The 60948-nt window shown below is 36.8% G+C and overlaps 4 protein-coding genes across 7 annotated transcripts; all 4 read right to left on the bottom strand.

The window, feature by feature from the left end:
* Positions 1–3580: 3580 nt before the first annotated feature.
* On the bottom strand, positions 3581–17145 carry LOC142530107 (uncharacterized). Of its 4 annotated transcripts, XM_075635902.1 has the most exons (6): positions 14966–17145; positions 14338–14822; positions 14145–14235; positions 11534–11572; positions 10566–10604; positions 3581–4040 (listed from the first exon to the last, which is right to left on the bottom strand). In XM_075635902.1, exons 1-6 carry the CDS (start codon positions 16508–16510, stop codon positions 3840–3842), a joined length of 2400 nt encoding a protein of 799 aa, XP_075492017.1. In that variant the 5' UTR covers positions 16511–17145; the 3' UTR covers positions 3581–3839. The 4 variants fall into 4 exon arrangements, with proteins under 4 accessions (XP_075492017.1, XP_075492026.1, XP_075492004.1 ...); XM_075635889.1 differs by having other exon boundaries at positions 3583–4040; positions 14145–14822; positions 14966–17144; XM_075635911.1 differs by lacking the exons at positions 10566–10604; positions 11534–11572 and having other exon boundaries at positions 3582–4040.
* Positions 16609–18855, bottom strand: LOC142537484 (putative disease resistance protein At4g27220). Its single transcript, XM_075642995.1, has 2 exons — positions 18743–18855; positions 16609–16990 (listed from the first exon to the last, which is right to left on the bottom strand). The coding sequence occupies exons 1-2, from the start codon at positions 18853–18855 to the stop codon at positions 16609–16611; spliced, it is 495 nt and encodes a 164-aa protein (XP_075499110.1).
* A 5373-nt stretch (positions 18856–24228) lies between these two features.
* On the bottom strand, positions 24229–25323 carry LOC142537483 (uncharacterized). The gene has a single exon (XM_075642994.1). The coding sequence runs from the start codon at positions 25321–25323 to the stop codon at positions 24229–24231; it is 1095 nt and encodes a 364-aa protein (XP_075499109.1).
* Positions 25324–44319: 18996 nt separating this feature from the next.
* LOC142537482 (uncharacterized) lies at positions 44320–45863 on the bottom strand. Its single transcript, XM_075642993.1, has 2 exons — positions 44946–45863; positions 44320–44895 (listed from the first exon to the last, which is right to left on the bottom strand). The coding sequence occupies exons 1-2, from the start codon at positions 45861–45863 to the stop codon at positions 44320–44322; spliced, it is 1494 nt and encodes a 497-aa protein (XP_075499108.1).
* Positions 45864–60948: the final 15085 nt, after the last annotated feature.

The following is a 60948-nucleotide window of genomic DNA, read 5'->3' as shown; positions in this document are numbered from 1 at the left end:
AAGACTCGTCTTGGTACAGTGAGGATAGACGTCGAATCAGGGGCGTTACAGTTGGTATCAGAGCGATGTTCTTGTAAAGGGTTACGCCTACTGCAAGTTGCGAGAAGCTCACGAAGTCACACCTCAAGTCTGTAAGTTTTAAGGTTTTAAATTATTTTACGTAGTAAGCATCAAGTCACGATTTCAACATGTGCATGTTTGAGTTCAAGTTACGTGCATCTTATGATATTAGTAATATGTTCATGCATGTTGGATTTACGTGTTGGGTAAATTGTTGGATCAGTATGCCTCCTAGACGCATGATTAATCGGAGAAGCAAGAGATGAGGACAGAGAGGCTCGAGAGGAGGGGAGAGACGCTCCTCCTCCTCCACCGCCATATATGCAGGCACAGATGCTTGTAGGAATGACTTAGTTCTTCGCACAATATGCGGGGAATCAGGCTGCAGTGGATACAGGGGCGAGGCCCAGACCAGAGGCTGTATACGAAAGATTTAGGAGGATGGATCCTAAGGATTTCTCGGGGACTACTGACCTGATGATAGCTGAAGGATGGATTAAGTCCATCGAGGTGATTTTCACTTTCATGAAGCTGCAGGATGCAGACAGAGTTTGGTGTGCCACCTTTTTGTTGACAGGAGACACCATGCTATGGTGGGAAAGTGCATCTGTGTCGGTTAATTTGCAGACTTTTACTTGGAACGGTTTCAAGGAGGTCTTTTACTCCAAGTACTTCACTGAGGAAGTACGCTCCAGATTGACTAGGGAGTTCATGACGCTGCGACAGGGAGACAGCAGCGTGGCAGACTTCATCAGGAATTTCGAAAAGGGGGTGTCACTTTGTGCCCCTGATAGCTAATGATGCCCAGGGAAAGCTGAGGCATTTCATGGATGGTTTGCGGCCGATCTTGCGCCGTGATGTCATGGTTGCTGGTCCTACTATCTATGCCGTTGCCGTATCTAGAGCCTTGGCGGCAGAGCAGGACCAAAGGGATATCGAGAGTGATAGGCAGCGCAAGAGGCCCTATCAGGCACCTCAGCAGCAGCAGCAGCAGAGAACCCAGTTTAAGAGACCTTTCAAGGGACAGCAGGGGAAGAGGCCATTTCAAGGACCGCTGAAAGACAAGGGTCCTATTCCTCAACAGAAGGCTCCTCAGAGGCCCGTTGAGTACCCAGTGTGCCCGAAGTGCAACCTCCAGCATCCGGGACAGTGTTTATATGGATCGAGCAAGTGCTTCAAGTGCGGAGTCAGCGATCATATGTTGAAGGACTGCCCACAGTGGAGGCAGCCTAGAGTGTTCGCCTTGCAGGCAGAAGAGGCGAACCCAGACACGACCCTGCTGACTGGTAACCAATTTAGTTCAGCACCGCATTATTCTTGCTATGCATGTTTTGAATTTGATTTTGGGATTATTAGTGTGCTAGTTAGTAATTCTGGTGACTGGGTGTGAAGATTTCTACTGTGCTTGAGGTTAAGATTAGAATTTTGGGAATATAAATTTTGGGAGTATAAGTTTTGAGAAATAGTCCTGTTAAGATAAAAGTTAATGGGCTGGGCTAATTTGAGTAGTGGGCCGGGTATTAGATTTAACTTCTTTTATATAAACGGCCTAAGAAATCAGTTAGCGGGTGATCATCTTCTTCCTTGCTTCATCTCTGTAATTCTGGATATTATCTTTCGATGTTCATCAATAAACTTTGCTCCGAGTTCAAAGTGGATATAGGCGGTTTAAGCCGAACCACTATAAATTCTTGTGTTTTCTTACTTTACGTTTATATATCTTCTCTATTGCATTCTTGCTGATTCAAGGTTGATCATTCTTGGGAGTCTTCGGGAATTCATGTGGTTGTGAAAAGATTCATATACATAACAATATGATCAAAATTTGGATTTTGGATATCCTCACTCAAACTTGTGTCATATAGAAATGAATTCATGAAAGGATGATTATCATATGCTTGACAATCTCCTGATGACTCTCTTTTATTGGTTTTTTGCTTGTGGGCACTATTCTCGCCTTTTTCCCCTTCGTCAAAATTATGCTGATATTATACAGCTTCTTCCAATCGCCTCACATTGATCGACATGATCTTACTTACATTTTCTGTCAACAACTAATGGCTTCTTCTAAACGACTTATGACACTTGACATCATAAAATTCAAATTTTCTTCCTCATAATTCAGGTCTGAAGTTACATGAGGAACACCCCAAAGAAATTTATGAAGAACGATTATTTGGGATGCTCTTTTTGATATTCTACCTTGTTATGAAAGAATCCTTCACCGATCCTTCTTGTTTTTCAAATCTTTGCTCTAGCTCTTCACATGAAACCAATGTTACATCTTTTGAAACACAATCGTATGAATATAAAAAATCAGAAATCATGTATTCTCCAGTATCAAACAATGAATTCCATTCACGTGACTGCATCCTTATGTTGTATCTTACATTTAAATTTTACCTCATTTACTCCGTAAAAGAGACTCGATGAATCCGCATTTCATTTTTAGAAGCACAACCATATAAACATGAAAAATTATGATTAACATATTCTCCATGTTCTCAAGAATTTATTCGTGCATTCAGTCGATGAACTGAACTCGTTTGGTAGTATTCATCGTCTAATTCCTTCAATATTTTCTTGGCCGAAGTTGTCTAAGAAATTCATATCTTATTTTGTGAAGATCATTATGTGAATCTGAAAAATCATAAATCATTTGTCCTTTTCCAAGTATCCACTGAGTGCATTCCCTTCCAATGATTCATAAACCTATTGGTCTTTGCAGCATCTTTTCGTTATTATCAGTGTTTCCTCCCTTCCTTGACGGCGTGGTCCTTCCCTTGGATTGATGAATTCTTTTATGCTTCTCAATAAGCTTGGTAGGCATCTTCGTGTCCAACTGGGCGTGCCAAAATCTGTTTGCACAGAAAAATCGCGGGTGTGCTGGGGCATGGAATCGTGCCAAAGTTGTGAAATAACTTGACTTCTACGATCAAACGACGTGGATCTCGATTCGGTTGTTAGTTTTTTCTCTTTCGATAAGCCACAAAGCGAAGAATTTTTTAAAAAAATATGATGAAATTTTTAGAAGAAATCCATAAACATCTAATTTAATTATGTTATTATGAATAAAAATAAATTTTTTATAACTAGAATTGAAAAAGCTGAAAGAATATGCTAAAACTTGAAGGAAACAAATGAAAATCTACTCAGAACATGCGACATAATTAAGCTAATATTCATGAAATTTGCGGAGAGCTTTTTTGCTGTAATTTTGAGTTGATTGTTGATGAAAATTGTCGAGAACTTTTTATGATTATTCTTTCGGCTTTTGTCTGTATTCCTCCAACTTCTTAGCTCATCTTCCACGATTACTGGTCATGGATCATGGGTCAACTTCCTCAATGTGCACAATCAATGTTCGCAAACGTAAAATTCATTTTCTCAAACCGATTGAATATGTCAAAAAATGATCATCAATAAAAAAATACAAGTTTAAAGACTAAAATACAAAAAATGAAATACATATAAGTTACTCAACTGAAAATGTAAATACACCGTTAACATGATCAAAATTAAAAAAAAAAAACATAAAAGTTATGAAATTAAAAATACAAATTCATTTTAACACGATCAAAACTAGAAAAAATTATAAATTACAAGATGTAAATTATAGTATCCCACTCTTAAACTATGATGATTCATCGTTTTGAGATACAGAAAGATACACTTTTATGTAGGTATTTATTGTGAAATGATTCTGTCATCTAAGATGCTACCGCTTGTTTCTCTTCTCCTCTGCAGATTTGCATGTTTCATACTCTTTCTGCAGCTTCTTATTCTTCTTCTTCTTCAAATATTTCGTCTCCCTTTATTCCAATTTCAAAATCACTGTCATCACTTTCTGCAGCTTCTTCTTCTTCTTCAAATATTTCGTCTCTCTCTATTCCAATTTCAAAATCACCGTCATCACTGTCATCACTGACAAAATAAATTTCACCATCTCTTTGTTTTTCTTCGTGATTGCAAATATGAGACTGCCATCAGATACACAAGTGTTAGCCAAAAAATGTGAAATGATTCTACTTCCCACCATCATGAAAACAACCTTTTTATCCTTAAAAAAAAAAAAAAAAAAAAACTTTTGCCGCCTCCACTTATACACGCCACCGCCACCGCCACCGCCATGGGAATTTCTATAATTTAATAAATCCAGAATTAAAAAAAAAAATTACGTACAGAGTAATCATGCATTGTCCGTCATATGTTAACCAGCACAAAATAGTTATTACCTGAACAAAATGGCATCTTTTAAGGACAAGAATTTTGTGGAAAATGTCATTTATTTAGGTTGTGTTTCAATTCAATCCAATTAAATGTTTGGTTACAATCTTTTGTATTGATTATTTATCCCACACGAGTTAAAATTACAATATTAGCATATATATTTTTTTATTTATATTCATTAATTATTGAAAAATGACAAATTTGTAATTTAACATCTTATTCCAAATTTAATAAATCAAATCTTACATATTATTTCTTTTATTTTAATATTATTTCACATAGGAGTGTCACTAAACGGTTAAAACCGAAAAAACCTGACATCACCATAAATTTCAGTTTATTTGGTTTGGTTTAGACGGGTTTTCGGTCGGTTTCATTTTAGATTTTGGAAAATTCGATTTTTGGGTTCGTTTTTGGGTTTTAAATGGAACAATCGAACCAATCATTTTACATGTATTAAAATAGTTAAAAGTTTTATATATATTATTTTAAATTAGATAAAGGGTAACATATCTCCATTCAAAAGGCCATAGACTTTAATACAAAATTTTACATTGGGTTTTTCTAATCATTTTATTATATTAAATTATGTTAGTTTTATTTAATTATCAAATATTTGATATTGTTAGATATTTTAAAAGAAGGGCAAATTTCAAAAAAATACCTCTGTACATCTTTTGTTTAAGATTCAGTACCTATATGATTTTTTTTACAAATCAATACCTGACAACTCTACAAACTTAGTTTTAGCTCCCTACAAAGATAAATTTACATTTTTGCCCTTTTATTATTTAAATAAATATATAATTTTCTCCACCAAATTAATTGTGTGTTTTCCATCTACCAAAATATTAGTACCTATTATGGGGTTTCAGATACTTGATTTTGTTATTTGAATACTCCAAATGTGTAAAAAAATATTATATTTTCGAAAAATAACAAGAATTTCAGTCATTGTTGGTTTTTCATTAAAAATGCATTATGATGACTTATTCATGTCATTTTATTTTTAAAAAAATATAGTTGTTCACTCATCATGAAATAAGATTAAGTACTTATTTTGACATATAAAGTATATATTTTGAAGTTCCAGATACTTGATTTGACTCTTTAAATATTCCGAATGTGTAAGAAAATACGAAGATCACCATAAATTTAGTTATTGTTTGTCTTTTCATGAAAGCTGTATTTGGATGATATATTCATCTAATTTAATATTTTTTTGTAAAAAAAATTAAATTCCAAACTAAGCATGTAAATTTTAAAATATTTAGTTTTACTTGAGAAATACCTATTTGTAAATTTTAAAATATTTAGTTTTACTTGAGAAATACCTATTTTGAGTTTGCAAATACTTGATTTCGTAAATAAGATACTCACAATATGTATTAAAATACTGGATATTCGAATAGACAACGTAAATTCACCAAGTATTGGTATTTCAATAGAAAATGCATTTGGATGACATATTCATCTCATTTAATATATTTTTTTGTTAAAAAAACAAATTTTCAAATAAGCATGAAAATTTTAAAGTACTTAGTTTTACTTGAGAAGTACCTAATTTGAGTTGGCAATTACTTGATTTCGTAAATGAGATACTCACAATATGTATTAAAATATTATATATTTGAATAGACAACGTAAGTTCTCCAAGTGTTGGTATTTCCATGGAATACGCATTTGGATGAGAAGTATCTAATTTGAGTTTGTAAATACTTGATTTGATATAGTAGATACTCATAATATGTCATAGAATACTGGATATTCAAATATGCAATGTAAGTTCACCAAGTGTTGACTTTTCATGGAAAATGCATTTGGATGACATATTCATCTCATTTAATATATTTTTTGTAAAAAAACAAAAAACAAATTCTAAAATAAGCATGAATATTTTAAAGTACTTAGTTTTACATGCGAAGTACCTAATTTGAGTTGCAAATACTTGATTTCGTAAATGAGATACTCACAATATGTAACAAAATGCTGGATATTTGAATAGGCAATGTAAATTCTCCAAGTTTTGGTATTTTCATGGAATATGCATTTGGATGAAAAGTACCTAATTTGAGTTTGCAAATACTCGATTTGGTACAGGAGATACTAATAATATGTAATAGAATATTGGATATTCGAATATCCAATGTAAGTTCACCCAGTGTTTGCTTTCCACGGAAGATTCGTTTGGATGACATATTTATCTCATTTAATATATTTTTTGTAAAAAAAAAATCAAATTCCCAAATAAGAATGAAAATTTTAAAGTACTTAATTTTACTTGAGAAGTACATAATTTCATATTGCAAATACTTGATTTGGTACATGAGATACTCATAATATGTAATAGAATACTGGATATTCGAATATGAAACTTAAGTTCACAAAGTGTTGGTCTTTCTATGGAATATGCATTTGGATGACATATTCATCTCATTTAATATTTTTTTGTAAAAAAAAAAAACAAATTCTCAAATAAGCATGGATGTTTAAAAGTACTTAATTTTACTTGAGAAGTTTTTAGTTTCATAATGCAAATACTTGATTTGGTACACGAGATACACATAATATATAAATAGACTACTTGATATTCGAATATGCAAACGTAAGTTCATCAAGTATTGGTTTTTCTATTAAAATATGTATTTTGATTACATATTCATCTTATTTAATATTTTTTTGGTAAAAAAAAATCTCAAATAATCTCAAATAAGCATGAAAATTTTAAAGTACTTAGTTTTACTTGAGAAGTATCTAATTTGAGTTTGCAAATACTTGATTTCGTAAATGAGATACTCACAATATGCATTAAAATACTGGATATTCGAATATGCAATCTTTCCTTGGAAAATTCATTATGATACTTATTCATTTCATTTAAATAAATAAACATAGTTCATTATTCATCATGGACTAATTGGAAGATGCATTATGAACATAGTTCGTAAATGAGCTTGAAGTTTGCATTTTAAGTATATCTATCGATTTTTGAATTAATGATTTATAAAATACTCATCAATATTAATTGACAATACTTTTGATATTCATTGAATGACTTATTTGACAATTATTCTTATTTGACATAATACTTATTGGTAATTATTCATTATACTTATTAGTATTATTTTCTTTATACTTATGAGTATTAATTTATAATATCATTAATATTCATTCACAATACTTGTTGGTATTCATTAAATGACAAGGCAATACTTCATTTGATATCATCCACATTAGTATTCATTCATAATATTTATTGGTAATCATTCATTATATGTATCAATATTCTTTCATTATACTTATTATCAAATTTGAGTTTTTAAATGATAAAATCAATTATCAGTTGAATCTAATTATGTAATACTTTTAACAATTTAGGTATCACATTTTTATTTCACGGATCTCATCATCAAATGTCACTTAATATTGACTTCAAATTATATATTTTGACATCATCAAATAATCGAATTTGAGTATCTAATGGTAAAATCAAGTATTTGTGGACTCGTATTAGGTATTATTTGTATTAATTTAGGTATCTCATTTTTACTTAACGAATGTCATCATCAAAGACCACACAATATTAACTTCAAATTATATATTTTGACATCCAAAAATAGTTGGATATAAGTATTTAGAGAGTAAAATCAAGTATTTGCGAACTCGCATTAGATACTCTTTGTACCAATTTAGCTATCATATTTTTAACTTCACCAATTTAGATACTCTTCGTATCAATATATCTTCCATGAAAAGAACAACACTTGGTTAATTTACGTTGCCTATTCGAATATCCAGTATTTTAATACATATTGTGAGTATCTCATTCAAGATATCAATTATTTACAAACTCAAATTAAATACTTCTCAAGTAAAACTAAATATTTCAAAATTTAAATACTTAGCTTGGAATTTTTTTTGTTTTTTTACAAAAAAATACTAAATGAGATGAATATGTCATCTAAATGCATCTTCCAAGGAAAAATAAACATTTGGTGAGCTTACGTTGTATATTCGAATATCCAATATTCTATTACATATTATGAGTATCTCATATACAAAATCAAATATTTGCAATCTCAAATTAGGTACTTCTCAAATAAAATAAGTACTTTAAAATTTACATGCTTAGTTGGGAATTTGTTTTTTTTTTTTACAAAAAAATATTAATGAAATGAATATGTCATCCAAATGCTTATTCCATAGAAATATCAATACTTGGTGAGCTTACGTTGTCTATTCAAATATCCAGTATTTTAATATATATTGAGAGTATCTCATTTACGAAATCAAGTATTTGCAAACTCAAATTAGGTACATCTCAAGTAAAAATAAGTACTTTAAAATTTTCATGTTTAGTTGAGAATTTGTTTTTTTTTTTTAAATATTAAATTAGATGAATATGTCATCCAAATGTATATTCTATAAAAATACCAACACTTGGTGAACTTACTTTCTTATTCGAATATCCAGTATTTTAATACATATTGTGAGTATCTCATTTACGAAATCAAGTATTTGCAAACTCAAATTAAGTACTTCTCATTTGGATAGTAAAATTAAGTATTGATATATACTCGAATTAGATACTTTTTGTGCTAATTTGAGTATCATATTTTAACTTCACAAATGACACATCAAAAGTAACTCAATATTACTTGAAACTATATTTTTTTATATCCAAAAATAATCAAAATTGAGTCTTAAAAGAGTAAATCAAGTATATGTGAAATCAAATTAGGTACTGTTTGTATCAATTTAGGTAGCACGTTTTTTATTCACAAATCTCATCATCAAATAACATTCAATATTATCTTCGAACTATGTATTTTGACATACTCAATCGAATTTGAGTATTTAGAAGGTAAAATCAAGTATTTGTGGACTCGAATTATGTATTATTTGTATTAATTTAAGAATCACATTTTTACTTCACGAATTTCATCATCGATGTCACTTAATATTAACTTCAAATTATATTTTGGCATTCTCAAATAATTGGATATGAGTATTTACGGGGTAAAATCATTTATTTATAGACTCTAATTAGATACTATTTTTACCAATTTAAGTATCACATTTTAACTTCACAAATGACACCATCAAACGTCACTTAATATTACTTGAAACTTAAGTATTTTTTTACACATTTGAAGTATTCAAATAGCCAAATCAAATATTTGGAACCCCAAAATAGGTATTTTATCGATCAAAATAAGTACTTTTTTCTAATTCAACAATGAGTGAGAAACTGTGTTTTTTCAAAAATTAGATGACATGAATAAGTCATCTTAATGCATTTCCAATTAAAAGACCAACAATTATTGAATTTATTGTGATAGCTCGAAGATCCAGTATTTTCTTAAATATTTGAAGTATTTATAGAGTCAAATCAAACATTTGGAACTCCAAAATAGGTATTTTGTAGGTCAAAATAAATATTTAATCTTATTTCATGATGAGTGATGAACTATGTTTTTTTTTAAAAAATAAAATGACATGAATAAGTCATCCTAATGTATTTTTCATTAAAAGACCAACAATGACTGAATTTATGATCAAAATACAGTATTTTCTTATATATTTTGAGTATTCAAAGAGCGAAATCAAGTATCTGAAACCCCATAATAGGTACTTTGTATGTCAAAATAAGTATTTACTTTTATTCCATGATAATTGAGAAACAATATTTTTTAAAAATTATATTTTAAATGGAAAAGACACATGTAATGTTTGTGAATAAAATAATATATTTATTTAAATAATATAAAGGGTAAAAATGTAAATTTTGTCTTATAAGGGTTAAAACTAAAAGTATATATTTTTCAGGTACTGATTCCTAAAAAAATATGTCTAGGTACTGAATCTTAATTGAAATGTTGGCAGATGCATTTTTCTTAAATTTACCGTTAAAAGAATATTCAAATTTTTACTAACAATTTATTCAAAGCATATAAGTTAATTTATTATTTAATTTTATTAATTAAACTTTATAAACCGAACCGAATTAACCGAATCATAATACAAAAAAATCGAACCGAATCAAAATTAAATGGTTCGGTTTTCATATTAAACATTTGAAAAACCGAAAACCAAACCGAAATGTGTCAAAACCAAATCGAAAAGACCGTTGCAGACCCCTAATTTCACATCCTACTTAAATATTTTAATAATCACAATGTTATTTATGGATTCAATCCCGTCAACCCAACTAAATGGATGGACGAAAAACTTATGCACTGTGAGAAGAAAGTAAAATTATTAGATATGCGTACCTCGCAAGAGGCATACTGTGTACTGCGGCTTTGTGACGTCTGAAATAAAATAAAATAAACAAAACAAAACAGTCAGTCTACATTATGATGTATTTTATGAATTGATCTTGTTTTTGAAATGTTTTACAAACATGTAAAATATCAAACGGCATTCAGCTTGATTGTTGCCTGGAAGAAAAAAACAATCTTACAAAAAACTATGAAATACTGACAGACATTTGCGACAGGCTTTGTGTAGAGCAAAATGACCGGAGCATTGTTAAGGATAATTCGATTTCGGCAGAAAGAAATTCTCAGATCTGGATACATGTAAAAATAAACAAATCACTTGGACATGATCCGACAGGCTTAAGGATTTTATGTTTGGTTTTAGTGTTTCAACATTTTTGAGTGAGCATGAGGTTTTTTTGGCGCGGTTGCGGTCCTAAGTTGGCATGATTAAACGGCAATAATGTCACGTCCCAAACTCAGACCTAAGCACGATTGCGCAATGAGCTCTTGTGGGCATGTTACGTTTTGGTAATTTTTCCATTAACTATTTATGAGGTGTGCGGAAACTATAACATTTATGTGCTTAGCCACACCTAAACACACCGCTACTCATCCCTTGGTCGTTCAAACAATTTTACGGCCAACCATGAATTGTACGTACTAGGATACCACTACCTACTTGTTCTTCCTTGAGTAGTGTTTTTCTTTGACCGCCGATTTATTTTCAAAAGTAAATATCATGCAGCGTGCAATCTCTTATTTGCCTAACTGAAAATTTCTTCAAGGAGAAAGGACTTCGTAAGATGTTCATTCATCAGAAACAATAAATATGCATGAATTACTAGTTGACTGGAAAATCACTATGACAATTCAATCAGTGAATCGATGATATATGCTTTCTAAATTCAACGAATAACATAGCCTAAAATTATGTGAATGAAAATTTGTCATTGACTTGAGAATTAAAAGACTTATACCTGACTAGATGCGTTCACTGCACTGCGAATTTGTGAAGCCTGAATTTCAGAAGCAGAGCAATCAGTTTCAGTATTAATCTAACGCTTGCATTAAACTCACCCAGTGATGGTGTTTACATATACTCATCTTCACAATCAAAATAGGCTAGAGAACCTGACACTGAGGCCAGTTTTTGTGATATTTGATCAACCAGAATCGAATCTTATGTTTGAAATCTTATGACTTGTTATTGTTTTCGAGCACACATGAATAATGCGCACATGAAATTAGAAGTGTAGTGAAACAAAAGAGAAAAACACTAGAATTTTTAGGTGGTTCGGACAAAATCATCTTATGTCCTCCGGAGGTATGTACCATTATCTTGTCAATATACAAAGTCACACCGGGCCTAGACTCGCGCCTGCGTGACTGCACAATAAGTCCCTATAGGCTATAACAATTATTTCCCAATGTTCTTGCTGGTGACCGGCTCTGATACCATTTTGTCACGTCGCGAGCCTAGGTTTGAGTCTGCGCGACTGCACAATAGGTCCTTATAGTAACTACTTCGTATCCGTCTTTGCATTACGAAAATGGTTAACCCAAATTAGTCTATTGTAAACCGTTATAAACCATTTTAAACTTTCATTTTCAACCAATGTGGGACAAGAGTATCTGATAGGTGTCGTTTTTGTATATTTTTATATGTTAATTTTAATCCATTTTCACATAAGTTTAGGGTATCGAGTTTTTATTTTTCTGTTTTAGTCATAATTTATGTATATTGTTTGCCCCTCACATGTTTCGGTTGATTTGTAGTGGACATGCTAAAAAGAGGGGAATTATAGGCAAAAATGCGAGCATGGTACGCTAGAGCGGGTGTTTTTACCCGTCCCAGCGCGCGAGCGAGCGAGCTATGAGGACCGCGCGCTAGGGCGGGCGATATCCAGCGCGTGCACACTTGACTGAAATAGTTGAGCAAGTCGCGCTAGGGCGGGTGGTTTCGCCCGCCCTAGCGCGACACAATATGGAAACATCATCTAGACGATTTATTTCCTTATGTGATAGATTTTTGGATCGAAATAAACGATAGCAGCCCATATACACGTTTTGGGAGGTGGATTTGGAAGATGATTGAGAACAGAGGCACACAGAAAAAAGCCGGAATCAAGGAGACGGAGGAGAGCAAGAGAACTCATCCGAAGAACAAACACGTAATAAGCGTTTTTCTTTTTTTCTCTTTTCTTTAATTGGGATTAATGGGATCATATCCCCAAACATTTATGTTATGAATTCATTTTGAAGATTGAATTTTGTTTAAGCATACTTGATTATGTTATTGACGTTTCTTGCAACTTTGGAGTATGATCAACTTTGAAGAGATTTTATATGTTATAATTGAAATCGAGAGGAGATTTTTTTATAACATGATATAATACATAATTAATGGATCTACAACTTACATAGACATATGAGGTTAGATATATGTTGATAGTCATAGTCCAATAGGTCGAAAGCTAGAGGATTCCATAGTTCGTTAATGCGATTGCAATTGTTAAATAACACAAGGACACTTGGTTACCGCATTTTGTCAATTATATCAACATAGCTCGACATAGTATATTGATATACTAGGGAATTGCGTCAAAAGCATGATTTAATAATTGAAATTCAATCGTTAGAAGAGATTCAGGGGTAAGTAAACTAAGATTCTAACAATTGTTTGTTTATTAATTTGATTTATATTATTTATATCGTGTTAGTAAATTATTTTGTTTGACTTTCAATTTAATTTATTAATTAATCTAATTTTCAATTTAGTTAACTAAAGAATTGTGTTTAAGTTAAATTTTTCTAATCAATATTTGTGGGAACGATACTCGTACTTTGTACACTATATTATAACTTGACTCGTGCACTTGTAATTCATTCGAGCATAAACTTTTATTTTATTTTATTGGAGATTTACTGTACAAGAAAAGCTCGATCAGTATCACACAAAGTTTACACAGTCTGTGATACAAACTTAACTCAGGATACACTCTTGTTCTTTCTTTTCTCTTCCCATGTATAAAGAAAAGCAGCACTCTTGAATTCATTTTTCATTCGGTAAGTCATTCTCTATCTCATGTGTACATCAATCAGTATATTTCGCTTCATCACTCACTCATGATTTATATCTTGAAGCCTCGTAATTGACTCTAGAACTTGCAACCTGCAGATCTAGTGATGTGCGCCTACTCAATTGAATCAGCATAACAACTAACTGTTTGGTTAGTTATTTTCAGATCATGATCCATCTATATTGACATGAATTGAATTGACATGAGTTACTTCGCAACATTTTAAATAGAAAGATTAATTTCCATGTCTACCTATGACTAGAATGTGCGATACCATAAAGAGTTGTACACAGCAGCTACTTTTGTTTGACAACTCAGGAAAGTACCTGGACTTTTAGGTTGTATATTAGAAGTTGCACACTGTAACATACTACTTACATCCATGTTGCATATGGTAGCTTACTTACGGAAATATATAATCACCATCTAAAAATATAGATCGGGTTGAAAACTGAAGAAATTTTTATTAACATTGTAACTGTATCAAGTATTAAGAAAGAATACATACCTGTTCTTCCACGCACTGTTTGCATGTCTTTCCATATGTAATCATTTGCTTAGCATTCTTGGCAATCTTTGCTAATGACTCCATTATTGGGCTATTTGTGTCCACGATTACATCCCTCAGTGAGGGTATTTCAAAGTCATGGGGCGTCTTCCAAAACATTTTGAGTTCTGGTAGATTCGATAGTTGCAGATACCTGAGCTGGGGAAATGGATTTGAATTTTTGTTCACTTGTAACTGCTTTTCTTCTTTTTCAATAACTTCCTCAAGTCCTTCGCAACTTTTCAACCGTAGTTCTTTGAGTTTCACAAGATCTCGGGCTATAGAAGGAGTGAATAAGGTTCTCAGTCTATCACAATGATCCACTTTCAGGTATTCGAGTTGATGGAATATGCACGTAGTGTTGCTGCTGCTAAGTGGGCTTGTGTTTGCATTTTGTTGTGCCTCATTTTGATTTTCGACCACTTTAGTTAACCCTCTGCAATTTATTATTCTTAATTCTTTGAGTTTCACCGGACCTTGAGTCATAGAATGAGAAAATATGGTGTACAATCCAGAACAAGAATCCACTTCCAGGAATTCAAGTTCTCGGAGAAACCATGAAGGAAGTTGGTGGCAGAATAATTTTGATACTTCAATTATTCCTCGGAGTGACAACGTCTTTATTCTTGGACAGTCTACCTGCATTTATTATTTAAAGTAGGAACATTGTGTTCGGTTACCGAGTGTAGTAATGGGTAATTTTTTTGTTACAAAAAAACTAAGAAACACTGTGAAGGATCATTTAAGCAAATTGTGTTCAGGACACAGAGGAAGATGCATACCATTTCACTGAATAATATTTGCGAGTCCATGTCATCACCAGTCCTGGAAATAAAGTTTCTATTTGCTGTACAGAAACCTTTGAACCGTGGCAAGTCCTCCATCTTCAAAACCCTTAGCCGAGGGAATAAAATTTTGTCAATGCCTGTGCTGAAATTAGTGAGGCTATGTAGACATCTAAGGACCAATTTCTCTAACTTTGGAAACTCCATATTGTAAGTTGAAGTTCGGTCGTGTCCATTTTCATGAAAAAAGACCTTATCCATCTTTTGGCAATCCCCAATATCTAGCTCTTCAAGCTGCAACAAGCTCTGAGCCACTGAATTCGAAAATAAAGATTTTAAATTTCGACATCGATAAATGTACATGGATCTGAGATTGGAAAGGCGGAATTTTGGACTTGGTCTAGAGTAGAAATGCTTTAGTTTGATCAATTCTTGGAGATGCAGATATCTTAGTTCTCCGAAAGATCTCTCTGGTAGTTGGCCAATGCATATCTCGTTCATACAGGAAACCTGACAGAGATACAAGGTCTCCAGAATTGGAAAAACACCAAAGCTTTGTGTATTCCCATTCATTGTAGATACTAGGTGTTCCACCGTTTTACAGTCCTGGATTCCCAGTTGCTTCAAGTGCTGAAAACCTTCTAAGCCCAATGCATTCACTATATTGTTCGAGCCATCTCCATTTAACCTCAAATCTTCAGTTCTCTTAAGCAAAGAGCTGATCCATTCCCCTAGATAAGTAGCTGTAGGAAGGTAGAAATCCATAACTTTGTCGAAAGAACGTTTGTATTCGTGGGGAATGTTAGCTATTGATGGATAGCATGTTATCAACCGTTCAGAGATTGCCCTTATGGATATATCATAGTATTTAAGCTCAGAGGAAAAGTTTATGTTTTCAGCTGTAATTTTTCCATTTGCTACCAAGATTCTTAGGGTGGTCAGATTAGGTAACTTCCCTAACTCAAAGAGTCCTTCGCCCCATGCAGCAAACTTCTTTGTGACATACAGTTCTTCTAATTTAACCAGTCCTCCAATTGCCTCTTGTTCTATTTTTTTGAGATTCTCACAGTCTGTCAGATCTAACAGCCTTAGATTGGCTAATTTTCCAAGTGCTGCTGGAAATATCTTTAATTCAGTACTTTGAAAGCACAGGATTTCTAGATTTATCAACTCTCCAATTATGGATAGATTTTCCAGCCCGCAACCACACAAATGCAATGCACGAAGATTTGGAAGCTTTTGAATCGATGATGGTACTGCTGGAATGTCCGTACAGCGCAGGTCCAGCACATTGAGTTTTCCGAACTTCTCAAACTTATATATTCGTCCTATTTGATTCATAGATTCCCATGATAAGAAAACGAGATTAGGAAATTTTATTTCCTCTGGAATATTTGCGAAGTTTGAGAACAGAGAAAAGTGAGTGCAGTGCTGGTACAAGGACCTTTGTGACCACACTCCTGTGCTATCATTATCAATCAGAAATCTAGGCTCATCCTTTGTTGCAATTGATAGAGCAACATCACGAACAACATCATGCATCTTAACAAATCCCTCTTTGTGTCCATCTAGAAGTAAGAAACGGTCTTTTAGTACTTCTATCAATGCATGCGTTCTGATTCTTCCTTCTCTTATATTATTTATTCCTTTGAAGATGTCTCTAGCCCTATTCCATACCTTACCAAGTTCTCAATGCAAATACTAGAGTCTTCTCGGAATAAAGAACAAAGTAGAAAGAGATCTTTGGCGTCATTACCTTCTAGTGCCAAGTAACTAAGCTCCAACGGCCGGTATACATCATTTAGCACTCCTAGAATATTTGTTGGGGTCGAATTCCTCAACTGTACAAGAGCATTCTCCCATGTAGGATGGCTCTTCTGTTTCAGTGCCCTGGCGACAGATGCAAGGGCAACAGGCAAGCCTTTGCATTCATTTGCAATGTCTTTTGCTATTGCATATAGATTGGTACAGTCGTTGGCCGATATACCAGCTTCCTCAGAGAAGAGAATCCATGCCTCCTCCCTAGATAAAACTTGTAGCTCTAAAGTCTTGTCAGCTCACACTTGTGAGAATCGAAAATCTTGCAATAATGTAATTAAAATTTGGAAGGAAATTTTATTAGCATAAGATTCTTTTTATTGTATTAGAATAAGATGGCCATGTTGAAATCTTTATTGCCAAGCAAATTTCGAATTTTGGGGTTAGGAAATATTACAAATTAGTATATCATACAAGATGCAAGGAAACAAGATAAAGAAAATCTCGGATATTCATATAAATCAAGGATTTATATCTCACGAATTAGGAAGAGAAATCATCAGCAATGGCAAGGATATTTGGAGTCAATATTAGGAGATTTGACATGAATTTTTGGTATGATTTTAGTGCCAAATTTAGCTCCACCCTCCTCCCCTATAAATAGTGCATCAACCCCACTCATTCAACACACATAATTTCGAAATCCTAGAGCTGAAAAACTCGAAAATTCAGCAACTCTCCCTAGCCAAAATACTGCACAAAAATCGTCCCGAAAATCGTCAAAGAAATCGAGCCGGAGCGCTACCCGGACGAGGAGCGCGAAGTGATCCAAACCAAGCCGTTCACTCCACGTTTTTTTAAGTACATCCAAACACTGTAAGTGGGGTGTTTTTAATTTTGTTTTATGCACATGAAAATTTCGGTTTTGTGGTTTAAAATACGATCGAGTACCGTCGTTTTGTCTATGCGTTTTTACGAAATTTTGGTACGTTTATGTTTGACACTGTGGGGATTCCCTGAAAATGGGTGGAATTCCAACATATGGCCCTTAACAGTGGGATAGAACTGTTTTATGGCCTCGCCCCCTTAGAGGATTAAAACTTAGGGACTGACGTCAGTAAACCGTTAAAGGTGAAAAATCGCAGTGTTATTATGTTATGAAATTTACGTTACGTTTATGAAAAGCATGATGTACGTTTATGATATGTTTTGAAAATGTTATTAAATTGGTTATGTTGTGTTCAAAGTCCCCCATTTACTGAGTATTCCCAAAATATTCACCCCCCTTACAACCCTTCCCTGATAAGTCCGAAGAACAGGTTGAGGAAGAGGAGTCCGAACAGTTCTGGGGATGGTGATTCACGAGACCAGTAGTAGTTATGTTCGAATTTATGATTTAATAATTGTAAGACTCTTCCACATTATTTACTATTTCGTTGGATTTCGTTATTGTAAAGACAATGTTTATTTTGTGGAAATTATGATATATAAATTGGTTCGGTTTATACTGTGCTACGAAAGGCTTGTTGTTTCGATTGTGTGATTGTTAAACAACGCCGGTGTCAATCCCGAGTTTCGGGACGTGACATTTAAGTGGTATCAGAGCCGCCAGGTTCATAATCCGAGTGGGAAAAAAATCGATTTTCAAAAAAAAAAAAAAATTCGAGAATTCCGGCCAAACAGGCCCTTAGCACGATCCGCCGCATTTTTCGCCGATTCCGGCCGCTTCCGGTAGTATTTCTTTGATCGGAGACTAGATCTAAGACCGCCTCGACGAGACGAACAAAAGCCCTCAAATAATTTCAGATTTCGTGCTCGGGTGCAACCGGAATTTCGGATCTACGGATTTGGCGTACGAAACCTAACGCCGAATCTTATTTCGTCCAATTACCCTATCAATCCTACTCCGATTTTCCTTTTACCCAAACATTATACTATCCATGGGTAACGTTTCCCAACAATCAATTTTGAAATCGGATCAACTAATCGAAAACGCCCAGTTTCAAGTGAGTTAACCGAGTTTGAGCGAGTTCCGGCCAATTAGGTAGTCTTCCGACCGATTCTGGCCGTGCCACCACCGGTTCCGTGATGCTGACCTCTTCGCCGACGCACGCCTTTCCTCCGACCATACTCCGGCGAGTCAACCCGGCGAGTCAGCTCGGCCGAGTCAACGAGTCAACCCGCCAGCATGTGCCCTTCGATTTTTCGTAGGAAACTCCGAATTCGGTTCCGTCAACTGATCTGAAATCCTCTCGACATACTCTTCGAATCCATATGCCTATCTCAAAACTTATTAATTTTTCGAAATTTTCAAAAAATTTTAATAAAATTTTCAAAAAATTTTAATTTTCAGTATCTTACTCTATCCTGATATTTTATTATATCTTAGTGATTTTGTTCTAGGAGTTTTATTTTACCTTTCTTTTTCCGTTGTTGCTATTTTATTCAGTACGACTTTTATTTCCTTTAGATTGGTCATGTTCTTTCTTTTAGAAATCAATAAAAATTTGTTCTATTTGGTTCATTGATTTCAATTTATTTCAGCACAACATATTGTATAAACTTTACTCGTACAACAAATTCTTAGAACTTGCAATCTGTAGGAAATGGCCGGCAGACCCCCAAGACAGAACCGCAACCCGCGTTATGCTAATATCAACCGTGAAAGCGGACAGGAGAACGAGCAAGGAAATGGACCCCCGCCGGCAAGTCAACTTAAGCCAAGCTGATCTTATGGCCATAGCCACTATTGTGGTGATAACACTGCAAGGGTTGGGAAACCCGAACGCCAATCAGCCACCACCACCTCCACCACCAAATGGAATCAAGTTCTACTATGAGTCACTCCGAGAGAATAGGTGTCCAACCTTCAGTGGAGCCGCTGACCCTGAAGTTAGCCAGAGTTGGCTGAAAGGTGTAGAGACTCAACATCGCCTATTGGAAGTTCCCGAGGCACTGAAAGTTGACGTGACTGTGCCGTTCCTGGAAGATAAAGCAGGAAAATGGTGGGAAGCAATCTCGCCAGCCATGACAGCTGCAGGACCAATGACTTGGCAGCGATTTCGAGAAGCCTTTCTGAAACAGTATTATCCAGCCGAGGTCAGACTGCAGAAACTGAGTGAGTTTGAAAACTTCACTCAAAATCCGGATATGTTAGTTGTAGAATACACCTCCCAGTTCAACGCCTTAGGATCTTATGCTCCGGCAATCATGGCGGACGAAGTTCTAAAATTACACCGCTTCAAAAAGGGTTTGAACAGCAGAATACAGTCGGCTTTGGCAGTCTACCAACCTGCGAACTTCTCAGACTTGATGGGCGCAGCCATCCGAGCTGAAACTGATATCCAGCGCAGAGAGAAGGAGATTAGGAACAAAAGGCCTATGAATGATCAGTCCTCTCATGGCAGTCAGTCGTTCAAGAAACCGAACCACTCCGGCGAACCACCTAAGGGGCCTTCACCCGCCACCAACTACCAAGCCATTAAGCCTTGCCCAACTTGCCACTTACGACACCTGGGAGAATGTCGTAGAGCCAGCGGCGTCTGCTTTGGATGCGGAAAACCAGGACACCGTATGGCAGATTGTCCAGCCGCCAGCAACAAAACAACTGGACCAGGTAAAAGAGACGGGTCGAGCTCAGGGGCGAATGCCAATAAACCACGGGAGAACAAACCAAATGCCAGGGTGTTTGCCATAACGCAGGAGGAGGCAGATGATGCAAGCGATGTTGTGTCAGGTACCATATTTTTCAGCAAGTGCCTGCTTATGTGTTATTTGACTGTGGCGCTACACATTCTTGTATATCTAAGAGATTTTGTAAGAAGTTAGGACGTAAGCCCGATAAGCTAACCGAACCTTTCCAACTAACCATGCCTACTAGTAGAGCCATTGAAACTGAAGAAATTTACAGAGATTGAAAAATCAGTATTGGTAATTAGATGTTTAGAGCCGACCTGACACAGTTGATCATGGTCGATTTCTATATCATCTTAGGAATGGATTGGTTAGAAAGAAACAATGTGGTAGTAGATTGTAAGGGAAAGGAATATCCCTACCTATTTGGAGACCAGGCCAACTCCAGTTTCGAGGACGAAACTTCTCATAAGCAGGGAGGGATGTAAGAACCAGATTTTTCCATCTTGTAATTAAATAATTGTAAGGAAATTTGTTTAGCATAAGACTTTATTAATAAATAGGATATGATTATGGGGAAATTAATTGTTGGAAATCTTGGTTACCAAGTCAAAAATACCTACAATAAGGCTAGCATATTCTCGAAAATATGCAAAGGGATATACTATATTGGGTAGATACCATCCAAGACTAGAGGAATCAAGGCATGGACCTAGCAATTTTCGAAATTATCACATACAAGAATAAACTATAAGGAAATTGGAAACAAATCCCATAAATTAGCCATCATATTTTTCGAGAATGACAAGGAAATTTGGAGCCAATATTAGGGGATTTGATATGATTTTTGGTATGATTTTTAGTGCCAAATTTAGCTCCACCCTCCTCCCCTATAAATAGTGCATCAACCCCACTCATTCAACACACATAATTTCGAAATCCTAGAGCTGAAAAACTCGAAAATTCAGCAACTCTCCCTAGCCAAAATACTGCACAAAAATCGTCCCGAAAATCGTCAAAGAAATCGAGCCGGAGCGCTACCCGGACGAGGAGCGCGAAGTGATCCAAACCAAGCCGTTCACTCCACGTTTTTTTAAGTACATCCAAACACTGTAAGTGGGGTGTTTTTAATTTTGTTTTATGCACATGAAAATTTCGGTTTTGTGGTTTAAAAATACGATCGAGTACCGTCGTTTTGTCTATGCGTTTTTACGAAATTTTGGTACGTTTATGTTTGACACTGTGGGGATTCCCTGAAAATGGGTGGAATTCCAACATATGGCCCTTAACAGTGGGATAGAACTGTTTTATGGTCTCGCCCCCTTAGAGGATTAAAACTTAGGGACTGACGTCAGTAAACCGTTAAAGGTGAAAAATCGCAGTGTTATTATGTTATGAAATTTACGTTACGTTTATGAAAAGCATGATGTACGTTTATGATATGTTTTGAAAATGTTATTAAATTGGTTATGTTGTGTTCAAAGTCCCCCATTTACTGAGTATTCCCAAAATACTCACCCCCCTTACAACCCTTCCCAGATAAGTCCGAAGAACAGGTTGAGGAAGAGTAGTCCGAACAGTTCTGGGGATGGTGAGTCACGAGACCAGTAGTAGTTATGTTCGAATTTATGATTTAATAATTGTAAGACGCTTCCGCATTATTTACTATTTCGTTGGATTTCGTTATTGTAAAGACAATGTTTATTTCGTGAAAATTATGATATATAAACTGGTTCGGTTTATACTGTGCTACGAAAGGCTTGTTGTTTCGATTGTGTGATTGTTAAACAACGCCGGTGTCAATCTCGAGTTTCGGGGCGTGACAAGAAGTTTTTATCCACAGAGGGTTAACGGGTATGAAATCTCATTATCAGCTAAGCAAGAGAAGCAAAAAGATCATCAAAAAAGCCATTCAACTTCAACAAGAAGGCAAATTTGGACGAGTATCTTACCATGTTCCATTTGGGGAGATGCTATTCTCTGATCCTCTAGTTGAGTTAGATACTGAAAACATTGAAGTTGCGGAAATGTTACATTTCAAATTACAAGCAGAGGATGAGTCGAACAGAGGAATTTTACTACGCAAAAGAATATTGGGTATAAAAAAAAGAATCCTTGTCATACTAGATGATATTTGGGGAAGACTTGATCTAAATGAGTTAGGAATTCCACTTGAGTTATCCCATAATAATTGCAAAATTTTGTTGACATCTCGAGCACGAGATGTCTGTGTTCAAGTGGTGTCACGCCCCGAAACTCGGGATTGACACCGGCGTTGTTTAACAATCACACAATCGAAACAACAAGCCTTTCGTAGCACAGTATAAACCGAACCAGTTTATATATCATAATTTCCACGAAATAAACATTGTCTTTATAATAACGAAATCCAACGAAATAGTAAATAATACGAAAGCGTCTTACAATTATTAAATCATAAATTCGAACATAACTACTACTGGTCTCGTGAATCACCATCCCCAGAACTGTTCGGACTCCTCTTCCTCAACCTGTTCTTCGGATTTATCTGGGAAGGGTTGTAAGGGGGGTGAGTATTTTGGTAATACTCAGTAAATGTGGGACTTTGAACACAACATAACCAATTTAATAACATTTTCAAAACATATCATAAAAGTACATCATGCTTTTCATAAACGTAACGTAAATTTCATAACATAATAACACTGCGATTTTTCACCTTTAACGGTTCACTGACGTCAGTCCCTAAGTTTTAATCCTCTAAGGGGGCGAGGCCATAAAACAGTTCTATCCCACTGTTAAGGGCCATATGTTGGAATTCCACCCATTTTCAGGGAATCCTCACAGTGTCAAACATAAACGTAATAACTTTCGTAAAAACGTATAGACAAAACGACGGTACTCGACCGTATTTTTAAACCACAAAACCGAAATTTTCATGTGCATAAAACAAAATTTAAAACAGCCCACTTACAGTGTTTGGATGTACTTAAAAAAACGTGGAGTGAATGGCTTGGTTTGGATCACTTCGCGCTCCTCGTCCGGGTAGCGCTCCGGCTCGATTTCTTTGACGATTTTCGGAACGATTTTTGTGCAGTATTTTGGCTAGGGAGAGTTGCTGAATTTTCGAGTTTTTCAGCTCTAGGATTTCGAAATTATGTGTGTTGAATGAGTGGGGTTGATGCACTATTTATAGGGGATGAGGGTGGAGCTAAATTTGGCACTAAAAATCATACCAAAAATCATATCAAATCCCCTAATATTGGCTCCAAATTTCCTTGCCATTCTCGAAAAATATGATGGCTAATTTATGGGATTTGTTTCCAATTTCCTTATAGTTTATTCTTGTATGTGATAATTTCGAAAATTGCTAGGTCCATGCCTTGATTCCTCTAGTCTTGGATGGTCTCTACCCAATATAGTATATCCCTTTGCATATTTTCGAGAATATGCTAGCCTTATTGTAGGTATTTTTGACTTGGTAACCAAGATTTCCAACAATTAATTTCCCCATAATCATATCCTTTTTATTAATAAAGTCTTATGCTAAACAAATTTCCTTACAATTATTTAATTACAAGATGGAAAAATCCGGCTCTTACATCCCTCCCTCCTTATGAGAAGTTTCGTCCTCGAAACTGGAGTTGGCCTGGTCTCCAAATAGGTAGGGATATTCCTTTCCCTTACAATCTACTACCGCATTGTTTCTTTCTAACCAATCCATTACCTAGATGATATAGAAATCGACCATGATCAACTGTATCAGGTCGGCTCTAAACATCAATTACCAATACTGATTTTTCAATCTCTGTAAATTTCGTCAGTTTCAATGGCTCTACTAGTAGGCGTGGTTAGTTGGAAAGGTTCGGTTAGCTTATCGGGCTTACGTCCTAACTTCTTACCAAATCTCTTAGATATACAAGAATGTGTAGCGCCACAGTCAAATAACACATAAGCAGGCACTTGCTGAAAAATATGGTACCTGACACAACATCGCTTGCATCATCTGCCTCCTCCTGCGTTATGGCAAACACCCTGGCATTTGGTTTGTTCTCCCGTGGTTTATTGGCATTCGCCCCTGAGCTCGACCCGTCTCTTTTACCTGGTCCAGTTGTTTTGTTGCTGGCAGCTGGACAATCTGCCATACGGTGTCCTGGTTTTCCGCATCCAAAGCAGACGCCGCTGGCTCTACGACATTCTCCCAGGTTTCGTAAGTGGCAAGTTGGGCAAGGCTTAATGGCTTGGTAGTTGGTGGCGGGTGAAGGCCCCTTAGGTGGTTCGCCGGAGTGGTTCGGTTTCTTGAACGACTGACTGCCATGAGAGGACTGATCATTCATAGGCCTTTTGTTCCTAATCTCCTTCTCTCTGCGCTGGATATCAGTTTCAGCTCGGATGGCTGCGCCCATCAAGTCTGAGAAGTTCGCAGGTTGGTAGACTGCCAAAGCCGACTGTATTCTGCTGTTCAAACCCTTTTTGAAGCGGTGTAATTTTAGAACTTCGTCCGCCATGATTGCCGGAGCATAAGATCCTAAGGCGTTGAACTGGGAGGTGTATTCTACAACTGACATATCCGGAGTTTGAGTGAAGTTTTCAAATTCATTCAGTTTCTGCAGTCTGACCTCGGCTGGATAATACTGTTTCAGAAAGGCTTCTCGAAATTGCTGCCAAGTCATTGGTCCTGCAGCTGTCATGGCTGGCGAGATTGCTTCCCACCATTTTCCTGCTTTATCTTCTAGGAACGGCACAGTCACGTCAACTTTCAGTGCCTCGGGAACTTCCAATAGGCGATGTTGAGTCTCTACACCTTTCAGCCAACTCTGGCTAACTTCAGGGTCAGCGGCTCCACTGAAGGTTGGACACCTATTCTTGCGGAGTGACTCATAGTGGAACTTGATTCCATTTTGTGGTGGAGGTGGTGGTGGCTGATTGGCGTTCGGGTTTCCCAACCCTTGCAGTGTTGTCGCCACAATAGTGGCTATGGCCATAAGATCAGCTTGGCTTAAGTTGACTGCCGGCGGGGGTCCATTTCCTTGCTCGTTCTACTGTCCGCCTTCACGGTTGATATTAACATAATGCGGGTTGCGGTTCTGTCTTGGGGGTCTGCCGCCATTTCCTACAGATTGCAAGTTCTAAGAATTTGTTGTACGAGTAAAGTTCATACAATATGTTGTGCTGAAATAAATTGAAATCAATGAACCAAATAGAACAAATTTTTATTGATTTCTAAAAGAAAGAACATGATCAATCTAAAGGAAATAAAAGTCGTACTGAATAAAATAGCAACAACGGAAAAAGAAAGGTAAAATAAAACTCCTAGAACAAAATCACTAAGACAGAATAAAATATCAGGATAGAGTAAGATACTGAAAATTAAAATTTTTTGAAAATTTCGAAAAATGATAAGTTTTGAATATGCATATGGATTCGAAGAGTATGTCGAGAGGATTTCAGATCAGTTGACGGAACCGAATTCGGAGTTTCCTACGAAAAATCGAAGGACACATGCTGGCGGGTTGACTCGTTGACTCGGCCGAGTTGACTCGCCGGAGTATGGTCGGAGGAAAGGCGTGCGTCGGCGAAGAGGTCAGCATCACGGAACCGGTGGTGGCACGGCCAGAATCGGTCGGAAAACTACCTAATTGGCCGGAACTCGCTCGAACTCGGTTAACTCACCTAAAATTGGGTGTTTTCGATTAGTTGATCCGATCTCAAAATTGATTGTTGGGAAACGTTACCCATGGATAGTATAATGTTTGGGTAAAAGGAATTGAAAATCAAAGTAGGATTGATAGGGTAATTGGACGAAATAAGATTCGGCGTTAGGGTTCGTACGGCAAATCCGTAGATCCGAAATTCCGGTTGCACCCGAGCACGAAATCTGAAATTGTATTGAGGGCTTTTGTTCGTCTCGTCGACGGCGGTCCTAGATCTGGTCTCCGATCAAAGAAATACTACCGAAAGCGGCCGGAATCGGCGAAAAATACGGCGGATCGTGCTAAGGGCCTGTTTGGCCGGAATTCCCGAATTTTTTTTTTAATTTTTTGAAAATCGATTTTTTTTTCCACTCGGATTATGAACCTAGCGGCTCTGATACCACTTAAATGTCACGCCCCGAAACTCGAGATTGCCACTGGCGTTGTTTAACAATCACACAATCGAAACAACAAGCCTTTCGTAGCACAGTATAAACCGAACCAGTTTTTATATCATAATTTCCACGAAATAAACATTGTCTTTACAATAACGAAATCCAACGAAATAGTAAATAATGCGGAAGCGTCTTACAATTATTAAATCATAAATTCGAACATAACTACTACTGGTCTCGTGAATCACCATCCCCAGAACTGTTCGGACTCTTCTTCCTCAACCTGTTCTTCGGACTTATCTGGGAAGGGTTGTAAGGGGGGTGAGTATTTTGGGAATAGTCAGTAAATGGAGGACTTTGAACACAACATAACCAATTTAATAATATTTTCAAAACATATCATAAACGTACATCATGCTTTTCATAAACGTAACGTAAATTTCATAACATAATAACACTACGATTTTTCACCTTTAACGGTTTACTGACGTCAGTCCCTAAGTTTTAATCCACCAAGGGGGCGAGGCCATAAAACAGTTCTATCCCACTGTTAAGGGCCATATGTTGGAATTCCACCCATTTTCACGGAATCCTCATAGTGTCAAACATAAACGTAATAACTTTCGTAAAAACGTATAGACAAAACGACGGTACTCGACCGTATTTTTAAACCACAAAACCGAAATTTTCATGTGCATAAAACAAAATTTAAAACAGCCCACTTACAGTGTTTGGATGTACTTAAAAAAACGTGGAGTGAACGGCTTGGTTTGGATCACTTCGCGCTCCACGTCCGGGTAGCGCTCCGGCTCGATTTCTTTGACGATTTTCGGAACGATTTTTGTGCAGTATTTTGGCTAGGGAGAGTTGCTGAATTTTCGAGTTTTTCAGCTCTAGGATTTCGAAATTATGTGTGTTGAATGAGTGGGGTTGATGCACTATTTATAGGGGATGAGGGTGGAGCTAAGTTTGGCACTAAAAATCATACCAAAAATCATATCAAATCCCCTAATATTGGCTCCAAATTTCCTTGCCATTCTCGAAAAATATGATGGCTAATTTATGGGATTTGTTTTCAATTCCTTATAGTTTATTCTTGTATTTGATAATTTCGAAAATTGCTAAGTCCATGCCTTGATTCCTCTAGTCTTGGATGGTCTCTACCCAATATAGTATATCCCTTTGCATATTTTCGAGAATATGCTAGCCTTATTGTAGGTATTTTTGACTTGGTAATCAAGATTTTCAACAATTAATTTCCCCATAATCATATCTTATTTATTAATAAAGTCTTATGCTAAACAAATTTCCTTACAATTATTTAATTACAAGATGGAAAAATCCGGTTCTTACACTTCTGAAACTTTTGCCGCGTCTGCATGAAGGTTATGTCTTTCGTTCTTGATATTTTCAATCTCTCTTAGCCAGTTTTCCACATCAGGCCCAATTCTTTCTAAATTCCTCCGGGCCTCATCAACCTGCAGCTGAACCCCGACTTCCGTGCGTAGCAGCTTGTCAACTTCACATTGCAGGTCCTTGACGTTGTTGCCGTAGCAACACATGTAGTTGAATTGGCGCTTGATTGGGGGCACCAAGTATTCTCCTAGTTTTGCTACGACGCTGAGAATGCCTCCAAGAATCATTAAAAATGCAGCCATTTGTTACTGCTCTTTCTGATTTTTTCCCCTTCTTCGGTTGCTTTGGAAATAAGAGAATACTTCGCAGGTCAAAGATGTCGGCAAAATAATGGTGGAGATGGGGTCGGCTAATTGGAGAAATTATACGAAGGAACGCGTTTACAATACACAGAGTTCCCTTCCCCTGCTTCATTCATCTCTTCGTCGAATTATCTCTGATTTTATAATATTTAAATATTTAGTGTTTGTTCTTCTATATTAAAAAGAGTGTGTGTTTGCTTTGAAAACGCAATGATTTTCATCTTGTCCGTTATTTTTAACATAATAATTTTTAGGGGTTTTTCACGTAAATCTCGTTGTCTAATTTATTCTTTACTTTTATATTTATTATCTCAAATTACCGCACGTGAGACCAACAAAAGAAACACAAAACAATGCAATCGTGGGGCGGAGTTAAGCTATAGTGAAGTTCTTTTCATCTTGTCCATGATTTTTACCATAATAATTTTTAGGGGTTTTCACGTAAATCTTGTTATTCAATTTATTCTTTATTTTTATATTTATTATCACAAATTACCGCACGTGGGACCAACAAAATAAACACAAAACAATGCAATTGCGGGACGGAGTTAAGCCGAACCAGCAATTTTACGAATAAAAAGAAGAAGAGAAAATCAGAGAGCAGTATGTATGCTAATGTGATTTAGATGCAAAGAAATGACTTTCTCGATTATTCTGTAAATAGTGATCGAAGAATGAAGTGGATGAAGTTTACTTTTCGTTTAGAGCCCATAAAAGTCTTCGATTTTGTTAATCAGAAAGAGGATAGGCAATTTCCCCGTTTGGGATTTGAAACTCAAAATTTAATATTCAAATCTAGTTCATTTTTTAATTTGTTAGTAAAATGATTTCTTTTTTTTGTTTGTTAGTTAATTTAATCGATATTTGAAGCCGTGATGGGACATTGATTTAATTCAATATTCAAATCTCGTTCATTTTAATTTGTTAGTAAAATGATTTCTTTTTTTTGTTTGTTAGTTAATTCAATCGATAGTTGAAGCCGTGATGGGACACTGATTTAATTCAATGTCAGGTCGAAGATGATGATGTCAAATCCGGCCCATCTTGTTATCATTTCTAGATTATTTGAAACGAAGACGAAGATTTAACTGTCAATAAAATTGGGATAAGAATTTCAGATCAATTCGATAAAATTGGGTATGAGAACCCCATAAAGATTATTAAAAATCGCATATTAAAAAAAGAAGAAGAGGATCATGTTATTTTTTGTACAAAATCAACTCAAAAGTCGAGAAACTTAAATTTCATTTTCCTACCATGAAATATGTTTACGTTCTTTCCTGGCATTCCAAAGGAGTTGAATCATATTTTCTTTTATTTTACTGCTATTTTCAGCAAATGCAAAAATATAATATGAATTAAGATTAAACAAGACTTCTGGAGAGGGACATGATGAAAATGGCTTTATCAAGAAATGAAGGGACAACTATAAATGAACGCATCTTGTTCGATCATTGTTTTGTTTTGTTTTGTTTTGTTTTTTACTTTTTTTTTTAATCAATTTTTATAATTTGGTAGTGGAATAAAGATAAGTTTGTCTTTGGGTCGTAAATATTTAAATTTGAGTTTTAGTCATGCAAGTTAACTTGTGTTTTGACTTTTGATTCTTTTTTAATGAAATGATAACGCGACGTCAGACAAGTTCACGTCAGTGTTTTTCGACACCATGCAAGCATTTTTGCCAAATTGGTTATATGTCAATTTTCCCTCGAATACACGTGAGGATGTCATTTTTTTGATTAAATAGTTGACCGAAGTTATTTTACTAATTTTTAGTGGGATTTGGTTGCTGTTGACTTTGTGAATCCTATTAAAAGAAAAAAGAAAGTAACATGACAGAATGAACGTTAGCGACATAGTTATTAATTTAAACAAAAATAATTAAATAACTACATACATTATTTAATTACATGATCATAATTATTTATGAATGATATATTATTTGAAACAGATTCTTGGTGGCTATGGTTTGATTGTATCCGTCTTTTGGCTTTCTTCAAAGCACACTTTGGTCATTTTCTCAGTATCACTATGGAATTTTGTTCAACTATAAAATCATTTCACTGTAAACTTTACTAGCTCATTGAATTAAAAAATCAAAATTTATTGTTGTATTTGAGTAATTTTTATTTGCTAGGGTGTCTTGCCGGAAATGGGTCGTTTCTCGGTGGAGAAATAATCCTATTCACCTGCCTCCTCGGTCCTCCAATTATATCATCCTCAGTTCTAAAAATCCCACAATCAAATGAGCTGAAATCCAGCACACATAAATCAGAGCTCAAACTGTACATAAAGAACATAAACCAGCAAAAACAACTGGAAACGGAAATCAAGCATTTAATACCCAAGCATAGATTCATACCGTGGTTGTTTGCACACAAGAAACTCGGGCAAGGGATAGACGGGTGTACGTGGAAGGCAAGAGATGCAGGTTATGTAACTTATCAGATGACCACTTATTCTTTGGATGCAATGTTTTGAGGGGCATCTCGAATAATTTAAGGTAATGGTTAGACATGATGTAAACTGATAGGTGTGTGCTTAAGTTGAACGGATTGAAATATGAAAGCGTTAAGTATGTTTGAAGATCTTTGAAATAATGCAGTTTGAAAAATGTGTGCAATCTCGTAATCGTTCGGATCATTAATCATTCTTTACTTTGAAATCTGCATATTTATAGTTGAAAATCTCCAACGTTCGAATTTTTTTTTCAATGATAATCTGTAAGATTTTCAACGATCATATGTACCGTTCTTTTTTTCTTTTGTGACTTTGAGCTCCTAGCTTCTGAAAAAGCCGACGGGCCATAGACGAAAAAGGCATATTTATATCATTTGAGAGTGAAAGGATACTGTGTAATCATTATAAATCTCGCAGTTGCTGAACGGTTAGACTTGCAATATTTTTTTTGAATTCTCATATATGATCGGTTGCAGAGCGGTTGGAATTTATCAGTTTAAACACATGTACTGCACTTGAAATGTTGATATTATGTATAAACGGCTTGAGTTGATCCAGCAGTTTGGAAACCTGAAATTACAATTGATAAGCGGTTGGATCCTGAAACAGCTCGATGCTATTGTTTTTCAACGACAAAAATTTAGGGTAATAGAAATATTCTAACAATTTCTCCTCCTTTGGTGATCACGAAACCAAGCTCAAAACTAAATACAATTGTTACAGAAAAATAGTTAAATAACATATAATTTTGAAGATCAATTATCGTTCATCGAGTAAATGAAATATCATTGTTGCATATGTATATAATAAAATTATATTACACCTACAAAATAGAAAAAATCTTATCTTTTAAAATTTGAACTAGAATCGCTGTCTTCCTCCTCAAACCTACGTCGATCCTCATGCTTTTTGGCTTATGCTCTCATCTTCTGCTCTTCTAATCTCTTCTTATCTTCCTTTTTTTGTTATCACCTCGCTACATATAATCAAGATTTTTTGCAACTGGGTGCCTTTTGTAGATTGGAGAAGATCAAACTGTTCGTCCATAAGTTGTTTGACTTGAGTAATATGTTGTAAAAGTTCAACATTCATCATGAAAACTTGCTTCTTTGTGATGGTTTGATCCACGATTAATCTAAAATTTGTTTCTATCGAACTTAGCTTGCGCTTGACCTGTTTCTTGGAGTTGTCGAAGGCAATAGTGTGAGAAAAATGTTTGGCTTCAACATTGGATACTGATTTTGCCAAGTCTTTCATATGAGAGTAAATTTTTTGGAACATATCCCAAGGAGCAGTTGTCACGTTGAATTCAGAGAAGACATTCAAGTTGATGCCAGGAGATGAAACATCTTCATTTTTTGTTTTGGAGGAAGAAGGAAGGGGTCCAACTACTAACTTTATGCTAGATGTATATGCGACGGCTTGAGGAGTTAGTTGAACGGTCTGAGTGTCAGCGACTAGATTATTAATTGGCTGCGGATCAACCACAAATTCTTCTTGTGCATCAGTTGACTTGAATGCACCATGAATTATCATATCCTTATCGGTCAGATTTTCTAGATAAATAATATGATAAACTTGCATATATGCACTGGTCTGAGTGGGGTAGGTACTAATTCCGTATTCAAATCCATTTCACCGTATACAACTTCTTGCCCAGTGGTTGGATCTTGCAGCATAGGAGAGGAGGGATTCATCTGTGATTGGTCAAAATCAAACTATGAGAGTGACCTAACAACCTCATCCAAAGAGATAATAATCTCTATGAGATCGTCAACTTGAGTCACAATTGGAGGAGAAGAGGAAGGAACATATGTAACATATTCAACCCGATTGTTTGTTTGAGTGGCTTGAACATGTTCTTCCATTACTACTTTCTCGACAACCTAAGCCTCTGAAATTATGGTTGGAACATCCTCAAAGTTGTCTTCTCTCCCGCCTGACTTTCCCCCAAGTCAAACACGGAAGAAGTCTGTAAGGACCCAAAATTTACAACACAAAGCCATGAAATGCAGATTCAACCAAGCCTTTAAATCTCATTCAAGCCATGAATTAAATTTCATTCAAGCCATGAATTCAAGGCTGTTTGAACAGCCATGGCCAACCTATAACAGCCCTTTTAATGGTGTTTATGGCCAACTGTTTAAGGCCATTGAGTAGGCCATAAACATGGCTGAAAATGGTGTGCAATCCCCTCTTTTTCTAACCTATAAATACCCCCCAAGAGCTGAAGGAAACCACACCAAAAGAAGACACAAACAACCACAAACATTCTGAAAGTTTCAGCAGAAAGTTAGCCACATTTTCAAGCTCCATAGCTGCTAGTCTCAAGCTTCGATTTACCTCCGTCCTACCCACATTTTCGTCCCAAGTTTTGAGCTAAAGTTGCTGCTCAAAGTACTGCCACTATCCGAAATCCCTTCAACTTGTTCGAAATTCCAGTAACGTGCCTCGAATTCGCAGCAACCAAGTCTTATACGAGTTCGAGCGGAATTCCTCCTACAAATTCCTCACATTTTAATCCAAATAAGGGAAAGATAAGTGAGTTTTTGCTATATTCTTACGTACACTCGCATTTCATAAATGTACTACTCAATATATATATATCAAAATACTTGTTCTTCGTAAATATGTCCACATTTGCTTAAAAATATATTATGTATGTTTCTTGAAATTCGATCGGCATGCTATATTTGTTCCTATTTGTTATGAATATCTTTGAACAATTTGTTGTTGGATATTAGCAATAATATTTGAAAGCATGTTTGAAATATTTGAAATGCACTGTAATGATTCAAATTAGAAATGATGATATGTTTTGACCTTGATGCGGTGGGATATAATAACCGTTCATTTGGCATCGCCCCTTAGAGGAGTAACATATAGGAGACTGATCGGTAAATCATGAAAATGAGATGATTTTCAGTGCTATGTTTGTATTTTGTTCGTATTCGATTTAACATGCTTATTATCAAAATTATGATGATATATTCATATAATTGAAACATTGATATTTGTTATGCACGATTAACCCCCATTTATTGAATATTACCCAAATACTCACCCCTTACATTCTCACCCCAGATAGAGGAACAAATTGAAGATAAAGAACAAGAATATTTTTGGGGATGGTAATGAAGCCAATCCAATTGAAGACCAGTCTTGTTATTTTGTCTTTTAGTGTTTTACGCTTCCGCATTCCGTTTTAATCGCATTTTAAGACGATTATTGATATATGTAATAGACTGGATTTTGGCTATTTGATGTACTACGTGGCTTGTTGTTATACGATTTTAAATTGTTAAACAACGCCGATGGCACGTCTCGGTTTTGGGGCATGACATTTAAGTTGTTTCAGAGCCGCCAGGTTCAAAATCTGGCTGGGATTTTTCCCGACATGCATATATTACAAATAAGAAGGATATCCAAAGAAAAATCTAGTTACCAAGTAACTTAAAACTTTTTACAGCGCAAAAAGCGCTGGGGCGGTAGAGTTTGACCGCCCTAGCGCGGAGGGTACTGGAAATTTGCGACTTTGGACAGCGTTTGGGGCGCTGGGCCGGTATTATTTGGCCGCCGTAGCACGGATCTCTCGGGTTTAGTCTTGTTTTTTTCCTCCTCTTCATAATCTAGCACATGAATAACATCTTCCAACTTCATTTTTATGCATGCTGAATTCTTTGAAGCTTAATTCTCTATAAAATAATTCCGAAATTTTCTCGAGAAATCCTATCGGGTGTCGAAATACTTTCAACGATTTTGAATGTTGCTATCCATCTTATTCTATGGTTCTAAGCCTTTCCATTTGTTTTTTTTTCTTCGGGAAATGTCTTCAAATTATTTTGTGCCTCGCACTTGGACCACGACTAGTGGTGTGCAATCGGTTTATTCAGTGGTCGACCGAACAGAATAGACCTATAATCGATTTAATTTCCAAATAACCGGACCGAACAAAATAATCATAGAAACCGAATTAACCGAACCGATTTTTTTTAAATCGGTTATTTCGGTCGGCGACCGAAATAACCGATATTTTTTTAAAAAAATGCGAATTATAACCAAAAAAAGAAAAAAAAAAGCATGAGTGTATGACTATCTTGAACGATACAAACTCGAAGATATTACAATCAAACTTGAAGATATTACGACCAAACATAAACGATACAAACTTGAAGATATTACAATCACCAAAACGTAAACATGAGTGCATGACTATCTTGAAGAAAATCAAGTCTCTCATCATAATATTATTGTGCAATAATTGGAGAGCTTTTCTTCATCAAGTTTGATTTTAAGAAAAGGAAACTACTGCTCCATCATGGTTTGAATGGGTGCTGGACCATGAAAAATTCCTCCAAAACCATCTACTTTTATGCTTGCCGTGACGCGACATTACTTGGATTTTGTTCTTCTCAGCATTTCTCACAGAATCTGCACGTCCTAGTATCCACAAATTTTAATGTCATTATGCAGTTTCAGAAGCCCGGCACCTCAAGAAACCAAAAGTCCAAAATACACGAAAAAGAACATAAGATAATAGGCGATAAACAAAGTTTATCGTAGAAAATGTGTTAGCATCAGCCATGGATGAACATAGAATAAAGTTCGAGAAGTAAGAATTCAGAAGATGAAACAAAGAGCATAAATTATGTTGTCAAACGAATAGCAAAAATGATATTCAAGAAAACAAAGTCAATCCCATGAACTTTAATAGATAATTATTTGACTTGCTATACACATAATTATCTCATCTTAAGACAATACTGAATAAATCAAAGCAAACCTACAAAAAGAACACATACTTACTCTTATCAAAACTTAAAATACTAGGACATATTTATGCAAAATATGTAAATCACCTAGAAAAGCAAAGTAAAATTTAAACTTGTTCTAGAATTCAAGCTTGATGTACAATCTTCTCATCATAATAAAATACATGACAAAACGTATCATTTATCATTCTCACTTACGTATTTCATTTATGATTTATCCACGGGTATTGTTGAGGAAGATTAGTCCAACCCAAGTTTTGTTATATCTGAAAAAGAAAAGTATGACATACAAGTAAAATAAATTAGAAGTTTATAGCAATAAAGAAATTATAACTATAACATTTTTATTAAAAAAAACTTACGATCTTCTAGGTTTTCCATAACCTCCAAAGTCTCTTCAACATTAACTGGTATTGGGCATGAACGAAGCCAATCTTGTGTGCAAATAAGGCTTTCCACTATCTTAGGAGTCAGTGAACTCCTAAAACAATCAAGTACTCGACCACCAGTACTAAAAGCATATTATGAAGCAACAGATGATATTTGAATAGCCAACACATCACGAGCAACTTCAGAAAATATGGAAAATCTATGACAATTTTGCTTCCACCATCCCAAAATATCAAAATATTCAGAATACTCCTCAACCTACTCATTTAGATATCTATCCAATTCTGAAATATTACCATCACCAAAACTCTGTGCCTTTTGTTTCTTGTATTTATCAAGAATTGATTGTCTTTTTAAATCTGTTTGATTTGTACTTTTTTGCTCAACATCATCTACTTGTTGAATAGATAACACTTTTGATTTGCTTCCTTGAGGCTCCATCTTCTCCTTGTAATTTTTATACAAAGAAAGCAAAGTTTTTTTTACTGTATTTCCTGCTCTTGCACCCATTTCATCTACATACAATTCTAACAACATGAATTCAACAAAATCCAATTTGTGTCTTTGATCGAGCACCACCACAACATAGAGTAAATTATTAATTTCTCGGGATCTCCCTAGTACTTGTCAAATTTTTTTTCATTTTAATTCCCATAGAATATACACCAAAATCATCAATTTTTTTCCACTCTTTCAATATTGTGTGAATGAAACTAATCTCATGTGCAAAAGTATTGGATGTGACATACAATGAACCTGAAACTTTCAAAGTTAGTTCATAAAATATTTGCAATAAAGCAGTAAAAGTCCTAACATTTTCCCAATCGGCACTAGTAGGCCTCCCATCGAAAGTTCTCATTTCTTTTTTAGGTTTACCATCTTCACCGAATACCACCTCTCTATCATCATTCACAACATCAATCCATTTTGTGAGTTGAAGATCCAATTTATAGTATGGATCTTGTTCATTAAATCTTTCGAAAGCCCTTTCAAATTTTTGAGCTACATTCAACATCAATAAAGTTGAGTTCCATATTGTTGATACGTCAAGACATAAAAAATTCTTGCTTTCAATTTTTTCAATCTTCACACATTCTTTAAACTTGTTTAATCTAGAAGGATATTGTTTAACATATTTCACTGCATCTCTGACCCTTGTCACTGACTCACTCATATCTTTCAAGCCATCAACAACAATCAAATTGATTATATGAGCTACACATCTCATATGAATGCACTCTCCCTTTATGATAGTAGAATCCCAATTTGTCATCTTTCTTTTCAAATTACTGATTGCGACATCATTTGAACTTACATTGTCAACCGTAATCGTCAAAATTTTGTCAATTCCCCAATCCCTTAAGCATGTCTCAATTGCTAAACTAATGGACTCACCTTTATGACTTGTAACTGGACAAAAATTGACAATTATTTTTTGTAAAATCCAATTTTTATCAATAAAGTGAGCTGTCAGACACATATAATTGATCTTTTGAATCGATGTCCATGTATATGTTGTCAAACAAGCTCTTTGTGATGAATTTTTTAAGAAACTTTTGAACCTTTCTCTCTCAACTTCATATAAATCAACAATATCACGTGCAACTGTCCATCTTGAAGGGATTCAAAACTTTGGACATGTTATAGCCATAAACAGTTTAAATCCATCTCCTTCTACAAATTTGAAAGGGAGTTCATCAACCACAATCATTCTAGTCAAAGCTTTCCTACATATTTCTTGATCAAATTTTCAAGTAGTTGAACACGCCTCACTGTCTTTTGCACCTTGTTGTAGACTTATTGTGCTTGATTTGTCTCCATAACATGTGGGTTTTTTCTACACGAATTCATATGTGCCCTCAAACTCGCTGTTCCATTTTTATATGGATCACAATAAAATTCCTTCTCACAATACTTGCATTTAGCTTTAGTTTCATTTTCAGAATTGGAAAATTTTGTGAAATTCTCACATACCTCACTTCTTGGTTTCATTGATTTTCGTTTGGTTGCCTTCACTTTAGAATTCACAAATCTTCTTGCTTTGACATCTACAATTAAATCATAAAATTTCTCATCAAAAATACAAATAACAAATCAATCTTGAAAAGTAAATCAATTTTTTGCATAAAAATAACGATTAATATATAGCTTTGTTTACTTAAAAATTTGAGTGAGCCATTCTTTATCAATGTTACCGTATGAATATAATATTCTTGCAAAAATGAAAATTTTGATTAGCTCATAGGCTGTTATTGGAAAACATGGCAGGATAACTTTCGAAGCCTTAAGATTTAATCATAAATCTTAAGTTTTTGATTAATTCCAGCTCCTGATATAAATCAAAGTTTCGCTTTTCACAATTATTTTGCCCAGAAAAGCAAAATATTTTTGTGGGTTAATCATAATTAGACTCTGAATTGAGGTGCTCTGTCATGGCGAAGCTTGATTCCTTCTTCAGCAAATGTTTTAATGCTGCCAAATGATAATTCCTCATTTCTACTCATCTGAGCCATAATTTTTTGTGTTTTATTGGTGAATCTCCTTTTCATTTCTTTAGGGTTCATAGGATGTTATTGGAAAACACCATGTGCAGTGTTTGTACATGGTCTTTAAGATTTAATCCTAAAAAGAGTATAAAGAAACCAACCCAACACAAGTACACAACAATGACAGAAGAATCAGTAAAACAAACATTGTCACCTCTAGCTCACCAGCTTGTTTTCGTTGTTGAACATCCCGCTCAGCACTTGCCTCCCGCACTCATCTATCAGCTTCGAAATACATCTATGTGAGTGTGACTAAGTAATAGAATACATGGTATTGTTCTGCGTGAAATTTCTTTCGCTTAAGATGCCTTCCAAAATGAAAAAAAAATTCCTTCGCTTAAGATGCCTTCCAAAATGAAAAATTGAAGGCTATCTCAATTTTCACCCAATAAACAGAATGTAAATGATGTTAGATATTAGGTCCAATGAAACTTATAATGGGTTGAAAAGTTTGGCCCATATATGAAAATTGGGCTTCTTTAAGATGAATTTCTAATTACCCATGTACAATTTAAATTAATATAAATGGTAAATCGATTTTTTCGGTTTAACCTAATTTTTCAAATTAAAACCGAAACCTAACCGAATTAACCGATTTTTTAAAATTTCAAAACCGAACTTTCGAATTAATGAAACCGATTTTTCTAAATAATTCGGTTCGATCGGTTAATTTGGTTTAATCAAAATTTTGCACACCCCTAACCACGGCTCGCATGAATGTTATACCCATCCTTGACAAGGACACCATCATTAAGGACCTCCGAGCATCTCTCTCCCAAGAACAGAAAGACAACAGGAAACTGATTGCAACTCTTTATACTATGCAAGAAGAAAAGCACGAGCTGGAAGAACAGAAATCTCATCTCAAGGCTCTCGTGGAGCAGACCTCTTTTATAGCGATCCAACGACATCAGCAGGACGTAGTGATCATTCAAAAACTGCAAGTGTTAGACCCCTGAGAATAAACAATAGTCCAACAACTTTTAACATAGTTTTGTTGGCATTTTTGTAAATAAGTTGAAAAATATTCAATTTATTTTTAATGCATTTTTGTAAATAAGTTGAAACTATATTCAGTTTATTTTGATGACATTTTTGTAAATAAGTTGAAAAATAATGAATTAATTTTAAGGGCAAAATTATAATTAGTGACACATGTTATGATTTTTTAGCATAACTATCTGAGTATTAGTCCAAATGAAATGAGATCCAATTTCATTGGAAATCTAATACATAGTGCTAAAACTTTCATGTTTTGAGTTTTGGAAAATTTGATCGTTTGACTAGTCCAAAGAGATATACCGATGTTAAAATGTTAAATAATATATATTATATTATATTATTTATTAATATAATATAATGTCACGCCCCGAAACTCGGGATTGACACCGGCGTTGTTTAACAATCACACAATCGAAACAACAAGCCTTTTGTAGCACAGTGTAAACCGAAACCTAGTTTATATATCATAATTTCGACCAAAGGAAACATTGTCTTTACAATACCGAAATCCAAAAAAACGACAGAGTTTAATGCAAAAACGTAAAAACTGAATAACATGATAAATTTAAACTTAATCTACACTCTTGAACATTCACCATCCCCAAAATTGTTCGGACTCTTCTTCCTCAAGTTCTTCTTCAAGCTTATCTGGGAAGGTTGTAAGGGGGTGAGTATTTGGGAATATTCAGCAAGTGGGGGCGTATCGAGCACAACAAAACAACATGCATAAATTTCGAAACAACATGACTTGCATACATAATTCATAACACATACATAACATTGACCAGCCACTGTGATTTATCTATTTTCTATGGTTTACCGACGTCAGTCCCTAATTTTTACTCCTCTAAGGGGGAGAGGCCGTATAGCGGTTATATCCCCCACCGCGTAAGGTTACGTCATGGTTGGGATTCCCACCCATATATAGTCGACTCCTCACAGTGCTTAAAATAGTATGACAATTCGACACAAGAAAGGAGTAGAAAAGAACATGTACTCGACCGTATTTTCAAAAACACACGAAGAATGCATAATCAAAATTAATTCTTTAAAACAGCCCACTTACAGTATATATTGATGCTAAAAACGTAGGTGTTTGGCTTCGGGAATTGAGTCGCTTCTCGTTCTTGCTCGGACGGCGCTTCGGCTTCCATTTTTAGGCTAACTTCGGGACGATTTTCGGGCAGAGTTTTGGCTAGGAAAGCTGCTGGAATTCTCGAAAATTGCAGCCAAGAATTTCGAAATTATGGGGTAGAGAATGCTAGGTATGGTGGACTATTTATAGGAGAGGATGGTGGATCTAAACTTGGTACTCAAATCATACCAAAATTTGCTCCAAATCTCTCAATATTTGACTCCAATATCCTTGCCAATTTTCGAAAATTCATCTACTTAAGTTGTGAGATTTCTTGATCTCATGGCCCTTGATTTGGCTTGAAAATATGGTGGCTAGATCCTACTGTTTTGGTGCAAAGTTTTGATGATTTCCTTCCAATTAATCAAACATCTAACCATCACCAATTTTGGCATTTAATCTAGGAGAATTTTCGAAATTCCCATGCAATATCATGCTTAATTCTTTAATTTGTGTGATATTCAAATCTTGCAAAATTCCCCTTCCTAATTTCTAAAATTGCATGCTTAATCTATCCAAGAGTATCTCCACCTTTCCCATATAAAACATTCTCCAATGTGTAAATCTTGTTTTAATACAAAATAAAATCTTATGCTAAAATTTTCCTTACAAATATTTACTTACAAGGTGGAAAAATCCAGTTCTTACATCCCTCCCTCCTCATGAAAAGTTTCGTCCTCGAAACTGGAGTTGGCTTGGTCACCAAATAGGTAGGGATATTCCTTTCGTATCTTCTCTTCGACTTCCCAAGTTGCTTTTCGCTCTGTGTGGTTGGACCACTGTACCTTGACGTAGGGAATAATACGTCGTCTAAGAACTTGTTCTTTGGTGTCCACAATTCTGATGGGTACTTCTTCGTATTTTAGTTCTTCTCCCAAGTTTCCTTCGGTCAAGAGTGATTCTACTTCCAAAACGTGACTTGGGTCTGGAATGTACCTCCTTAGTTGGGATACGTGGAACACGTTGTGGATTCTTGACATGCCTGGTGGCAGTGTCAGTCTGCATGCTAGCGTGCCCACTTTTTCCAAGATTTCGAATGGTCCAACATATCGAGGGTTCAGTTTCCAAGCCTTACCGAATCGGACAACTCCTCTCATAGACAAGACTTTCACTATAAGCTTTTTCGCCCACGTTGAACTCTATCGGCCTTCTTTTAAGATCTGCCCAGCTCTTCTGTCGGTCTTGAGCTGCTTTGAGTTTTTCCCGGACAATTTAAACCTTGTCCACGGTCATATGTACTAGCTTAGGTCCCACAACAGTTTTCTCTCCCACTTCATCCCAATAAAGTGGTGATCGACATTTTCTTCCATAAAGGGCTTCGTATGGAGCCATTCCGATGCTGCTGTGATAGCTGTTGTTGTATGCAAACTCACTTAAGGGTAGATGAGTGCTCCAGTTGCTACTAAATTCAAGAGCGCATGCTCACAGCATATCTTCTAAGGTTTGTATGGTTCTCTCAGTTTGCCCATCGGTTTGAGGATGATAGGCCGTACTTAGGGTCATTTTCGTGCCCATGGCTCTTGAAAGCTCTTCCAAAAGCGCGAGACGAACCTTGGATCTCTATCAGATAGGATGGTAACTGGCACTCCATGCAGTCTTACAATGTTGTCCATGTACAGTGAAGCCAACTTGTCGAGATTGTAATTCATGCGGACGGGTAGGAAGTGTGCAGTCTTCGTGAGTCTGTCTACGATCACCCATATACCGTCATGGCTTTGCCTAGACTTTGGCAATCCTACCACAAAGTCCATGGAAATATGCTCCCACTTCCATTCGGAAATCTCCAGAGGTTGCAGTAATCCCCCAGGTCACTGGTGTTCTGCTTTGACCTGCTGACATACCTGACATCTGGAGACAAATTCGGCTACATCTCTTTTCATGCCATTCCACCAGAAATTATTCTTGAGATTCCTGTACATTTTCGTACTACCTGGATGGACTGAGAATTTTGAATTGTGCGCCTCTGCCATTATCTCTTGGCGAAGGTTGTCACTGTTGGGCACACACAGTCTTTCTTTCACCCATAAGATTCCCTTGTCATCAATCTGATGATCGTGAGACTTCCCTTCTATGACGTGCTCCTTAAGTTTGGTCAGTACCAGGTCTCGATCTTGGTTTAACTTGACGGTCTCCTGCAGACATGGCTGGGCCGAGATGGAAGCTAGAGTTACCTTTCCTGGGCCCTTCCGACTTAGCGCATCAGCCACTTTGTTTGTTTTACCCGGATGGTAGCTTATGGTCAAGTCATAGTCCTTCAGAAGTTCGATCCATCGTCTTTGCCTCATATTCAGCTCCCTTTTGGTAAACAAGTACTTGAGGCTCTGATGGTCTGTGAAGATTTCACATTTAGCATCATAGAGGTAGTGTCTCCAAATCTTTAAGGCGAAGACAACCGCTGCCAGCTCCAGATCATGAGTAGGGTAGTTCTGGTCGTGCGGTTTCAACTGCCTTGATGAGTAGGCGATCACTCTTCCTTCTTGCATTAGTACGCATCCCAGACCTTCCTTAGAGGCGTCACTGTAAATAGTGAAATCTCTATTCCCTGCGGGCAGGATCAACACTGGCGTGTACGCGAGTTTCTCTTTCAATGTCTGGAAACTCTTCTCGCAATCCTCACTCCAGGTAAGGTTACGCGCTGGATAGCGCAGTGCATCTGTTTCGGGTACAGAGGTGACGAGTATATCCCTCTTAGGGGATATTTGTTTGAGAAGAAGTCAAGATATTCCCCAAAAAGTGGATCCCGCTCTAATAGCTCCGAATAAATTAAATACCCAGCTCTCAAGGAAGAAGGAAGCTTCAGAGCTGGAAAAAGCTCCTTCTTTTTCTTTAAATAGATAAAGTGGTGGTTCTACCACGTGGAAACGCTCTTTAATGGAACTTTAACTGTAGCTGTTGGGTTCAGCTCTATCGGTCGAAGCAGGATCAAAGAGTTGTAAACGGCAGTTCCATATCTGGAGGGAGGGTTTCATTCTAATTCTTCACCATTTACATCTGTTAGGTTAAAATGCTCAATTTCCGTCGAGATTACTGCCTTTGCCCTGTCACGCGGCTGAATTGGACTCCGTATTTACCATCTGTAGCGCAATTGATGTATTCGAAAGAGATTCCGAAAAGTCGAAAGGATTAATTCATTTCCCTCCCGAGGATTTTCTCTATCTCTGCGTCTTCTGTGTGAGCTTCGTCAGTGGCACAGCTATCTAGGAGAACCCTTCGACAAACTTCCGATAGTAACCTGCCAATCCAAGAAAGCTTCTGATGTCGGTGGCGTTCTTAGGTCTCGGTCACTCAGTAATTGCTTCTACTTTCCTTGGATCCACCGACACTCCTTCTTTTGATATTATGTGTCCTAGAAATGACATACTCCTTAGCCAGAATTCACACTTGCTAAACTTAGCATAGAGATTATTCTCTCTTAAGGTTTGCATAGCAAGGTGAAGGTGCTCTTCATGGCTCGCCTCGTCAGTAGAATAGACGAGGATATCGTCGATGAATACCACTATTAACTGATCCAGGAATGGTTTGAATACTCTGTTCATCATATCCATGAATGTTGCTGGTGCGTTGGTCAGACCAAAAGGCATCACTGTGAATTCATAATGTCCATATCTGGTTCGAAAGGCTGTTTTGGGGATTTCTTCAGCCTTAACTTTCAACTGGTGGTAACCCGTCCTCATATCAAGTTTAGAAAAGACGGAGGCTCCTTTAAGCTGATCAAACAAATCGTCTATCCGAGGTAGAGGATACATGTTCTTGATTTTGATCTTGTTCAGTTCTCTATAATCGATGCCAATCTCATACTCCCGTGTTTTTTCTTCACGAAGAGTACTGGAGCTCCCCACGGGGACACACTCGGTCGAATTTGCCTTTTATCTAGCAATCTTGGAGTTGTTCTTTTAGCTCCTTGAGTTCGGCTGGCGCCATTCTGTAAGGTGCTTTAGAGATTGGTGCAGCACCGGGAACCAGATTGATCTCGAACTGCACTTCACGGTTCGGGACCGTCCCCGAGAGTTCTTCTGGGAAAATGTCTGAGAACTCTCTCACTATCAGGATGTCCTCCAGGTTCAGCTCGACTTCTTCTTGATCTGGGGTTCGGAGTTTGACGCTCTTTCCCTTACAATCTACTATCGCATTGTTTCTTGCTAACCAATCCATCCCTAAGATGATGTCGAAATCGACCATGATCAACTGTATCAAGTCGGCGCTAAAAGTCCGATTACTGATACTGATTTTACAATCTCTGTAAATTTTGTGAGTTTCAATGGCCCTACTTGTAGATGTGGCTATACGAAAGGGTTCAGCTTTATTCTCGGGCTTATGTCCTAATTTCTTAGCAAATCTCTTAGACATAAAGGAATGGGTAGCACCACAGTCAAATAATGCATAAGCAGGCACTTGCTGAATAAGTATGGTACCTGACACGACTTCATTGGCATCGTCTGCCTCTTCCTGAATGATGGCAAAGATCCTGGCGTTAGGTTTGTCCTCCTTTGGTTTACTAGGGCCTGCTCCTGAATTTGGCCCAGTTCCTCTGTTCGGCCCTGCCGATCGGTTGGTGGCGGTAGGACACTCGGCAATCCTGTGCCCTTATTTTCCACATCCAAAGCATACACCACTGGCCTTCGGCATTCCTCGGCGTGTTTGAAGCCACAAGTTGGGCATGGCTTGAGTCCTTGATAGTTAGTGGCGGGGGATTGCCCTGAGAGAGGTCCACCTGACTGATTGGACCTCTTGAACATTGGTTTCCCCTGATAAGGTTGGCCGCTAGGGGGTCGCTTGTTCCTGTTTTCCCCTTCTCTTCGACGAATGTCAACTTCGGCTCGGATAGCCGCGCCCATCAGGTTTGAAAAATTGGCAGATTGGTAGACTGCAAGAGCTGATTGTATTCTGCTGTTCAACCCCTTCTTAAAGCGGTGCAATTTCACAAGTTCATCCGCCATGATTGCTGGAGCATATGATCCAAAGGCATTGAACTGGGAGGTGTACTCCACAACTGACATGTCTGGAGCTTGACTGAAATTTTCAAACTCACTCAGTTTCTGCAGTCTGACCTCGGCCGGATAATATTGTTTCAGAAAAGCTTCTCTAAAACGCTGCCACGTGATTGGTCCTACAGCTGTCATGGCTGGCGAGATTGCTTCCCACCACTTGCCTGCTTTATCCTCTAGGAAAAGCACCATCACCTCCAATTTCAGTGCCTCGGGGACTTCCAACAGTCGCAGCTGAGTCTCCACGCTCTTCAGCCAGCTCTGGCGAATTTCGGGGTCGGCACCCCCACTGAAGGTTGGACACCTGTTCTTGCGGAGTGATTCATAATGGAACTTGACTCCGTGCTGTGGTGGAGGTGGTGGTGGTTGATTGGAATTCGGGTTCACTAACCCTTGCAGTGTCATTGTCACGATTGTGGCTATGGCCATCAGGTCGGCCTGTGTAAGGCCCGAGAATTTGATTATCATAATTTGAAATGATTTGTTGATAATTGAGATGTGATTATAGACGGAACGGATCAGACCGAGATAGGCGAAAAGAAGAATAAATTATGTGCGAGGATGAGCCCTCGCGCATATGCGCGACCCCGCCGGGCGCATATGCGCGAGTTAGGCAAAAGACCTCGCGCATATGCGCGACATGGTTCCGCGCATGTGCGCGAGGGTGGCAGAGAGTTGCACAGGACCTCGCGCATATGCGCCGGGTGAGGGCGCGCATATGCGCGAGCTGCCGAGACTACACGCGCCAAGACTTAGTGTCTCGCGCATATGCGCCGGTTGATGTCGCGCATATGCGCGAAACATGTTGCTTCAAGGAGTGAGCCACTTGCCCCTATCCATGCATTGTATATATATCAACAAGCAATTCATTCCCTCAGAACTGAAGAAAGATCGAAGAGAGGTTCAAGATTTGTGATTGTGCAAGATCCGTCCGTCAGAATTCCAATCCGACTTCAGTACTATGTTCCTATCGACAAAGACTTCAACTGAACGTAAGTTTTATTACGTTCTATTATGATTTGAAATTATGATACTGCCAGAATCAGATATGATTGATATATGATGTTCTTGACATAGTAGACATCGTATAATCGAAACCGAATTGAAGAGCAGATTCTGTATGAAATTATTATGATTTTCAGAACTAATATGATCGAGATTGTACAGATTTGAGATTATGATCTTTTATTTATTGTTGAGATTATGGGTTGTACTGATATTGATTATGAGCTATGTTATTATATCTGTGATGTTGAGAATGACGGGGTTATTGAGATTGTATTGTTATTCCGTCGAAACATCAGTAGATTGATATTAATCAGATTCGTTATTGATTGAGATTGTATCGTTGTATAGCAGACATTGATCAGATTATGTCTAGGTTTGAGTATTGATCAGAACAGGTCTTGAATTGAGCTGTACATTGACACAGTATATTCGATATTGTCATTACCAGATTTATATGGACAGATTTGAATTCGAGACTTCGACTTCATCAAACCGAGAAGAGAAAGGTATAAATTAATGTTGATTCGGGATTGCACAACTCGAGTTTGATTCAACTTGAGTTTCCCAAAATCACATACTGAGTTGTCATTGCCTCGATATGTTGCAATGTTTGAGATTGTTATGCTTATTCTATTGATTTATAGTTAAGCATGTGTGATGTGTAGAGTTATAGGGCTGATGTGCCTAGTCCTTGGGCTGATGTGCCTAATCATTGGCTGATGTGCCAAGTCTTCGGCTGAGTCGCCAAGACACCGGATATTTGGTCATATCGGTTTCGCTTAGGAGTTGATTCATTCCTATCGCTGAGATTCGATATGGACAGGACCAAAGTCCGTAAATAAGAACGTATCGTCACCGCGATCGGGAGAGTAGGTGAGAGATTGTTGCGTTCTTATTCAGATCGGGATCCCTAGATTAGGAATGAGTCGAGTCAGAGTCTCAGAGTCACAGAGTGTGATTTACCATTTGATATCGATTCATGTTTTTTGATTATGATACATGTTCAGAGTGTGATTTACAGTTTGATATCGATTCATGTTTCTGACTGTGATACATGTTATGGATATCTGCTTCATGCGTTTATATATGTTTGTATGATTGCATGTATACATGATTTATACTGGGAATGTATTTTTCACCGGAGTTAACCGGCTGTTGTCTTGTTTGTATGTGTGCATGACAACAGGTGGGACTGGATCAGGGTCAAGACGAGGACGAGAGAGGACTAGTTTAGCGTGGAGATCCGGGCCCAGAGTTGAACCTTGTTTGATTTACTTTTGTACAGGACTTGTACTTAGTTCTGGATATTGATCTTGTAAATGAAATAAGAGTTATTTCATATGTTGCGTACTCTTGTATTTTTAAAAAAAAATTAGACCATGCTTATTTAACTGATCTAATTATTCCCAAAGATGATTAAGAAATGAATTAGCGTCCGGGTCCCCACAGCCTGGTTAAGACTGAACTCAGGTGGTGGTCCATTGTCCTCTTCGTTGGCATTGTTGTTGCTAGCATAACGGGGGTTGCGGTTTTGTCTTGGAGGTCTACCGGCCATTTCCTACAATTTTTTTAAACGTTTCTAAGAATTTGCTGAGCATAACGACATGATTGAATAAATAAGTTATGCTGGAATAACTGAGATTAATAAGTAATCATAACTTTATTAATTTTCAAATGTAGATGAACAACTGAATGCAACAAATAGTATTGAACGAAAAAAAATCGTACTGAATGAAATAATATGCCGACAATGATAAAAAAAAATAATAAACTCCTAGTAATAAAAGAAGGTAGCTAAGACACTCTAGTCATCTATCTCTCCATCCCTACTGCTGCTATAGGCTCATCTATCTCTATCGGCTCCTCATCTTCCGGTTCCTCCTCTGGCTCTTCCTCTTGCAGTATCTCCACCATATGGGTGACCTGGGCGTTCTCTTCCGTGAGCTGTGCCACCTGTGCCTTAAGTCCCTGTATCTCCGCATCAGCCACGTCCATTTCGTCATTCCAATGCTGCTGATACTGCAGATGGTACTGTTTCTTTTTCTTGATTTGGTCCTTCAGAGTTTCCACTTGCTGAGTCAGACGTTGGTTCACATACGCAAGGCTGTTCATGGTCCACCTAAATTCTCCAGTCTCCTCTTACCTTTGGCATTCTGCTGTTTCTCTTCCTCCAGCTCCTTGCGATAACGCTCCGTATCCTCTCGTAACTTTCCATGTTGCTACTTGCACTGTTCTATGACATCTCTTAGGTCCATGTTATCACCTCTAACTAGCTCACCCTGATAGATATACTGGTTAAGGTGGACACGAATCTACTCTTTCTCAGCTGCTAAAGTCTCGACATCCCTCTTCCTCTCACTCAGTGTGGCTCTAAGTCGCTGAATCTGATGGGACTGATAGTGAAGGGCAAGCTCCTTCAAATGAATGGCAGCTTGGGCATGAGTGTGGGGTCGCATGGGAGTAGATGGAGCCATTTCCTGAAATAAAAAATGGAAATGCTCAGAATCAGAAAGAGACAATATAGAACAATGGACGGTTTGCAATATATACGAAATTTTTGAAAATTACATAAATATTTTTTTTTCAAAAATTAAAATTTTGGAATTAGACATATGGGTTCGAAGCATATGTCGAGAAGATTCCAGAACAATCGACGGAATCGAATTCGGAATTTCCTCTGATAAGTTATAGGGTCTACGAATATTTCATAAAACAGCAAAAACGACGTTTCGGAGGCCTAAACGAAGGAATTTCGCGATTTCAGCCCCAACCTCACGACGAAGTGGTGATTTCCACTCGTTGGGCCGTTTCGGTAAACTGTTTTTGTAAAATTCAGCCCCAACCTCACGACAAAAATCCCACCGAAAATTGTTTTTGTAAAATTTTTTTTTCATTTTTCCCAATCGGATTATGAACCTGGCAGATCTGATACCACTTAAATGTCACACCCCAAAACTCGGGATTGACACCGACGTTGTTTAACAATCACACAATTGAAACAACAAGCCTTTTGTAGCACAGTGTAAACCGAAACCAGTTTATATATCATAATTCGACTAAAGGAAACATTGTCTTTACAATACCGAAATCCAAAAAACGACAGAGTTTAATGCGAAAAGATAAAAACTTAATAACATGATAAACTTAAACTTAATCTACACTCTTGAACATTCACCATCCCCAGATATTGTTCGGACTCTTCTTCCTCAAGTTCTTCTTCAAGCTTATCTGGGAAGGTTGTAAGGGGGTGAGTATTTGGGAATACTCAGCAAGTGGGGGCGTATCGAGCACAACAAAACAACATGCATATATTTCGAAACAACATGACTTGCATACATAATTCATAACACATACATAACATTGACCAGCCACTGTAATTTATCTATTTTCTATGGTTTACTGACGTCAGTCCCTAATTTTTACTCCTCTAAGGGGGCGAGGCTGTATAGCGGTTATATCCCCCACCGCGTAAGGGTACGTCATGGTTGGGATTCCCACCCATATATAGTCGACTCCTCACAGTGCTTAAAACAGTATGACAATTCGACACAAGAAAAGGAGTAGAAAAGAACATGTACTCGACCGTATTTTCAAAAACACACGAAGAATGCATAATCAAAATTAATTCTTTAAAACAGCCCACTTACAGTATATATTGATGCTAAAAACGTAGGTGTTTGGCTTCGGGAATTGAGTCGCTTCTCGTTCTTGCTCGGATGGCGCTTCGGCTCTGATTTTTAGGCTAACTTTGGGACGATTTTCGGGCAGAGTTTGGCTAGGAAAGCTGCTGGAATTCTCGAAAATTGCAGCCAAGACTTTCGAAATTATAGGGTAGAGAATGTTAGGTATGGTGGACTATTTATAGGAGAGGATGGTGGATCTAAACTTGATACTCAAATCATACCAAAATTTGCTCCAAATCTCTCAATATTTGACTCCAATATCCTTGCCAATTTTCGAAAATTCGTCTACCTAAGTTGTGAGATTTCTTGATCTCATGGCCCTTGATTTGGCTTGAAAATATGGTGGCTAGATCCTACGGTTTTGGTGCAAAGTTATGATGATTTCCTTCCAATTAACCAAACATCTAACCATCACCAATTTTGGCATTTAATTTAGGAGAATTTTCGAAATTCCCATGCAATATCATGCCTTAGTTCTTTAATTTGTGTGATATTCAAATCTTGCAAAATTCCCCTTCCTAATTTTGAAAATTGCATGCTTAATAATATAATATTGTCTATCCAAGAGTATCTCCACCTTTCCCATATAAAATATTCTCCAATGTGTAAATCTTGTTTTGATACAAAATAAAATCTTATGCTAAAATTTTCCTTACAATTATTTACTTACAAGGTGGAAAAATCCAATTCTTACATATAATATAATATAAAAAAAAAAGATAAATGTAAAGTTACGTGAAAGTTCATTCTTTCATTTTCAACAGAGAGAGCAAAGAGGTGAGAGAAGAAGGTTTTCGATTTTCTTTTCGATCGTGCGACTTATCGGTTTATCCAATCGACGAACCGACTTCAGTCCTGTGATCATTGACACGAGATCTTCGATTTGAGGTATAAATTATATTTTTGGTGATGTTTGAAATTCGTCGATTTTTGGAATAGATCCGATAAATTGTTAAATCATACAAAAATTGAAAATTGTTGAATAGTGTATGATGTTAACGAAGAAGAGATGATTATAGTGATGTTATTTTGAATTATTTTCAATTTATTATAATTAGGAAATTTTAATCATTAGATTGACACTGAAGAATTGTTTGTCAGTTGTTATTAATTGAAAAGAATATGTTATTGATGTAGATAGATTTTTATACTGATATCTTCAAGCTACATCAACTGGAACGAAGAATTGAGGTATGTTGCGACCAAGTAACATACGACAGGTATATGTATCATATGATATATGTCTGGCTGATTTGATTGAGAATATGTGTCTATATGTCTTATTTGTTGAGTTGATGTAGCATGCATGACATTATGATTGGATTATCGATGTATAAATAAATATTTTGTTAACACACATCGTTTTATGCATACATCGATACATGACATGCACGTTGAGCTATGATCCTTGTATACCTTGTTATGATTGGATTTGATTCTGGAGTTTGTGAACACGATGCTATGTTTGGCATTATGTGGCCCTTAAATCATATTCATTTGTGGCCCCAATGATTGATTGAGATTTGGGATTTGATGACTCTTTGTCGACGCTATCATACGAGTATCCCTGATTGAGGCCGGTGTGTCAGCTCGAGCATTGATTTGATAGCGATTCGTTTGATTCCGATATATGCTCAGTGGATGGGCATTTGACCTGATATCTCCACGACATACATGGATTGCATATCATATATCATTGTGTAGATATATGTTGTATATATGATGGTTGTACCATACGGATCTTTGCTCACCCAAAAGGGGCCTATTGTTGTCTTTGTGTGTGGACAATGGCAGGTACTCCAGGATATCAGAAGACCGGAGATGGTACTTCTGGAGGGAGTCACATATGAGCTGAGGTTTTATGTTTTGTTTTCCAGTATATATATATGTATCTATATACCGGGACATGTCCCGATGATATGAGTTTGTTTGTATGTAGTTGGTTTTGATTATGTGTGGGCATATTTTATGATGTGAGATGAAAATACTATTTTTAGTATTCAAATAATATATTTTGGGCTCATTGTAAAGAAAATTTTAACTCGTTTCATAAAGGAGTATTCAAGTCCCTACGGGAGGTCTGGTGAATGATATCATTCGGAAACAGATGCGCGCTGTAATTAATTAACCCTTATCAAATGATATTGTAATAACAATCAGGAGTTAAGGGCCTCACACAGCATGGTATCAGAGCATAGCTGGGAATGCTCGATTGAGTCTTGTGTACACTTGAATAGGCATAAATGAATTGTGCGTTTGTGTTTGATTTATTTGTATTACTTGCTCGTACTTGATTTAGTTTGAGTAAGTTATTGATGAGATTAATGATATGAGATGACGATGATGTGTAATTGATATTTATTTGTGATATTCATCCTCATATTTGTAGATAGATCCCACAAATGAAACTGTGAGTAGTCGTACTGAGAGGATGGTTGGACAATTTGAAGGATTGTCCATGGATCTGGTGATGGCTCGATTCCAGGATTTGAAACCACCGAGGTTCTTTGGCACCGAGAGTGCAGAAAGAGCAGAGGCTTGGTTGAAGGATATCGAGCACTTGTTTAATATTGTTGAATATTCTGAGGCTCGGCAAATGAAACTTGCTCTTTATCAGTTAAAGGACCGAGAAAAATCTTGGTGGGAAGCCGCTGAGATTGGATTGAAAGAAGCCGGGATTGAAGTCACATGGGATGTCTTCAAGGCCCAGTTTTTGGAGCAGTATTCTCCTCCGTCGTATTATACTGCCCAAGAGAATGAATTTAATAGTCTGCAGCAGGGAACGATGACTGTTGCAGAGTATGCTTCGAAGTTTCTACATTGTTGAAATATGCACCTCACGTAGCGGCAAATGCAAAAGCGAAATATAACAGGTTTGTGAATGGATTACATCCTGCTATATATTCTTTTGTCATTTCAGGATTTCCTACGAGCTACGCAGAGGCAGTTGAACGAGTCAATGCATCCGAATCTGGACTAAGGCGAGGAGGTCCTCAGTATGCTCCTCCACCTCCAGTGACAGCTCAGCAGCCTACTTTGCGTCCGAGAGATAGGAAATTTAAGAAGACTAGTTCTGCTGCTTCGTCATCTTCTTCTAGTTCCAGTGGATCCCAGAGAGGGAGTCCCGTGATTTCTCCTTATTGTGGCCATTGTGGAGGCAAACATACTATCGAGCAGTGTCGAGGTATTTTTGGTACTTGTTATCATTGTGGACAGGAAGTTCATTTCTCTCGAGTATGTCCTAATTGGGGTACGACTTCTTCCCAACCCCAGTCAAGATTTTGAGGTGGCCCCAGTATGATGAGACCTGCTGTCCCTGGTTTTTCTTTTCAGCAGTCAAATGTTCCACGATATAGAGGACCTAGTAGTCAGACTGTCCAAGGCTTTCCTCAAGTTCGAGTGTATTCTATGACTGAGGATCAGGCGAAAGAAGCTCCTGGTGGTGTGATTACAGGTATTTGCATGCTTTGCGATTATCTTGCACGTGTTTTATTTGATACATGAGCATCTCACTCATTCATACCTCATGCATTTGTTGGATCGCATGATATTATGTGTACCCCATTGTATGATACCTTATCGATAGCCATGCCAGCAGGGAAGATTATTCTGTCTAAGCAAGTTGTGCATAATTGTGTATTGATCTATGAAGATAATGTGATATTCTTGAATTTGATTGTCCTCCTAATGCACGACTTTGATTGTATTGTTGACATGGATATCTTGACAACAAATCGAACTACTGTTGATTGTTTTCATGGAGTGGTTCGATTTCGACCTATTGATGGACCCAAGTGGAATTTTTATGGCAAAGATTCCCAAGCTAAAATTCCATTGGTATCCTCTTTGGAAATGTCTCGACTTTTGTTTAGCGGGGATGAGTGTTATCTTGTATACGCTATTGATGTCTCGAAGAAATAGCCTTTTTATTGATATTCCCGTTGCGAAAGAGTTTCCGGATGTATTTTCCGATGAGATTCCTGATTTTCCACCTCATCGAGAAGTTGAATTTAGTATTGATCTTGTACCGGGAACTGCACCTATTTTGAAAGCTCCTTATCGCATGGCACCATTGGAATTGAAGGAATTGAAAGAACAATTACAGGATCTTCTCGATAAAGGATATATTCGACTGACTGTATCACCTTTGGGAGCTCTAGTTTTATTTGTTCGGAAGAAAGATGGTACTATGCAAATGTGTATCAATTATAGGCAATTGAATCGGGCTACTGTGAAAAACAAGTACCCACTTCCTCGTATTGATGATTTATTTGATCAGCTTCAGGGTACTTCTGTTTACGCTAAGATTTTCGTTCTGGATATCATCAAGTACGTGTTAGAGAAGAAGATGTGCCTAAGACTTCTTTTCGTACCAGATATGGCCACTATGAGTTTTTGGTTATGCCTTTCGGTCTCACGAATGCTTCTGCTGTTTTTATGGATTTAATGAATCGTGTCTTTCGAGCTTATCTTGACCGATTCGTTATTGTTTTTATTGATGATATTCTTGTATATTCGAAATCAAAAAAGGAGCATGCGGAACATTTGAGACTGGTATTTCAAACTCTTTGTACTAGCCATTTATATGCTAAATTGTCCAAATGTGAATTCTGGATGGACAAAGTAGTATTTTGGGGCCACGTCATTTCGAGACATGGCATATCAGTTGATCCTGCGAAGGTTGAAGCTGTATTGAATTGACCGAGACCTAAGAATGTTCCTGAGATCCGTAGCTTCATGGGTTTAGCTGGTTATTATCGTCGTTTTATTGAAGGATTTTCGAAGATAGCTAAATCTATTACTCAACTGACACAGAAGAATCAGAGATTAATTTGGTCAGATGAATGTGAAGCTAGTTTTCTTGAATTAAAGACGAGATTGACTACAACACCTGTGCTTACTATTCCCTCATGTACAAGAGGATTTGTAGTGTGTACAGATGCATCTGGTAAATGTTTGGGTTGTGTTCTAATGCAACATGGCAAAGTGGTTGCTTATGTGTCTCGTCAATTGAAATCTCATGAAATATGTTATCCTGTTCATGATATTGAATTGGCCGCCATTGTGTTTGCACTGAAGATTTTGCGTCATTACTTGTATGGAGAAAATTTTTTATTATTCAGACCACAAGAGTCTGAAATATCTCTTTTCTCAATCTGATTTGAATATGAGGCAACGCAGGTGGATGGATCTACTGAAGGATTTTGATTGTGAGATTCAGTATCACCCTAGATCGGTGAATGTTACTGCGGATGCCCTTAGCCGTAAAGTTCATGATTCTGTTTTAGCTTCTGTCAATGTCGCCAAAGTACATGAGGATATATGTACTTCTGGTTGGACTTTTCACTCGAATTGGAATTCTGTCACTGTCTCAGCATGACAAATTGAGCCGAACTTGATATCGAAAATACGAAAGGCCCAACGAAGCGATGCTCAGATCCAGAAGTCTAAATAACTTGTATTTGTAGGACATCATTCGAGATTTCAGATTGCGTCTGATGGTTCTTTACGACTTAATGGTCGGCTGGTAGTCCCTAATAATTCTGATTTGAAATATGCCCTTCTTCGAGAAGCACAGCAAATACAGTATTCACCCTGGAGGCGAAAGATGTATTTGACATTGAGACCTCAATTCTTGTGGAGACATATGAAGAAGAACATTGCTGAATTTATTTCGAAATGTCTTGTCTGCCAGCAAGTAAAATCCGAGAGAATGAAACCCGGGGGATTACTCCATAGTCTCGAAATCCCGAAATGGAATTTGGAACATATTGCTATGGATTTTGTGACTCATTTACCTCATTCGCCCAAGTGCTGCGATGCTATTAGGGTTATTATTGATTGACTTTCAAATTCTGCACATTTTATTCCGTATAAACGGACTTACCCTTATAAGATAATGACCCGTTTATACATCGAGAATATTGTGAGACTGCACGGTGTTCCAGTCTCAATTGTATCTGATCGTGATTCCAGATTTCCTTCTGAATTTTGGCGTAGTTTCCAAGAAGCTATGGGTACACGTTTGGCTATGAGTACTGCGTATCATCCTCAAACTGATGACCAGACCGAGCGTAAAATTCAAACGTTAGAAGATATGTTACGCGCTATAGTGATGGATTTTAGAATTGGATGGCAAGATGCCTTACCATTGGTAGAATTCTCTTACAATAATAACTTCCAAACGAGTATTGGTATGGCACCGTTTGAAGCACTATACGGGAGACGATGTAGGTCACCGTTATTCTGGGATGAAATTGGTGAAAAACAATTGATTGGACCTGAAATGATACAGGAAATGAACGATAAGGTTCAGTTGATTCGACAGCGAATGAAAGCTTCTCAGGATCCTCAAACGAGTTATGCGAATAAACGAAGACGACTCTTAGAATTCCAGAAAGATGATAAAAGGTTTTTGAAAATATCTACCTTCAGAGGCACTGTTCGATATGGCATGCGAGGGAAGTTATCAACTCGATATGTTGGTCCATACGAGATCCTTGATCGAGTTGGGGATCTTGCCTATCGGTTGGCGTTACCACCAGCTTTATCTGCCATTCATGATGTATTTCATGTTTCTATGTTGAGAAAGTATGAACCAGATCCATCACATGTACTTGCACCTGATGAGGTTGAATTTGATCCTTCTCTTTACTATGTTGAACAACATGTGTGCATTATGGATCGGAAGGAGAAAGTATTGCATAATAAATCGATTCCGCTAGTTCGAGTGCACTGGACACGACATGGTGTGGAGGAATTAACGTGAGAATGGAAAGCAAGATTCGAGAATCATATCCGCACTTGTTTGATTCTATTCCACTTGTTTGCCAATATTATGTATAAAAAGATGTTTGAGATTTCGATGACGAAATTTTTTAAGTTGGGCAGAAATGTGAGACCCCGAGAATAAACAATAGTCCAACAACTTTTAAAATAGTTTTGATGGCATTTTTGTAAATAATTTGAAAAGTATTCAATTTATTTTGATGGTATTTTTGTAAATAAGTTGAAAAATAATGAATTAATTTTAAGAGAAAAATGATAATTAGTGACACATGTTATTGTTTTTTAGCATAACTGTCTGAGTATTAGTCCAAATGAAATGAGATCAATTTCATTGGAAAGCTAATAGATAGTGTTAAAACTTTCATGTTTTGAGCTTTGAAAAATTTGATCGTTTGACTGGTCCAAAGAGATATGCCGATGTTAAAGTGTTAAATAGTATATATTATAAAAAATATAATATAATATAATAATAAAAAAAAAGATAAATGTAAAGTTACGTGAAAGTTCATTCTTTCATTTTCAACAGAGAGAGAGCAGAGAGGTGAGAGAAGAAGGTTTTCGATTTTCTTTTCGATCGTGCGACTTATCGGTTTATCCAATCGACGAACCGAATTCAGTTCTGGGATCGTTGACACGAGGTCTTCGATTTGAAGTATAAATTTTATATTTTTGGTGATGCTTGAAATTCGTCGATTTTTGGAATAAATCCGATAAATTGTTAAATCATACAGAAATTGAAGATTGTTGAATAGTGTATGATGTTAATGAAGAAGAGATGATTATAGTGATGTTATTTTGAATTATTCTCAATTTATTATAATTAGGGAATTTTAATCATTAGATTGAGATTGGAGAATTGTTTGTCAGTTGTTATTAATTGAAAAAAATATGTTATTGATGTAGATAGTTTTTTATACTGATATCTTCAAGCTACATCAACTGAAACGAAGAATTGAGGTATGTTGAAACCAAGTAACATACGACAGGTTTCTGAATCATATGATATATGTCTGATTGATTTGATTGAGAATATGTGTCTATATGCCTTATTTGTTGAGTTGATGTGGCATACATGATATTATGATTGGATTATCGATGTATAAAATAAATATTTTGTTAACACACATCGTTTGATGCATACATCGATACATGACATGCACGTTGAGCTATGATCCTTGTATACCTTGATATGATTGAATTTGATTCTGGAGTTTGTGAACATGATGCTATGTTTGGCATTATGTGGTCCTTAAAGCATAGTCATTTTTTGCCCCGATTATTGATTGAGATTTGGGATTTGATGGCGCTTTGTCGACACTATCATACGAGTGTCCCTGATTGAGGCCGGTGTGCCAGCTCAAGCATTGATTTGATAGCGATTCGTTTGATTCCGATATATGCTCAGTAGATGGGCATTTGATCTGATATCTCCACGACATACATGCATATCATATCATATACATTGTGTAGATATCTGTTGTATATATGATGGTTGTTTCATACGAAGCTTTGCTCACCCCCAAAGGGGGCTGTTGTTGTCTTTGTGTGTGGACAATAGCAGGTACTCCAGGATATCAGGAGACCGGAGATGGTACTTCTGGAGGGAGTCACATCTGAGCTGAGGTTTTATGTTTTGTTTCCCAGTATATATATATGTATCTATATCCCGAGGATATGAGTTTGTTTGTATGTAGTTGATTTTGATTATGTGTGGGCATATTTTATGATGTGTGGTGAAAATACTATTTTTAGTATTCAAATAATATATTTTAGGCTCATTGTAAAGAAAATTTTAACTCGTTTTCGTTGTAATTAATTAACCCTAATTAAATGACATTGTAATAACGATTAAGAGTTAAGGGCTCCACAGCAAGATTCGGTGCAACATCTGACTATGCATAACAAACACTTACAGAATCAGGTTCAACAACTTCAAAATGCCCTTATCGTCTTGCAACCTGAAATAGAACGAATAGAAGAGCCAATGGAAGACGAAACAGTAGGAGATGGCAAGATTTTAGATGATTGAGGATTTAGTGTTGTGATCATTTGTAATAAAGAATTATAATCCATTTGTTTTCTCATGAATTTTCTCTCATTTTGTGCTTCCTAAAACTTGGAATTGTATTACTTTCCCTTTTTCGTTTGAATCAATAAAAAATTTATTTGGTTTTATCAGTGGTCGATTTCAGTTCATGTTTGACTTATTGATACATGTTATATCTTAGAAACTTGCACACTTGTAGGACATGGACGGAAGGCCAGTACAAAACCACTGCAACCCACGCTACGGAAATCGCAACAACAACCGTAATAACACCAACAACGAAGGGAACCTACCTCTGTAGCCACCACACGGATTGGGCCTAAGTCAAGCTGATTTAATGGCCACATGAGTTCAAGTATCACTATGAGTCTCTCCAAAAAAATCAAGCTCAAACATTCAAAGGAGACCCAGACCCCGAAGTTGCCCAAAATTGGCTCAAAAATATCGAGACCCAACTCCGCTTACTCGAGATTCCCAACGAGTTCAAAGTGGATGTGGTGACACCATTTTTAGAGGAAAGAGCAGCCAAATGGTGAGAGACAGTCTCATTAACTATGACAGCAGATGGATCAATCATATGGCAACAGTTTCGAGAGCTATTCTTGAAACAGTACTACCCAGCTGAAGTGAGATTATAGAAGTTGAGTGAGTTCAAAAATTTCGCTCAAACTATGGATATGTCTGTGGTGGAACATACTTCAAAGTTCAACTCGCTTGGAACCTATGCACCCACTATCATGGCTGATGATACCTTGAAAATGCATCGGTTCAAACGTGGTTTGAGCAGCCGTATTCAGTCAGCTTTAGCAGTTTACCAACCAGCAAGCTTTGCTGATCTAATGAGCGCAACAATAAGAGCTGAGGTGGACATCAAGCATCGGGAGGACGAGAATAAGAATAAGCAATCTCTGACTGGCAATCGTCTCAAGGGAAACAACTATTAAAAAGACCAAACCAGTCCAGCGGAACATTCAAAGGCACTTCGTCCAACCCACCTACCAAGAGGTCAAAATATGTCTCATCTGCAATAACCGCCATTCTGGGAAATGCCGTAAGAAGTCTGGTGCATGCTTCAATTGTGGGAAGTTGGGACATTGAATTGCTGATTGTCTCAGCCTAAGAGAGAGACATGGTCAAATACTGATACTACACCCAAAAAGCCAAAGGAAAATAAACCTAATGCTCTTGTGTTTGCAATAACTCAGGAAGAGGCAGATGACTCAAAAGAATTTGTGGCAGATACCATTCTAATCAATGAAACATCAGCTTATGTATTGTTTGATTGTGGTGCCACTCATTCGTGTATATTTAAGAGGTTCACTAAGAAATTAAGGCTTATACCTGAGATACTTGTCGAACCCTTTAGATTAACAACTCCCACTAATAAGACAATTGAAACACATAGGGTGCACAGAGACTGTAAGATCTGTTTCGATGAGCACCTATTTCAAGCCGATGGTGTTTTTCCAAAATCAAACTTTGTTGAGTTCGACGTCATTCTAGGAATGAATTGGCTATCAAAGAATCACGCATTTGTAGATTTCCACATGAAAAATATCAGACTAAGGGCTCTAAACAAAGAAGAAATTGTTTACTATGGCAAAATCAAGAAACATGAATTCTTATTGTCTGCTTCCCAGACATGGAAAGCCATGAAAAATGGAGAAGAAGCGTACCTAGCTATGATAAGCGATGTAAAGGAAGAAACTCACCTGCGCTGGAGAAGATTTGGTAGTACAAGAATTTCTAGATGTCTTTCCTGAAGAATTCCCTGGCATAGTCCCCGACCGCGAAGTGGAATTTGAGATTAATTTAGTAACCAATGCTACACCAATCTCAAAATCACCGTACCAAATGGCTCTAGCAGAGTTGAAAGAACTCAAAGAACAACTTCAAGAATTGTTGGATAAGAAGCAAATCCGACCAAGTGCATCTCCTTGAGGAGCTCATGTCTTATTTGTAAAGAAAAAGGACAGAAGCATGAGAT

This window comes from Primulina tabacum, chromosome 2 (genome assembly GCF_025594145.1).
Source record: "Primulina tabacum isolate GXHZ01 chromosome 2, ASM2559414v2, whole genome shotgun sequence".
NCBI classification, from domain to species: Eukaryota; Viridiplantae; Streptophyta; class Magnoliopsida; order Lamiales; family Gesneriaceae; genus Primulina; species Primulina tabacum.
The sequence above is the reverse complement of the archived record's forward strand: the minus strand, read 5'-3'. Positions and strand labels throughout refer to the sequence as shown.

What these genes read in the sequence shown, in the direction of transcription:
- LOC142530107 (XM_075635889.1), bottom strand. Translation starts at nt 16,510, where the DNA reads ATGCATGATGTTGTTCGTGATGTTGCTCTATCAATTGCAACAAAGGAT. An exon ending in AAATATTATTCAGTGAAATG is followed by an intron (nt 14,823 to 14,965) that starts GTATGCATCTTC and finishes TAATAAATGCAG; the next exon opens with GTAGACTGTCCAAGAATAAA. An exon ending in CACAGTATGCCTCTTGCGAG is followed by an intron (nt 4,041 to 10,565) that starts GTACGCATATCT and finishes ATCTGATGGCAG; the next exon opens with TCTCATATTTGCAATCACGA.
- LOC142537484 (XM_075642995.1), bottom strand. Translation starts at nt 18,855, where the DNA reads ATGGTCGGAGGAAAGGCGTGCGTCGGCGAAGAGGTCAGCATCACGGAA. An exon ending in CCGGAACTCGCTCAAACTCG is followed by an intron (nt 16,991 to 18,742) that starts GTTAACTCACTT and finishes AGTTTTATCTAG; the next exon opens with GGAGGAGGCATGGATTCTCT.
- LOC142537483 (XM_075642994.1), bottom strand. Translation starts at nt 25,323, where the DNA reads ATGGCCATAGCCACTATTGTGGCGACAACACTGCAAGGGTTGGGAAAC.
- LOC142537482 (XM_075642993.1), bottom strand. Translation starts at nt 45,863, where the DNA reads ATGGCCATAGCCACAATCGTGACAATGACACTGCAAGGGTTAGTGAAC. An exon ending in AAATTCAGGAGCAGGCCCTA is followed by an intron (nt 44,896 to 44,945) that starts GTAAACCAAAGG and finishes GCCATCATTCAG; the next exon opens with GAAGAGGCAGACGATGCCAA.